This window comes from Felis catus, chromosome C2 (assembly GCF_018350175.1).
Source record: "Felis catus isolate Fca126 chromosome C2, F.catus_Fca126_mat1.0, whole genome shotgun sequence".
NCBI classification, from domain to species: domain Eukaryota; kingdom Metazoa; phylum Chordata; class Mammalia; order Carnivora; family Felidae; genus Felis; species Felis catus.
Window position 1 is genome coordinate 28,394,432 of NC_058376.1, and position 60,948 is coordinate 28,455,379.

General features: G+C 38.3%; 1 protein-coding gene and 1 non-coding gene across 2 annotated transcripts; both read left to right on the plus strand.

The window, feature by feature from the left end:
* Positions 1-21,801: 21,801 nt before the first annotated feature.
* Positions 21,802-40,914, plus strand: LOC123379901 (translation initiation factor IF-2-like). The gene is made up of 2 exons (XM_045036723.1): positions 21,802-22,254; positions 40,841-40,914. The coding sequence occupies exon 1, from the start codon at positions 21,802-21,804 to the stop codon at positions 22,147-22,149; it is 348 nt and encodes a 115-aa protein (XP_044892658.1). The 3' UTR covers positions 22,150-22,254; positions 40,841-40,914.
* Positions 40,915-45,256: 4,342 nt separating this feature from the next.
* LOC111556438 lies at positions 45,257-45,410 on the plus strand. The gene has a single exon (XR_002735910.1). It is a non-coding gene; the product is annotated as a small nucleolar RNA SNORA62/SNORA6 family (small nucleolar RNA).
* Positions 45,411-60,948: the final 15,538 nt, after the last annotated feature.

Consider the following 60,948-nt stretch of genomic DNA (forward strand, 5'->3'; position numbering starts at 1 on the left):
GAGAAGAAACAATTTTCTGAGAACTCCTCTGACCTGGGGACCTTCAGACCATACTGTAACTGACCAAGACAATTCAGTTTGGAACAGCATACAAATGCCTGATCATGTCAGTGCCTAATTGAGGTACTACCCAGAATCTTTCCCAGACTTTACAGGATCCCTATTATCTTAGAAAAGTGGCAGCACATCCCAGCAGGACCATTAACAATAGCTCCTTATTCTAGGCATGTCCTGGATCCCTGCCTAAATCCTGATCTATTGCTCTGCTCTTTGTCTATCTGGCTTCATTTTCTAGCTTCAGTATCTGTGACCCTTATCATTTGGCAACTGTCCTTTGGCATTTGGGGCCTTAGCGTTCTTCCCATTGTAGAAGAACGAGGGAAAAAAACCAAAAAGCAAATATAAGAATTCTACCTTTCCATTCAGAGATGATCACTGTAAACATTTTAATGGTATGTCTTTATATACACACACACACATACATACATACACACACATGATAATTCTGTATATATATACACATATGAGATCACACATGAAAGATTTGTTTCACAGTGCTTGGCACACAAACACTCAGTAAACAAGAGCTATCATTATATTTCTGATTTTTAACTTGCTTACATTACTCAGCAACACTTAATGAAAATGATCCATGTTCATAAATATTTGTCTATACATGATTTTTAATAGATACAGAGGATGCACCGTAATTTAATCCTCTATTGTCAGACACAGGTTGTTTACATTATTTTGCTAGTATAAACATGGCTACAGTAAACATTATTCTAGGTAAATTTTTATATTCCAGGATAAATTCCTAGCAATAGAATTGCTGGGTCAAAGAATTTGCATAGTTAAGACCTTTCATATAGAGTGATAAATCTGCCTGCAGAAGACAAGTTTATACTGGTTTACACTCTCCCAACAGTAGTATGTCCAGAATATCAATTCATTCATTCATTCATTCATTCATTCATTCATTCTTTAATTCAACAACTGAATTTCATGAACTACAATAAATGCTACGAATACTTTTGGGACTAAACGTGCAAGTACCATGCTCTCCTGGATCTGCAGTTTAAAGGCAGGGAGGCGGGACAGGCAGGGAAGAAACATTAAATAAATGTCACAGTGATCAACACAAAAGTCACAATGGTCAATTATAAAGTATAAAGCACCAAACTTGTTAAAAAAATAAGTTTGTATTAGGTGTGTATTAGTTATATTTTGATATGTAACAAATTACCCCAAACCACAGTGGTTTCAAACAACAAACATTTATTATCTTACAGTTTCTGTGGGTTAGGAATCTGGTTCAACTCAGCTATATCCTCGGAAGAGGTTTAGTGTGTATATTTTAGAGGATGACAAGTAGGTCTTAGTGAAAGAGTAAATATGGATGAAGCAGAGAAATATGTCAGAAAATATCCCCAAGTTTCTGGCCTCAGAAATTGACATTTTAGGTTTCATTATTACTATTCTATTATTGTTATTATTATTTTCTTATTTAATAGGTAAAAATTATTTTCTCTTTTGCTTTTTATTTTGCATTTATTTTCATGTATGTACTGGTGAGGATGGTGTTTTGGTTTAATTACTGTATGCCTACTATCACAGCAGTTTTTCAAATGGCAGAATTCATCTTAGAAACTTGGTCTTTCACATCTTTGTTAGTAATTTAACCATTATAAACTTTTTAAAAATTTTTTAAAATTTTTATTTATTTTTGAAAGAGAGAGACAGAGACAGAGACAGAGACAGAGTGTGAGCGGGGAAGGGTCAGAGAGAGAGGGAGACACAGAATCCGAAGCAGGCTCCAGGCTCCGAGCTCTCAGCACAGAGCCTGATGCAGGTCTCGAACTCGTGACCCATGAGACCATGACCTGAGCCAAAGTCAGAGGCTTAACCAACCGAGCCACCCAGGTGCCCCAACCATTATAAACTTTTAACATAGTAAGCGAAAAACGGGAGATGCATAACAATGTGTTTATAAATGAGCATATAATAATGAATTTGTAGAGGTACCCATGCTTGTAAGTGTTTAGGTTGCTTGTGGAAAGAAACTGGGAATAGTAGGTTTTTCTGGAGAGAAGTGGCTACCTGAGGGACTGAGACACACTAACTTTCCCTGTATACTTTGTCTGCTTTAGGATTTAGTTCCTTATGCTGATATTACCAGTTTTAAAAATTGCATTCTACTAACAAGTCCATAGGTATACACATATGACTTTTTTTTTTTTTTAGGTCAACAGGTGACAGACTTGAGTACCCATGTTACTGTCACCCAATGGCTATTTTACCGAATGAACAAGATATATCCACAGGCCTCCAGGATAATTCATTTCAGAAGACACTGGCTCAAAAATATCGGTTGTATCATTTTAAGAATTGAATATAAAGTCATTCTTGGTGCATGGTAGCTGGTAACCTGAGACCATTAGTAACAATAGTATTTGCTCTGTGTATCATTGTCTCCTGTGCATTATCTACACCAGGTATCAATTATTTAGCACTCACTGTTGAGCCTTGTGCATTATCTAAACTCTTTGATTCACATCCTTAGCTCCTCTGCCACCTGCCTCTTAATCATTTTCCTGCTCATTAACAGCTCCAGTGGGCATGGTCATAAAGGGGAGGCAAAACTCGAATAAATTTATTTGTTATTGTTAATTGCTCATATAAAAAGGCTTTATGAGGGAAAGGTTGAGTTTAGTGATTAAAATGAGATGTTTCAGTAATTTTTTTTTTCATTCTTAATTCTTTCACATCTATTCACCCTGCTTACTACTAATTACTGGTTTTTCTCTTCGGCTATCAAAAAATATATATATTATCTGCATAAAAGACTACTTAGATGCCTACTGGCCACTCATTCAGCATTCCAACATTTATCCCCAAATTGGGCAACATAAAATGAAGACACATACACAGTAGTGGGTGTTGAAATGAGATGTTTCACGATAGTAATCAAAGACGACAACAACAAAATGTAGTAATACATGAAAAGGACAATGGAAAGTGGGATGGGACGACTTAAGATGAATATAGAAAGGCCAGGTGTTAGATGACTACTGAGGAACAAGCGTTCCCAAAGAAAACAGAGACCAACTATTTACCATGCTTATTAAAATAACTGGGAAAAGAAACAGAAATGGAACATAACCCAAAGATAGGAAGGAGTAGAACAGGTAACTGAAATGGCATTCTAGAGGCCATGAATTGTTCAGTAGGTGCCCAATATCCGTTCATTCTATTCTGATAACTGTTTCCCATTTATCTATTTGAGGATCTGTTCCTGGCCCCTGGTCTCAGTTCTCATGGTCCCTGACTTGAAAATGCTCCCTTGACTCCAGAGACAGCATGCACTCCAGAGCTGGCCAATCAAAGCATGAGATGTTCCTGGTGATGGTAATTGGTTCCCAATGATGCCATGGCCCACTTTAGACCACTCAGAGCCAGTAATACTGATTTGGGACAATTCATATTGCCCTTTTGTAGAATCAGATTTGTCCCACTGTGTTGCACTAGGAATGGGAAATTTAAAGTCAGGAAATGTTTCCGCCCTCTTTTTTTCTGTGAATGAAGCTGAGAACAAAGCTGTAAAGGAAACAAACATACCAAAAGTTCAGAGCCCAATCCTGCCAAGAGGTCTGAGAGAAATCCAGACTGGCAGGACACTGTGTTAGTGCTTGCCTAAACCAGACCCACCTGAATCCATCAGTGTCTGTCACACAAGTTAATCAATGTAAGTTTCCCTACACCCTTACAATAGTTTGGATTGAGTTTCCATTGTACAGAAGAGTCCTGACTAACAGATGTTATTCATGTAACTGAGGGAAAGAAAGATGGTTTCATTTTTGTCTGACTGACTAGTAGTTTACAGGTAGGGTTCCTGGCTCATGGAGGTGGCTTGCCATTCATTCATTAGAAAGACCCAACCCAGGTCTAGTGGAGCCACAGGGAGGAGGCTCTTTTACTGGGCTATAAATGCTAATAGTTTCCCTTTCACAAATTTAGAAAGTGGTAGACCCCCATGCGGGAGCTCTGAGAAAATATCTGACACTGGCTTATTAACATTTTGCAATAGGAAATATTGACCTCTGAAAGAATGAGGATTTTGAGGCTGAATAAAAAAGGTGAATAAAACTAGGAGGGGGTGGGCAAAGAAATGGGGCAGTGAAATTCAGAGTGGAAGTGCGGGAAATGCAAAATCATTTCCATCCCTAATATAATTGAAATCTCTCTGGACCTGGTAGTGTAACTGATGCCTGGAAAACATGGTAAATTTCACTGTGACATTGAAACCGGCTGAACTGAAACACTTTGCTGCCATCACACTTTGAAATCATCATCCTAGACTTGAACTTTTGGGAAGAGTTGAACAAGATCAAAAACTCTGAGTCACTTCTGTGATAGCTTGATGCCAGGAAGTGATGACCTCTTCGGAATAATGGGACAGTGACATCAGTTTACAGTGGGGTCACTAGGTATTATGCAGGGTGGCAAGTTTTTGTGCACTATCCAGTAATATGCTTCTTGCATGAAATATGAGACCAGAGCTCTAATTCTAACAATGTTATAAACAAACCTATGCAATTAAAGCCTAGTGCATGACTGGAAGCAGAGATAAGCTAATAAGATTATAAACCAACTAAATAGATCCTGAAGCCATATGATGACATCATGAAATTTTAGAAGATACAGCTGGTTTCCCGTGATATTTTTGCAGTTGAAAATATGTAGCATCTGGTCTTTCGTTTATCATTCTTTGCTGAAGTAGTTGTCATCTTAAGTTTCCTTTTATCATGTAGATGTGTTAAGTTTAAAAATAAAGTTGGAAGATTTTGATAGAACATTCAATCCAATTTCAAGTAAGAATTAAGCAAAAATTAGTTACTGTTTCATAAGCTAACTATAAAGATGGGCAGTGCCCTGAGCCTTTGCACATGCACTAAGCAATTTTGTACTGTTGGAGCACCATTAACCTAGAGAATGATTGTCTCTCATGCAACTGTAGGATGTTCAGTCATTCCTTTTCGCATGCTTACAGGGTAGGGAAGTAGTATAATATACTGAGTGTAGATTTCTTTGATCCAAATCCCAGTTTCACCATTAACTAGCTGTGTAACTTTGAACAAGTTACTTAATCTTTCAAGTTCTAGTTTACTCCTCTATAAAATAGGAGTAAGAGTAACTGGCATTAAATGACACAAAATTTATAAAGCATTTTGCAGCATGTCTAACATATATAAGCCTCAAATAAATATTATTAGTCATTCACTTAACAGATATTTACTGAGGTCCAAATATTGGCCAGGCACTATGATAATCCCTGGGAACACTTGACCAAGAAAAAGTAAATCGTCTCTTAACAATTTACTGGTGTGTAGGGATCATCTCTGACATTTTAATCGCCTAATACGTATCTGCTCCATTCCCTGACCCTCAACAAAAACGAGCTTCGGGAAACTATGTTTCTGACATCCAGTGTTCGAGATGAGAAAGGATTCATCCAGAGAAACAATGATAAGCGACACCTCTACAATAAAAGAGAATGTGTCCTAAAATTACATGCTATTATCAAAAATTTAATTCTAGGTGGTAGCAATGATACGGGTGGAGCCATGGAAATGTATTCTGGCATCCAAGTCTGCTCCTGATGGATGGACATCAGGCCAATCATACGGACTTCTCTGGCTTCACTTCTGTTACGTCTCCTCTGATTTTTCAACTCCTACCTCTGTTATGCCTGCTGGCAACTTTCCCTCTGCTGCAGCCCCTGTCAGCCCCTGCCTCATGTCCTGTCATCTGCATTACACAACCTCAAGCACTACCTCCACTGACACTTCCTCTAGTCTCTCCCAGATCTGACAGGGTCCCTACCTGCCAGGAGCTCACAGTCTAACAGGGGATCGGGGATTTGAAAATTCAACTGTATTTAATTCTGGATGAAGTAAGTACCAAGAAAGAAACTTAGGAAACATTATAGAAAAAGGAAAGTTTTATGAACAGAGTGGTATTTGAGCTGACTCTGCCTTTTGATGGGCAAAAAATAAAAGGAAGACCATCTCAGCCTACGGTAATGGCAGAAGCTTCTAAAAAGGTCATCACTTTGTTGTTCTTTTAATAGCACAAAAACCCAAAACCAATGAAGGCTTTCAACACGATGATCTAATCACTTACATCTTCTGGAAGGGCATATTTAGGTCAGTTTTTCCAAGTATACATGTGTGAATGACGCTTCTGGTTTTGCAGAGTTCCAGAAGAAACAGAAAGGCAGCTTTTTCGCTTTGCTTTCGTCCACTAGTTACTTGCTTAATAATGTACTGCAAGTGGCAGCTGTTAACATAAAGTCCATTTATAATGTGTATGTGTTGGGGGGGTGGCGATGAGTACTGCGTGTATATGTGTACACATATACACACATACATACATGCATAAAATGTAAAACAATAATTTAGAAACAAGAACCATTTTGAATTCTGAAACAGTTCGTCTAATTTCTATAAAATAACACTAAATAGTGATAATATGATGTATTATATTTTCCACTGGTATTAGCAACTGGACTTATTTTGTTTCACATACCAGAAGTATTGTAATTACCATAGGCTAATTCAAAAAGCACATGTGGAGTATTCGAACATTAATTACTCACTCTTTTTGTGATGAGTTGATTAACATGGCTGATCCTCATTACTCACCTGAGCCTTAGAGTCATGATGGCTTTGATCCGTAAGATATATAGAAACAGGACATGACTAAATGAGACAGTTCAGGCTCATGGTATTTAGATATGTCAATGAAAAACCTTTAATGCCATCACAATACCGGTTCTTATCTCTCTTCACCAGAAAAGAACACAATAGAGCGTGAGAAATGCATATGCCCAGGTTTTAACAAAGAGCCCATTACCATATTAGACTTAGCTGTGCTCAGTTAACTCTGAAAGATCAAAATACAGGCAAATGATCGAGCGAGTGCACTTTATTGCCAAATGTTGTCCAAATTAAATAGATTATTTTAGCAAATGTTTCATTAGTGTTTGACTTAACAGACAAACCACTATTTTCCCTCTGAGCATGTTTTAATCAAAATGGAGAAGCCAGCAAATGCTGTTTGATAGTTTTCAAACCTACACCAAAATCTCTTCCACCATCAAATACCTTTCAAGTTCCTTTAAAGGTGATATTAAGAATGCTTATGCCCAAATTACATAGCTCAGTTCACTTCAGAGCTTTCTTGCTATTTTATGTCAATTCTCTTCCACACATCATTCCAACAGGATTAAATTATATATGCTTTAAACATACAATGTGTTGAAGTAGTGAGAGTCAGCCTAGCTTCCTGAAAAGATTAATTAAGTGCATAAGCTCTTTCCTGGGTAGAAAGAACCTATCTATAAATTTGGTTCTTTGATGCAGGATCGAGCTACTCCCCCACCCCCACCCCTGCCACCAAATGGATGGGAAAAAAGTGTTGATCACAGGTAGGGCTAGTCTACAATAAGAATGTCTTGTTCACATTATACAACTGAGGAAATCTGAAAAAGCCTGACAGGTAAAAACCTGACCCTTCACTGGCCTGTGGAGTGTCTCAAATTCCCACTCTTCAATTCACTCCTTGTGAATTTTCTAAGACCTCTTCTAAGGAGTCCAACACAGTAACTAGCCAATTTATTAGCAGGGATTAGTGTATTTGAGCCACTGATATATCTGTGTCCATGGAAAAAAGCAGGCTCTTAGGAGAGTGACTAAAAGATTTTAGTATTTGATTAAGAAATGAAACATTTGTAGGAAAGCGTTTGTCATAACACCCTGAAATGTTGCTAAAAATGAAAAGACTGTATATTTGTGTAAATTCAATATCATGTGAAACAAGGTTCTAGTATGGTCAACGGTAGCAGAAACTAGATTTAAAAACAAAATGTGAAAAGATTCCAAAAGCTATCTGACAGCTGATTCCCCCCCACCCTGAAAATTGAGAAAAGACAACTGTTATTTGATTTTGAAAAAGAGAAAAGCTTGAAACATCAGTATTTTTCAAAATCAGTTTGTGAACTGTCAGATTAAATTTTTCAAGGATTGAGGTAAGTGATAAGTAAAAGGTTGAGAGTCACAGTGTAGGGCTAAAAAATCCCAGAGATGGTCACTGAGCACTCTTTTAAGAAATGCTACATAGGGGTGCGTGGCTGGCTCAGTAGGTTAAGTATCTGATTCTTAATTTTGGCTCAGGTCTTATCTCAGGGTCATGAGCTCAAGCCCCATGTTGGGCTTGGTGCTGGGCATAAAGCCTGCTAAAAAAAAAAAAAAAAAAAAAAAAAAAAAAAAAAAAAGCTACATAGTCGATGCTTCTTGATGGCATAAAAGATTAAGTTGTGTTAAAAAACAAAATAGACATCAATGATTGGGCCAAAAAGTGATCCTTGGGAAATAGACTCAATGTGAAAACATTTTAGGAATACCTTAATGAATGTATTTTACTTATATTGTCCTTTGACTTATACATAAGAGTGATAAAAGATTTTTTAAAATCTATGTATCAGTTAAGCTTAAAAGGGTTCCTCCAATAAGTATAAAAGAAAAATTCTGTGTGATGAAAAAGCATTGTGTCTTTATTTGATTATAATCTTCTTTCTTAGCAGTACAAGAAACAATTGATGGTGTGTTAGAAAGAAAACTGGTGCATAAATCCACAACGTTCTATGGAGCTGTAATAAAGTGAGTTAGAAAAAGAGCATGTACTAGTACCAAAAGTAAGGTTGGTACATTGCATAACTTGGTTTAGGACTGGCCTTGATCCCAAGGAAGAGATCAAGGAAATAACAACCACTACTAAAAGAGACCTGTAAAGTTCTGATGCATGCAAGCCATCTGGGTATTAGAAAAGCAAATTTTACCCCATGGGAGGAATCTGAATCTGCTTACAATTGATAAAATACCGTGCTAGCCTTATATGTTAACACATTGACAATCAATGGAGCTTGCTGGAAGGGTAATAACATCTGCAACACATGGTTTAATGACAGTATGTTATAACAAGTAGGTTTTATAAAAGCCAATCAGTGATGACCATAAGAAAAAAAGCGTGTTGGTAAATTCATCATTTATGATATGGTTCAATAATCTCTTCCTTAAAGGAAGAAACCCTTCCTTGAACTCCTAAAATATGAACCAATGCCTCCCTCCCTGTTAAAAAAAAAAAAGCAAAAAACATCTTAATCACGTCTTGATTAAAGAACATACCAAACAAAATATTAGCTGACTCCTCATATGGGTACCACAAAGTAAGTAACCATAGTTTGTTCATTTGGTATCAAGAGAACTTGATATAGTGCACTGCAGGGTACTTAGCAGACAATCAATACATAATTGGTGAAAGAATGAATATGCTTAATGTATTTTGTATATAAGATTCACAGGCATTAATTTGTAGGCAGACAGTTCGTAAATAAGATTAATGATGCTGTTACAATATTACAAGTCTTAATTTATGTGGTATAAAAGATAATGACTACACTACGAATATTAGTTTATTGATCTACCGCACCCATCTTACCCTTCTAGTTTTACTAGCCCTTTTCACAGGCTTGGGAATGTCAATCCTTTGAATTAAGTTAACTTGCCCTCACCTCCACTCATGGCTGCAGCTGATTAGAAGAGGGGTGGATACTTGCACATAAAAGTAGTCCATTTGGCTGACCGATTGTCAATCAAAATTTCTATTTGGAGAATTGGACCAATAAATGGTCTGAACAGGAGGAGAATGAAGACACATTATTGGTGGAGCACTAGGATGAAGTGCTATGGTCTCCTGAGGGCGAGTGAGGCAGCATTTCCTTAGATTCCTTGTGTTTTAGTCCTTAGAAGTTCCTTTCTTTTCAAGTTAATTGGTATGTTTCTCTTCCTTAGCAGCAAAGATGCCCTATCCAAGAGCAAGTACATTTCTTGTATCCTATCGAGATCAAGATATAGTGTACTGGTTAACACTGGTTGGCCAACTTTCTGAGAGCTGGAATATGATGAAATATAATTCATGCAAGATGTACCCAGATTTATTGACCAACGATCATCAAATAATGATGAATCATTGTTTATTTTACAATCTAAAATATTGTATATGCCTCAAAAACTTTAGGTCTTGCTCTATACCAGAAATAACGCTTTGGCCACTGTGGCAAATAATACCATGGAAGGACACACTAAAGATCTCTCTAATCCCTTTCTAGCATGCCTTCCCGGTGACTAGAAACTGGGAAGCTGAATGTTACATATGTTACGCATATTTCTTGGGTCCCAGCAAAAATTGTGTAAATTATCTATTATATTATTTTATAATAAGCCCTTTGGCTGCTTAGCAAGAGTTCATTTTGTTTTCTGAACCAAAGAACCATGGCCTATGTAGTAATTGGTACCAGAAATGGGATGCTGCCCAGCACCGCTAGCCCTGAGTTAGTTGAAGTGGTTGGATGGTGAGTGGTGAGGGTCTAAGTTTAATGTGGCAGCCACGCCTTTGCCCAACCTGTCCCTTGCTTACCTTAAAAATCAGGCTACTTGCTAACAGAGGCTATAATGTTAAGAGATAGAGCAAAAACAAATTTATAGTGTTGGTAGGTGGTGGTTCATTTTTGTTATTTTTAGCAAAATCTAATGCATTCGGTGAACCCAGACTAGAACTAAACCTTCTTGAAGCAGGGGTGGAAGGAAGCCAAGATTTACCAAGAGAGGTATTCTCTGCCTGTGCATGCTAATGACACTGATGGAGAGTCCAATGATTTGGGCCTCATGGTGTCGAAAAAGCCATCTGCCTCTGTACCTGAACTTGAAGAAGTTTTAAGCTGTAGCCTTAGCAGGAGGTAAGACTCTTGCTTTGTCATAAAGCAGCAGTGATATTGCTGGCAGTAGGTGATGAACTGTATTGCTTCCCCATCTAAGCCTATTATTTCAGATGCTCTCAAGGTAACCACCATTAATTTAAGGGCCAAAGGGAGAGACAGAGTACAGAGCCTTCTAAATAAAAGAGGAGAACCTGCAGGTTGAAAAACCATGTCTAGGCAAGATTTTGGCTATGGTAGTTTATACATAGAACAGAATGGAAATACATCAAGTCTGTTAAATGTTTGAAGGAATTATCTTCATAAAGAAATTCCCAACTTGGTCTACAATAGTCTGTGGTTATCAAAACTTTAAAATAATCTCTGTGGGGGCGCCTGGGCGGCTCAGGCGGTTGAGTGTCCGACTTCAGCTCAGGTCATGATCTCTCAGCTGTCAGCACAGAGCCCCCTTCGGATCCTCCACCCCCTGCCCCCGCCCCTCACTCACTCACACACACTTTCTCTCAAAAAATATAAACACTAAAAATTTTTTTAAATAATCTCTGCACCCCAGTGTTTCAAGTCCACAACGTCTCCAAGAAGGGCATCCTCCCTTGTGCCCACCTCATATGTATTTGTTGAGGAAAACTGGCAAGAAGAAATCTCCCAGGGGAAGATCCAGGAGCATCAGAGGACAAAACATGAAGGAAAACATTCAAGAGAAAGAACCAGAAGCTGTCAGGTTGGCCAACCAAGGAACTCCCTACGGTGTTAGGCAGGGAGTCCTGGCTATTCCTGCTTAGTAGGTTTTGATAATTATTATGGAATAGTGACTAATGTTTCTCATTTGCCTTTTTCCAAATGGACAGGCTTATTGCAATAAGTCATTCCTTCTACAAAACTTAAATGTGCTGATAGCTTAAAACATGTCTTTAAAACTAAATTGGTGGTCAGCCTGCAAGGAGTTGCATCTGGAGTCCTTGGAGAGGGCTGCACATCACCTGGAAATCTTAGGCAGATTTGATGCCGTCACAGAAAAAGACATGTGTCTGGATGCATGGAGAAACAGTGCAACTGTTCTATGTATGAAAACAATGGTGTGCATGCTGGTTTGGGAAACCAGAGGCAGACCATGACAGAAAATTTCAATAGCCTGCTGTAGTGGTTTTAAGCTGTGCCCACAAATTACTTGATACCTCCCCTTCAAGATGACTTTCCTTTTAAGAGGGGAGTTAATTTTGCGACTTACCTCTAATTAGTAGAATAAAACGGAAGTACTTTCTGTGAATTAGGAGACCAGGTCACGAAGGACGTTGTGACTTCACCATTGCTTCTCTTGGATGGCTCCATCTGGGGGGAGTTCAGCAGCCACATCATCAGGATACTCAAGCTCATGTGGCAAGGACCTGAGGTCTCCTGCCAACAGCCATGTGAGGAACTGAGGCTTCCTGCCAAAAGCCTTGTGAGGGAGACTTCTTGAAATTGGATACTCCAGCTCCAGGCAAGCCTTCAGATGATTGCAGACCCTGCCAATATCCTGATTGCAACCACATGAGAGACGTTGTATCAAAATAATCCAGCTAAGCTGTTCCTGAATTTATACCTATCAGAAACTATAAGATAATAGTGTTTCTTGTGTTAAACTACTAATTTTTCTGGTGCTTTGTTATGCAGCAGAAGATAACTAATACACCCACTCAACATCAGTTCTCATCTTCTTAGAAACCAAACCTTGATTTTATCTGAGTGTTGTTCCCAGCTAAAATACTATGTGCCCCATACTCCCTCTGGATACATCCAATGAAATGTTAGTAGGAGTTATTGGATGGCCCTTTCAGGAAAACTCATTTAAAACCACATTCTTTTTGCCTGAAATGCAAACGCAATGACTGGAGCTTCAGCTGCCAATTAAACATCACAAGGCAATCTTTAGAATGAAAACCAAGAGCTAAAGGTGACAGAATAGAAGCAACCTGGGTGTCTAAAGATGATGGCATCATCAAACCAGCCCCAGAAATGCATTTGTGGAGTCTCTTTACATTGCAAAAAAATAAACTTCTATCTCGGGTTAATTGCTGTTAGTTCTTGTCTCTGTTACCAGCAACCAAACGTACTTACTAGCTGATGGAATGTAGAATTAGATTTCTTGGATATGACTGTTAGGAAGCATAATATAGTGAACCATCTAACAGGAGTAATCATTTAGCTTGGTAGGAATAGTTATTATCATAAATTACTGAGTTATGTATCTCATGGAAGAGAGCTTTGTGGGACATGAGCAGTATGTGCTGTTTATCCAGGATTTTCTTCCTAAGTCACCCCTGGTACACACACACGCGCACACACACACACATGCACACATATGCATTCACACACACACGCACACACACACACACATGCACACATATGCATTCACACACACACACACACACACACACATGCAAACACAGTATAACACACACTAAATTATTGACACTTGGGCTATCCTGATAAAACTGTCCTTCTGCACTGCGTCATTTAAGAATTACAAAGCAGCCAAAGCTAATTTCCAAAGTGTAGTTTTTTTTGTTTCATGTATATATATATATATATATATATATATATATATATATATATTATTTTGCTGATTTCTGGCAAATCACATGAAGCAAAAATAATTTTGAGTTGTAACATTTTTAAAACGCCAGACTTTATTTTCTGATACATGTCAAAGTTTTATTTTCAAAACAAGAAGATAGAAAGGTCCTTTAGTGTTTACTTTGTTTTTTAAATATATAATGGCTTTATTTAGATATAATTTACATACCATACAATTCACCCATTTAAAGTGAGTAATTCAACAGTTTTTGGAATATCCACAGAGTTGTGCAAACATCACCACAATCAATTTTAGACCACTTTTATCACTACAAAAAGAAATCCCATACCCATTATCAGTAAACCTCCATTTCTTCCTAAACCCTGCCCCAGCCCTGGGTAATCACTATTCTACTTTCTGTCTCTATGGATTTGCATATTATGGACATTTCATATACATGTAATTATATACTATGTGGTTTTTTGTGACTAAATTCTTTTACTGAGTATCATCTTTTCAACTTCATTCATATTGAGGCACATTTCAGTTCATTGCCTTTTTATTGCTGAGTAATATTTGACTGTAAAGATATACCACATGTTTACCCATTCATCAACTGATGGATATTTGGGTTTGTTTCCCTTTTTGGTTATTATGAAGGGTACTGGTGTGAACATTAATGAACAAGTTGTTTTTTTTTTTTTTTTTTGTGGAGAAAAAGTTTTCATTTCTCTAGGGCATACACTTAGGAGTGGAATTGATAGGTCATATGGCAAATATATTTAACCTTTTGAAGAACTGCCCAAATGTCTTCCAGAGTAGCTGCAACATTCTAGATTTTCACCAGCAATGTATGAGGGGCCCAATTACTCTGCATCCTCACCAACACTTGTTTTTATCTGTTTTATTTTGTTTTTTTCGTTTATAGACATTCCTAGCAAGTGTGGAGTGGTAAAACATTGTCGTTTGGATTTGCATTTCCCGGGTGGCTAATGATAAGGAGCATCTTTCCATGTGCTTAGTTATGTTTTTTTGGGAGAAATATCAATTCAAATGCTTTGCTAATTTTGTTTATTTATTTATTTAATTTAGTAATTAATTTACTATTTTTGAGAGACAGAGAGCATGAGTGGGGGAGGGAGAGAGGGAGAGGGAGACAGAGAGAGAGAGAAAGAGAGAGAGAGAGAGAGAGAGTCTTGAGTTGTGTGAGAATCCACACACAGCGTGGATCCTGCCCTGGGGCTGGATCCCACAACCCTGGGTTTATGACGTGAGCCAAAATCAAGAGTCAGACACTCAACTGACCAAGCCACGCAGGCGCCCCAGATCCTCTGTTTATTTTTAAAAGTTGGGTATTAGTCTTTTTATTATTGAGTTATACATCCTAGATACAAGTCTCTTATCAGATACATGACCGCAATTTTTTTCTCCCATTCTGTGAATTGTCATTGCAGTTTTTATAGTTTCCATTGAAATAAGGAAGATTTTAATTTTAAGTCTCATATTCCCTCCTTCCCTTTTGTCACTTGTGCTTTTGGTATTACATCTAAGAAGGCTTTACTTAACTAAGATCGTGAAGATTTATTGTTATATTTCCTCCTAAGAGTTTTATCGTTTAGTTTTTACAGTTAGGTCTATGATCCATTTTGAATTAATTTTTGTGTGTGTTACAAAGAAGGGGTCAAATTTCATTCTCTTCCATAAATATCTAGGAATCCCAGCATCATTTGTTGAAAAGACTATTCTTTCCCCCATTGAATTTTGTGAAATCTTAGTGGTGTATATGCATATTTGTGTATGTGCATGTATGTTTGTGAAAAGTAATTTCAGTTTAGTGAAGAGGTTAACTATATAAGAATTTTATGTTTTTCAAACTAAACAAATCTAAAATAGACATGTTGGTGACCTTGTCAATTTCTTTTGAGGGTCAAACAAATGGTAAATATACATTTGTGACTTTATAGCTTTCTTCTCTACAGAACCTTGAATAATTTGGGAAAACAGATACGTACTTTGCTTTAGTTGAATGTTATCTGAAGAAGAGCCCTAAAAATTAGTAGGGTCATGTTGTACTCAAATGATTTATTATACGGATATATGTTTGTAAAATATCAAAACGAAATTATGTTATTCATTTATGACAGGACTGCTTAATGAGACTAAAGAACCCATTTCTACATAAAAAGATAAGACTCCCTGTGATACTTACTTTCATACTAAATAGACATACTAAATGGACACATCAACAAAACTGACATGTTTTCTTTAGCTTCACTGGGATTTCTTGGCTTTTTGGATCCCTTAACCATGTTAACGATTTTCTTGTTTTGGCAATGAGAAGGCTTCATCCACATTCGCACTTCGCTGAAGCATCTTTTTCTTGCACATTTTCAACTGCTTGTACACAATCGTTTTCAGACATTTTTTTTTTCTTAAGATCCGGTTTACAGGATTCCTTTTAGTGTAGATACTGAGTGCCCTGGTTTTGCCAGTCCTTGGCCTTCAAGCCCCACCAAAAGTAAAAAGGCTCCAATCTCGTGATGGAAAACCGCACAGCATCCCGCAGACGGGGCGTCTAAACATCTTCATCTTAGCTCTTTAGACCTTTTCGGTGCTCAGGGCACTGCAGCACATCCTCACCGCGGCAGCTTCAGGCAGGTGATTGCTTCAAATAAAGGCTGGGCTGCATTTTATAGTCCAACAGTAACTGAGCATGGCAGCACTGAAAAGCAAAACCCTGGGCTTCTATACAAGAAGCCTGACAGTAACTAGCGTAGACGTAGTTCTGTGTTCTAGGGAAGACTTTTTTAAAGCTTATTCAACCCCCAACTGATAGTGTTTTATTTCTGCCATAAAGCCAGTTTACACGAACAGTCCAGAGTTAATAGAGATAGGAGTCGTTGTAGCTACTGTATGGTTAATGAAGACACAGTACATAAAATGTAAACTTTGCTGATTCTCTAATTGGCAGAAAAGCCTAGATCCAAGAAAGTCGTTTTTATAACACAGCATCACTTCACTAGACACCAGTGATCAACGCAAATAAAGTCTCCGATTCAACGAGATTTAGACTTTCACCTTAAGAAAGTTTCTTTTAACTGTATTGTTAAATATTTTCATCTGTCCTCTGGGGCTGGGCTGGCCAGTGCGGCAGCCATTAGCCACATGTGGCTATTGAAGCTTTGAATGTGACTAGTTCAAACGCAGCTGTTCACTGGCTTTCGAAAACATAGTGCGAATGAAAGAACAAAAAATCTCCAATAAATAGTTTTTAGGCTGTGTATACATTAAAATGATGCTTTTAATATATCTGGATAGGGAAAGTATGTTATTAAAATTAAGTTTACCTGGGGGCGCCTGGGTGGCTCAGTCGGTTAAGCGGCCGACTTCGGCTCAGGTCATGATCTCACGGTCCGTGAGTTCCAGCCCCGCGTCGGGCTCTGTGCTGACAGCTCAGAGCCTGGAGCCTGTTTCAGATTTTGTGTCTCCCTCTCTCTGACCCTCCCCCGTTCATGCTCTGTCTCTCTCTGTCTCAAAAATAAATAAACATTAAAAAAAAATTTTTTTTAATTAAGTTTACCTGTTTCTTTGTATTTTTTAAAGTGTGGCTGCTAGAAAGGTTAAAAGTACCTATGTAGCTCACATTTGTGGCTCCCTTTATATTTTTTATTGGATAGTGCTTTCTCTAGAGGCCAAGGGACTAGAGCTCTGTAGCTACACTGGAGTTCCATCTGTAAATATTTTTGTCAGTTGTCATAGTTCATTAGTCACTAGTTCATAGTGTATCATGTAGATGCAACACATCTCAATGTATATCCTTGTTTTCTTTACATGTCTTTACTGTCAAACAGCCTTTTTCCTTTCCTCAGAATCTCTTTCCTACTTTGCCTGCCTGGTAAATTCCTCTTACTTTTCAATATTCAGCTGAAGCATTATTTTCTCTGTCAAAATTTCCCTGAACTCCCTCATCCCCTACCCATACGCCAAGTAGAGCTAAACACTGTCCACTGGGCTATGACAGAATCTTGCCCCGTTATCTACTGAGTGCTGTTTGTTGAGCACAGGGATAGGTGGTAGAGGCATCCAAATGTGAACCCAAGGGATGTGGACCCTGTGGTGTTTGCATCTAGAATGAGATACAGACAAGATAAACACCCAGTCACAAAATGATGTGAAACATGCTCTGATAGCAGAGACTGCAGAAGCCAAGCTATTCCTCCAACCAGCCTGATGGCAGGGCCCTGGCGGTCAGATGGATCGGGACTGCATGGCGCCCCACTGAAAGTAAAGCTTCTTGTACTCCTGCTTTTTATGTAATTTGGCCTTAGCGTCGGTCAGGGCAGCCCCCCTACCAATGAAAGTACCTGGGGATTTGTCAGTTGGGGAACTGCCCGCGACAGCCACCACCACCCCCCCCCCCCCCGCCCCAGGAAAAGAACCACTGGGGAAGGAAGTAAGATTCCAAAGGGAAATTATACAGCCCTACATCCAGCCCTTGCCACCCCCTATAAAGACTCCTCTACCTAAAGGAAGGATAGCCCCATATATTTCCCAGCCAAGGAGGGGACAAATGGGTTCGAAATCCCCACTCTGGCAACAAAGGAATGTATTTATGGATACAAGTTACTCCAACCCCTAGGCCCACTTGGCCCCTAGGAGGCATTCCAGATGATAACTGGACCTGGTGGGTTAAGGTACAGAATGGTTCATTAGTTCCTAGGTATACATTGCCTCTCTGGGAGCGCATAAGGTGTGGGTTCCCAAGGCCCTCTTGGCTCCCTCCTGGTACCCCAGACCAAAGCGAATACTTTTGGTCCTTGTACTGTAAATGGTTCAAAGGAACAATTAAGAAGTCATGTCCTTGTAAACGTTCCACTTGAGGTGTTGAGAGCTAGATGACCTTGAAAGGGCAGGAGGGAACGTTACAAGAAAATAACTATGTTGTTTCTTAATGGGTGATTACACAAAGGAACATTTTTAGAATTAGGTAATGCCAGAAAACATAGATGACGCACGCTATAAGGAATTTGCTAACAAATATAATGCTACGCTTGCCACAATAAAGCGGCCAGTCTAACATACTGCTGTTGTCTGAGCCCATTTGTTATTTTCGCCGACGCCATTCATCCTTTGGGAACCCTTGGAGCTGCTGAGGCTGGACCCCGGCAAGAGACTCAGGGAGCACAACATAAACATACCTTTCCCAGGCTACTTCTTTGTGATGGATAATCATATAGATTCTGAACATTAAATGTCTGATGCCACAGGAACCATGGGTTTATAAAAATACTTTTGTGTTTAAGTATATAAACTGAAGGGCATCTTTTTCAGATCACAAGTGGTTAAAATGAGAGTTGTCTTCAAAATACAGATTACTGAATAGGCATTCTTACATTACATATATGCCCAATATCCCTGCAATGACTGTCTTAGACAGGAAATTTAGGTATTGATTTTTTAAAAACAAAGAACAACAACAAAAGAGCCCCACCACAATTAGCACGATTAAGTAAAAATGAATTCCACAAAAGGTGGCCAATTTACTTTTAATGATTCACTATCAAAAAGAGTTCAGGATCTCACTATTGGATTTCTGTGGGGTTGAAGAGATAGATTAATAGGAGGTGGGCAGCTTTGTTAAGTTATCTAACATGGCGCTGGACTTTTTAACACTAGCGTTGGAGGGCAGTACCAATACTCTGCTTGTTGGGTTAACTGTGTAACCTCACTTATTAGAAGGCCGTTTCTCTATGAACCTCAGTGATCCAAAACCCAGTTAAGGTACAAAAAAGAATACTTTTTTTTAAATTTTTTTAAATGTTTATTTATTTTTGAGAGAGACAGAGACAGAATGCGAGTGGGTTAGGGGCAGAGAGAGAGGGAGACACAGAACCTGAAGCAGGCTCCAGGCTCCGAGCTGTCAGCACAGAGCCCTAGGCGGGGCTCGAACTCAGGAGTTGTGAGGTCATGACCTGAGCCGGAGTCGGACGCTCAACCGACTGAGCCACCCAGGCACCCCAAAAGAATACTTTTCAAAGCAACATTTGAGTAGTCTGAATAACTGTCCCTAAGTCTATGCATTAAGGTTCATGTGTCTTATTCCTTGGTGAGCACATCAGTTTCTTACCTAGGACCTACTTAGTTTTACTTTACTGAATTGTGACAAGTGAGGCTATCTAGATTCCCAGTCTGCACTAGACCAGACACTGCCAATGAGAAGAGGAGGAAAATATTGGAGGCAGCATGCTGTGGCAACAGAGAAAAAGGACAACAGATTGTCAGTTAGTGAAGGGGACGAGAGAAACTACAAAAAGCAGAGATAATCACTAAGTCATAGAGTCCTTCAGTGCAGCGATTGATAGCTTATATACCTCCTGGGAGCATCTCTTAACAACTAGGAAGAAGCCTGATATAGAATGTTTTTGTTGAATCCGCTACAACTTACTGCAATAAACACTTTTAATAAAATTAACCCTGAATTTCCAAGAAAAAAGCCAAAGAAAGTCCAATATATTGCTCAAGAAAAATATATATATATATATAACCCATTTTAGAAAATCTGTGTATATCACTTAACAGTTTTTTGTTTGTTTTTTTAAGTTTGACTCCTTAAAGGACCAGATTCCAATTCTGATGATCATCACTTAATTAGAACAGTTCACTTTCACCAACTGGATAAATGATGTACTGTAGAATAGCTGACTTTTTACACAGTGGCCTTGAGCAAATTTTAAACTGTTGTATATGCACATAAGAAGGTACCATATGAAGTTTAAACTGTGTTAGATGGCAACAGATTACACAGTTGAATCACTAGGGTGATGTAAAATAATTGTTCTAAAATGCACCATCACCATTAAGCAAAATGATCCTACCATGTGCCCAGCACTGTGCTAGGTGGTGCATTTATTAAGCATTGCTTTCACTTTTAAGATTTGGAGGTGTTACAGAACACTCATTCATATTTTTAAAGGTTAAAAGACATTTTAAATGCACAATACAGCCATTACATAACAGGCATAGACTACTGTTTCATGACTAGGATAGTGGTTTTCTTAAGTGCGCTGGCAACTCTATTTTCCGATGTTATCGAATTCTTAAGGATTTGGAAACCTATACATAGGAATGGAGTGCCTCATCCTCTCATTTGTTTTGTGTATTAAGTGTTTTAACACAGGCATGCCATTTCCGAGTTAAGGGGGAGGCTAAGCTGTACTTCAGCGTTTTTGTATCAGGCAAAAGACAATTTCAGCAACGGCACTCATTTCCCCCCGGTACTTTTTTTCATGGCGAGTTACTAAACGCTAGATGCTAGAGTCAAAAAGAAACCTGACATCTGGGGAGGTGTTGAAGGGGTGTTAATAGTTCTGGTTAGATGTCTGGGGGAGCGTTGAGGATAAGATTTTAAAACAGCAAATGCAAGGAGAAGGAGGGGGGATTATGGTTTTGTAGGACTCTCTCCTCTCTCTACTTTCTCTCGCCACCAATCCATATGTGCCTCCCCCCCGCCCCAGTTCAGAGGCGGGTTCAGCGAGATTAAGCTGCAGGAAACCGAGAGGCTCCACAGCGCTGCCGCCCCGGCCTCGTGATGTAATTGTTATTTCTTATTCCGAGACTGAACCGAGCAGAGCTGCCGAAGAAGTGGCAGTCCTGTTCTTTCTGCCTCGTCTGGTGGGGTCAAATTCTTCCCCGGGATGATGTAGATTCGCTGACCGACTCCTGCCGGAGACTTCGCAGTGACAAAGCAGTTGAAGATAAACCCTGCTCCTGGGTCCTACGTCCGTCCAAGGAGCTGGACGGGGCACTCCTCAGGTCTCCTTCCCAGTCTTCCTCTCTGAGTCACTCCACATTGATTCCTGGGTGCCTACTACGTGCTAAGGCGTGGGGTCAAAGTGACCTGGAGTTAGTGCCCGTGCCCCCTCCTCCCCCCCGCCAAGATTAAAGCAGGACACACAGATTACAAGGTGGTGGAAGCTGGGGGTGGGGTGCGTGAGAAGGAGCCGAGGGAACGCGTGTCGTGGGGTGAAATGGGAGCGGGGGCGCCAGCACCCCGGCGGGACCTGGGCGTCCCGGCCCCCAGGCTGTGTCCCAGACGCGAGCCCACGGCCGGCGTTAACGAGAACAAGCCCCCGGGGGGCCCGGGAGGAGCTGTCCAGTCGCCTTGGGCGGTCGGGGGCGGCTGGACAGAGCCGGGAGCCGAGCGTGGGGGGGAAGGGGTCGGCTCGGGCGCGTGGAGCACCCACCTCTCCCGGCCGACGCAGTCCTCCCGCCGCCTTTGGGCCCTGCAGCCCCCGCCGGGCCATCCAGAGGGCGGGCAAGGAGGAAAACAGCAAACCGGGGGCGGGGGGGGGGTGCTCCTCAGTTCCCGCGAGCTGCCGGGACCCGAGCGGTTCCTCCTGCCCCGGTGACAATGGGAGGGAGGGGGAAAAAAGGGTTAAGAAACTTGGCTGAAGAGCTGAATGGCGTGGAGCGGCGAGGGGAGGGACTGGGCCGCGGCGGACTCGGCGGCGGAGGGAGGAGCGCGGCTGCGGGCGGGCGGGCGGCGAGCGAGGCGCTCAAAGTCAGCCTCGCAGACATTGCAGCAGAGCCCCGAACTCGGGAGGCGGCGGCGGCGGCGGCGGAGGAGGAGGAGGCGGAGGCGGAGGAGGTGGAGGAGGCGGCCGAGGCGGAGGGACGCGCCGGCCCCAAGCCCTCCCGCCCGCCCGCGCACGCCCGCCGGTGGCCCCGCGGCTGCCACTGCGCTTGGCAGCGCTGCTGACCGGAGGGGAGAGCTCGCCGGGGCGCCGAGGGAGCACGGGGCGGCGGGGCGCCTTCGTGGAGTGCGCCTGACGGAGCCCGAGGCGCGGAGCCGCGGCGGCCTCGGGTGAGTGGCGGCCGCGGCCGGGGGCTGCAGGAGCGGCCGCGGGCGCCGCCGGAAACGGCCCGGGAGCGCGGCCCCGCGGTGGCGGCGGCGGCGGCGGCGGCGGCGGCGGCGGCTGGCAGGGCCGCGGGGGCGTCGGGGCGCCGGGGACCGCGCTGCCTGCGGCGGGAGCGGACGCGGACGGCGGGGTGGGCTCAGCCTCGGGGAGGAATCGTTTCCGGGGATATTCCGCCTCTCCTGCCGGGTCCGAATCTTCCCGGGAACTCGGGGTGGGGGTGGGGGGGGGGAGGCAGCTGGGCCGGCAAGTTGTGGAGTTGGCCCCGGGCTCACCGGCCGCTCTGTGGCTGTCCTGCGCCGAGGGGCGGCCTCCGTGTGCTCCCCGAGGCGCGCCCGGCACGGGTGGCCGGGCCCGGGTCGTGCCCCGCTCCACTGCCCCCTCGGCCCGGAGTCCCGGGCGCTTCTCGCCGCGCAGCCCTCGGTCCTGCTGCCCGGGGCGACCTGGGCGGCGCCGGGTGCTGCTACCCGTCTCTCGCCCGGTGCCTCCCTGCTCAGGGCTCGCGGGATTCAGGGTCTGGACAAGCGAACAGGAAAAAAGGGACAGCTCTCCCGGCCCCCACCAGACCCCCAGGCCTGGCCGGTCGGTTCTTGTCCTTCCCCCTCCCGAGAGCGAGGCTCTTTGCACCCGAGGCCTCAACCATCACTTGACCCCCTGATATGAGCCAGAAACCGGGCTCACATTTGGGGTGAGCCCAGTGGAGGTCCTGGGAGGCTGCCTTTCTCTCCTCTTGTGCAGCAGTGTCCTCCTTACTACTAGTGAATCTTGTCGTTTTATGAACGGTTTCCCTGGAAATATTCTACGATCCCTCCCATCCTTTCCAAAATAGTTTCCAAATTTTAACCAAGAGTTGGTGTTCGGTGTGAAGGAACAAAGGAATCAACTGTGTGTCTCAGAGGCGACCAAGCTGGGAGTCTGTAACACATGTTGATCTCTGAAGCATTACAGGCGGTTCTACCTTCTATCTCGTTAGTGATTTAATTGGTTTCTGAAGATAGTGGAAGAAAAACAGAATGATAAGCGCTTTTGCGTTAAATATTTTTTTAATAGGGCATTTTATTTTGGAAAAAAATTAAGACGTTTCTAGCTACAAAGACTTTTTGCTCAGACGGTGGAACTAAGTTGGAGTTTGTCTCCGGTAAAGTAAATGATTAAATTGTGAGATGGTGCGGGGGTGAAAAATTGTCTTTAGAGGAAGAAAGCCTGTCTATAGGTGTCCAAAGTAAATATGGTTGTCGTGTAATATACATGAATACCCTTTACGTTTTGGGGGGGGGGCATTCGTGGAGCAGAGAGCTTTGGTAATTCATTCTTTAAAGTTATGAATTGCCTTGAACCTGCTTATTAGTGGATCATATGTTTAGCAAGTGGGTGCATCTTCCGGATGTTTAACCACCGCTTTGTCACCTTTGTTGAAGAGACACTGAAATAAGTGGACTTTTAAAACAAATAGTGCTTCAACTGCCTGGCACTTGAGTGTGGGTTGCTGCCTGGAGTATGTTGAAATGTTTTTCAATTTAGAAATAAGTTGCTTGGGTTTTGCCCAGTGTTTTGGTGGTAGTGTCGATTGGGTTTGGTTGGTTCAGAGTAGTGCCTTCCTAACCAGTAACAACTTTTCCCTGTCTGGAGTTAGTTCCTAGAGACAAAGAAGAATCAGTCCCTGGGAACAGCTACTATGCAGGCTGGGGGATTGTCACTGTAGTCTGTTTCACTCACTCTGGTGGGGAAACACCTCTTTCCACACTTACCCCTGCAGGTGCCCTAAGAGGGTGAGTTAAATGTATATTTTGGGGGGAAAAAAAAAAAGAGGACTGCTTATTGTTAGTTTTACTCCAGTGAGGTCTCTACAGTGCTTTTGAAGCAGTTGAAAACCAGGTTTAATGCCTGTGGGAAGACTTGACTTAGAACTACTTTTTGTGTTTATCTCCAAAACTCTGTAGAACTTGGGTTTTACTAATTTAAACATCCCCAAATACTGTAAGTTTGCAACAAAGAAGTGTCTGTAAAAGAGGCTAAGAGGCTAAGGGCTCTTCTGACTCTTGCAGTTTTAAGAGCAAAACATCATGATAAAAAATAACCTATACCACCACCTAGAGTCTGTTTGTTAGTTTATTGCTCCTGAAGTTTGCTTAAATTGACACGTCTCTTGTGGTTCCAGTATAGCCAAAAAATGATTAAGAAGCGCTAGCTTTCAAAAGGCCATCCAAGAGAATAATTATTTGTGTAATAAATAGCAAGTGCCAATTTCAATTATCCATGCTACCTTTAGCATTGAAAATTATGACATATCAAGTTGAGTGGCTGTTCTCCAAAAGATACGGATTCAAAAGAATTTAAAACTGGGACTTTTTCAGTTTGCGCTCCAAGGTAGCTCTGTGATTGCTTAAAGACTGTCTTCACTGTTACCAGAGATTCAAGAAATCTTACAGATGAAATGTCATTAGGACTTTTTGAGGTCCCACATCAAACAAAAGCAATGATAAAAGTATAAGGGAGTGTTACAACTCCAGGAATTCTGGAAATTCAAAAAGTAAGAGAGAACATAGGCTGTAGTAGACTTAGGGTTCCGAGAGGTGAAAAGTAAATCAATGTGAAATAAAGTGGTAATCTGTCTGGCTGGTAGTTTATACATAGTAAAGCAATCCGTTAAATGGGAGACCTGGCGATGGCAGCTTCAGTGCCATGTGGCTTATCACATTGTCTGGAGGAAGTAACGTTCCTTCTTTAAATGGTACAACCTGAGAGAAAGATGGCCTCCAAGATCTTTAATTAAGTACCGGTTGCACAGAGAGAACTAGAGCACTGTATTAATTCTGTCAAACATCACTATTTTAGAACATTGAGGACAACTAAAAATGAATTAACTCATATCTGAAAGCAGAGTTTTATGGAAGGTGACAGATGAGGCAAAATATGTCAATCTGATGGAACAAGTAAGAAGATAAGAAGATATGTCATTCTTGGCTCTCTAGAAAGATGAGAGAGAAGAAGGTTATTATTAATTGTACAGATTTCTTTGCAAACCAATACTGGAAGGCAGTGATATAGAAGGTAATTTTAAATCAGAGTGGCTTAGGATATCATACATGATGTTAAAGGGATTAGGTTTTTAATTTTAAAACCTGAAGATTGTAGGAAACTTAAAAGCTCGTATTTTAAGTGTTGTTTTGGAAAAGCGGTAAGAGTTTTGTGTATCAGGTTGAAAGATAATTCTGCCAGAAATAAGTTCAAAACGTCTAATTTTCACCTAGAAAGAATTGTTGAGTTTCAATTGTGATGGGTACAGATTTGTTTTTCAAACTTTAGATTGCCTGATGCAGTTAGTTTTTAAAGCGTAGGTTAATAGAGAAGAAGAATTCTAGTTTATCTGTCAGTGACACACCTCTCTCTGTATTGCTGTCTCCTCTCATCCCCTTTTCTAAAATAAATAGCTTCTACATTTTTGGATGCGTTCTTTCATGAAAATTGCCTTCCTTTGCAGCTTCCTGTCTTGGCCCTGGTGGGGTAAAGGTTCTTTACTCTTGAGCTTTTTCCATATGCCCCTTCCCGTGGCTAATACACGATCAGTGTGCATTTTGTTTTGTTTTAATACTGATTTACTGTTAACGTGGATGAAGACTGAGGAAAGAAGCATTTGGTATTTTAACAAAGCTCCTTGTGCACATGTCTTCCAATGGAGGAAATATTTTTATGAAAAGCAATTATTGACTACCATTGAAAAGTCAGACATTCTCAGCAGAATATGGCAGGGGGAGGGGCTTCAGGATAATAAGTTTGAATCTGGGAATTGAATTGTTCAAGATGCATTTCCTTAAGTTGCTCTCCGGGGGCGAGGGGATGAACAGACTCATTCTGTAGTATTTAGATACCACAACAATCACAGAAATATAACACCAGGATGGTCACTAAGACTTGAGAAGGTAAAAATCAGGAGTGTCAGATGATGAAGCAGGCCATTGGAATGGAACTGAGGATTATGTCCGGAGGCTGGAATGAACAAAAAGTAAATGGAGGAGAGAGATCTTGTTTCCGTATCCTGTTTGCATCTGATGCTGAAGCAGGGACATGAATTGCTGATGGTAATGGATTCCCTTTTATGAGGGCTGCAATATTATATAAATAGTGGTTGTTTGGAGAGGGAAAAATGACAAATTCCACATTTGTGCCTCTGTATACTTTGCTGTTGAGTGTCTCTTAAATATATATTTAAGGTGGAAGACCAAAACTGGGCACCAGAGTAGAACCGGGAGTTATAGTTTGTTTGGAAGAAAATGAATTCATATTAGACCACTTTTCTTTGTTCTTTTAAGATCTTGTGTTTCCCAAGGGTCTTACTGAACACAGGAAACAGTACTGAGGTTTGGGTGGTGAACTAGAGAATTCTTTCCTAGGATTTCTGATAAAGATAACTTGAAGCGGATAACTACAGAAAGAATATTTCCTTTAAGCACCTTTAGGATTAGGGGGAAATTGGGACTTAGAGTTCTCTGAAGTCTTAGTAGGGTTTCTTCACAAACTATGCTCTAAATGTCCATCTGTTTCATCGTTGTTGTTGTCGTTGTTGTTGTTCCTTGAAATTTAATGTTCAATTTGATAGATATTGAATATTTAGGATTCTAAAAATTAGAGGTCGTTTAGAACAGACTTTTCCTTTTCTTTTACTACAGGTATGAAGGGTAGTTTTAATTTTTCATTAAAAATACAGCTATTGAGATAATAGGATATTATACTAATTGTTGTCACTGTGATAGTACATACTCTGCATTATGAACCTTGAAATCCAAATGGATTCCTGCACCTCTTGCAAATATTACAAATAAAGCATTACAAAACTTGTGGTGTCTTAGAGTATCCATACACCCGAAACAAAGTAATCTTATTTAAGTTCATGAAACATTGAGAAAAACAGGAAAGAGGGGAAATATGATACATTTTACCACTGTATTAGGATTTTGTTAAAGTTAATACCTTAAACCATGCTAGGGATAACATTTGGCCTAGAACTGTAGGGGTAATATGATGAGAAGCAGATTTAAAGAATTTATTAGGAGACTGGCAATTCAAAAATGTAGCTATGAAAAAAGGGACTTCACTGTGTTTACTTAGTAGTATTAAGATACTTCTGAATGTCTATACCAGATTTTAGGATAGATTGTTTTTGAAGATAATGTTATGGATAATTACCTGATTTGGATAATTCATCTGATTTGTTTTTTAGCCGAAAAAAATTCAAGAATAACTCCAGAATGTGTTCAAACTTTGGCTAGGATGCTTGTGACATCCATTGGTCTGTCCGTCCATCATCCATCCATCCTTCCTCCCCACCTTTCTTCCTTCATCTATCCTGTCTTCCTTCTTCCCTCCCTCCCTCTTTCAATAAATAGCGTGAGGGGAAAAATCATTTTGTTAAGAAATTTGGAAATAGAATTGCTTCTCTGAAAGGGTTAATAGTTGTGTTTGAAATTCAAAGCTAGCATGCTTCACTCTTCCCAGGAAATTTTTTTGACTTGGTATACTTCAGGGAATAAAAGCTCTAAATTAAAACCCATCTTGCCTCTTTAACTTTGTGTCATTTAGCAAAAATATCTTTAAGGATGAAGAAAGAGACCCTTATTTGCCTTAAATTCCAGGTCACTCTGTGACTAAGCCTGGTGTTTCAAGAAATATTAAACTAGAAGCTTGCTGGGAACTTGAGTCATCAGCTTAAGATACCACGAGGACCAGGACAACTCTGATTGACCTGATGTTGGTGTTTATTCAGAGCTTTGGTGGAATGAAGTCTCTTATCCTTGGACTTCTAATTAAGAAAGTCCTTTTTCAGTCACGTGTTAAATGATAGGGCTACTCCTTATTTTTAAATCTGTAATCTGCTAATGAATTGAGAATAAATCAGGAATTAAGGAGTTAGGAGCTTCTGTTAATTGGGGTGCTTTATTTTGCTTTTACCTTCCTCACCAGCTATGTAAGAATACTGGGTAGAAGTCAGGCAATTAGCTTTAGGTAGATGAGAGAAAAGCTCAAGTCACATTGTTGCTAAGCAAGCTTCTTGTAGTTGTGTGCTTTGACTTGTTGAGTTTGTCTATACTGTGTAACATGTGACTGCATTAAAAAATACATTAATGCATTAAAAAGTCATGATAATTCAGCATTGCAGTAGTTAGGAAATTATGTTTATATGTAGTCTTAAAATGAGAATAGTATAATTGTTGTGTTGATTTAATAACAGTGTAGATAAGAGAACTGACATGTGACAGAACATAATCAAAATTTGAGAATTAGAAATTCAAAATAGAAAAAAAAAGAGGCTTCTCCCTTGAGGGATCTCTCCAGGATTCGAGAGATAGGAAATGTTTAAGGGATCGTAGCTGGTTTTTGAAATGCGTACTTTTTTAGATTATCTTTTTTGATTCTTGCATTTATGAATTTAGAGTAATCTACAACAGAGTGGTAGATGTATACACTGGAAAAGAAACAAATTAAGGGAAGGAAGGGGGATAGAAGAAAGTGGAGAATCCCAAGAAAAACTCTAGAATAGGAATTGACCCCACCTTTCAAATAGGCTAGAATAAGAAACACTCAAATAGGACATAAATAAAAAACATCCTCAAAATGAATTAATCATAGTTGCAGGGTTTTGTTTTGTTTGTTTTCCTATAAAGGGAATATTTGCACAATGGGTCATGTAAGCTCAACTTTGATTTTTAAAACACAAATTTTTAAAAAGTCTTTGTTCTAGGGGCACCTGGGTGGCTCAGTGGGTTAAGTGTCCGACATTGGCTCTGGTCATGATCTCATGGTTTGTGGGTTCAAGCCCCACGCCAGGCTCTGTGCTGACAGCTCAGAGCCTGAAACTTGCTTCAGATTCTGTGCCTCCCTCTCCCCCCCCCCGCCCCCTCTCTGCCCCTCCGCCGCCGTTCACTCTCTGCCTCTCTCAAAAATAAACATTAAGAAAAAATAAAAGTATTTGTTTTGTTATTCCACAGCCAATTTTCTAGCTTAGGATCTGCTACTAAAACCGTGTATAATACAGATAATGGGAACGTCCTTTTATCTCTCTGTAGACTAGAACAAGGGGGTTAGATTTGATTTCTAAATTGTGAAATTCTGATTCTATACATTGACGTGTGCTGTCAGTAAGCAGTAAAGATTTCAAGCCTGAGGTTTTAATTTTTTTTTTTTTCAACGTTTATTTATTTTTGGGACAGAGAGAGACAGAGCATGAACGGGGGAGGGGCAGAGAGAGAGGGAGACACAGAATCGGAAACAGGCTCCAGGCTCTGAGCCAACAGCCCAGAGCCTGACGCGGGGCTCGAACTCACGGACCGCGAGATCGTGACCTGGCTGAAGTCGGACGCTTAACCGACTGTGCCACCCCGGCGCCCCACGCCTGAGGTTTTAAAAGTAGACATGATAGGTTAAAAACTGGAAATCCAAAAAGCTGCCTTTTTTTTTTTTTTAAACGTTTATTTATTTTTGAGACACAGAGAGACAGCATGAACGGGGGAGGTTCAGAGAGAGAGGGAGACCACAGAATCTGAAACAGGTTCCAGGTTCCGAGCTGTCAGCACAGAGCCCGACGCGGGGCTTGAATTCACAAACCGCAAGATCATGACCTGAGCCGAAGTTGGACGCTTAACCAACTGAGCCACCTAGGTGCCCCACTGCCCTTTTTTTTTTTTTTTTTTTTTTTTTTGCCTTTTACTTTTTTATTGAGAGAAAGAGCAAGAAAAGGAAGAGGATTTGGGGACATCTGCTTTGTTCCAGGCACTTGGCTGTCTGCTTTACAATTTCCATGTGACATATAGGTATCATTTTCTCGATTTACAGAGAAAGAAACCTAGTGTGAGAAATGCCTGAGGTCACACAGCTAATGTCATTGATAATAATTTGCTTTTTCATGAGAGTATGCCATCTTTTTTAAAAGAAAGCCAGTTTCTAGTTGATTTTTAGAAAGTTCTAAAAGCCTGCTCCCAAATAGAGCATAGAATAGCCATAGAACTCGGTGCAGCGCCCCCAGTCTGCCGGGCCTGGCTTTCCAAAGACCAGTCCTATAAGGAAGGCACTCTGTTTCCAACTGGTAATTCTGTAGCAGTTGATGTTAATTCTCAAGAGAACTGATGCCCTCTGTTCCCTGGGCTTACCTGAGAAATGTAGTCACCCAGGGTAACTCTGCAAGCTCCTTACCCTCCTCAGATGCTAACCCTTGTGAGGTATTCCACACAATTACTGTAGTGTTCTTTGAGGCAGAGCAAGCAACCATGTTTCTTGATGTAATTCATTAAAATACCTTGTCATGGTCTTCATCCAGGTGTTCCCAAGGCTAATTTTGTTTGTCTACTTGAAGGAGCACTTTCAACAAATTCAGGCCCATAGCTCTTTCTGGTGGAAAAGTTAAAATTCTTGACTGTAATGGTTCTTGACATGAATTTTGTGTCATTGCCCTATCTTCACCTACCATAATTTTATTTTAAAGACTACACCATGCTAATAAACTGGGCTCTTTGTTACAAAGAGAAAATTGATAATGCATTTGCGAATTTATCAGGAGGAAACAGAGATAGATGAGTATTTGGCTTCATTCTGGGAGTAGACTATGGTCAGGAAAGAGATTTTTGGGTTAGGGAGGTTTGTGGTATACAGTATTTTTTTTTTTTAATTTTTTTTAATGTTTGTTTTTGAGAGAGCGCGTGCGTGTGTGAGCACGAGTTGGGGAGGGGCAGAGAGAGAGACAGGGAGTCACGGAATCTGAAGCAGGCTCCAGGCTCTGAGTTGTCAGCACAGAGCCCGACACGGGGCTCGAACCCACGAACCCTGAGATCATGACCTGAGCCGAAGTTGGATGCTCAACCCACTGAGCCATCCAGGTGCCCCTGGTATACAGTATATTTTTAAGTGCACATCGGATGTGCTCTGTTATTGTTGAGGCCATGAGAAATGTAGTTATAAACCTCTCCACCTCTTCTTACTTGCTTCATTTAAAATTTATGGAATTCTGAACCCAAAAGAATCAAGCTGGGTGGTAGTGGTTCCCTCTGCACTAAAAGATACAGTCAAATTAAAACTGTAGTGGAGACACAAGGATGAGTAATAGGCTCATATACATAATATTTTCTAGCGTGCTTTGGATTTTGAATTGCCAAGTGAATGTTGGATAAACAAAAGGGTTTGTATAAAAGCTGCAAAGGAATGTTTTACTACAATGTTTTATTAAGAGAATATATTGTATCTGGCCAAATAAGAGAGAAGCCATGTAAGTAAACAATCTGGGGGGAAAAAAATCTTTCTGGAGTTCAGATACATGTTTATATTCTCTCCCTAACCCATCCATACCTTTTTAAGAAGTTTAACTGAAATAGACTGAATCTACATGAGGCCAGGGATTGAAGATAGAAATTTTTTTTATTCACCATCTGGTTCTTTCCCAATATCCAGATGTTTGGTGTTATTGAGTCAAAACTCAAAGCAATGCATTGTTTATTTTGTTAGTAAAATGCTGTGCTTACTATCCTAGTATCCTTGACTGACCTGAATCAATGTCATACTTTCTTCTTCCCTTTCTTTTCCTTTTTTTTTTTGCTTGGCTCTCTCATAAGTTGAAGTAATTTCATAGAATCCTTAGATTTTTCAGACTGGAGGGGAATGTGATAAAAGCTATGGATGCTCCAGGTTTAAGTATATTTGTCCTACAGGTATCTTGTCTTCCCCATTTCAAACAAGTTGGGTTATAAAGGCATCTTGCTTAATAGGAGAGTACATGGAATAGTAGTTGGTGTGAACTGTAAATCAAATAGTGTTAAATGCTACCTTTTAGCACTTACACACCTTTTTCCTTTGATCCTCCTTTTTTTTTTTTTTTTTTTTTTTTTTTTTTGCCAAGGTATACATATGATGCAATGGGGTAAATTACTTGCTTATCTTCCAACACTTTTGTCGTTGTTAATGCTGAAATGAGGGTGTTGTATGTATTGTACACCTGAAACTATTATACTGTGCACTAACTGGAATTTAAATAAAAACTTTAAAAAAATGAAATAATATTTCCAAAACTTTTGTTGTTTGCATTTTACAGAGGAGGAAACTGAACCCCTGAGAATTTAAGTACATTTTAAAATGTATACAGCCAGTACTTGGGTAAACCCAGGATAAGAAATCAAGCCTTAATTTATTTCAGTTTATTAGTTTTTGTGAAGGCAGTCACAGAAAGAGGGCTTAGGTACCAGATGTTAAGAAATCGTTAATAACGTTTGGTGATGGATCCAGCAGTAAAGTCTACACTGACCAGAAAGACAGTCTTGAGAAGCGGAGCGAGAAAGGACCAGCTACATCCCCCTTGTTTTTGGAGCATATTTTCTTCTCCTGCTACCAAAATATGGTCTTCAGAACAGTCTTGTGATTCATTTGATATTCTCGTACTTGGAACGTACTTTCTAGGCTGAGAATTTAAAAACAAGTTTTACAGTACAGGTGCGCATTTATTCATGCAGCAGCTTTGTTTCTACATGTTATATACATTTTGAGCTCTATTTAAAAATCAGTAGGGAAACTTCTATTTGTAGATTACCAGAGCCAGGTACCTTTCGTTAACTAGTGGGATCAGAATACTCACAGGTCAGCTCTAGTTATTACTGAAGAGTAATATTTTAAAATTACTAGTGCAGGTAGTTGGGTCTGTCTGTTCAACTGGGAATATAATGCAAAGGTTATGGACCCCATTACTGTATACTCCTGTGAAAAGGTAACATAATGACAGGGCACTGTGTGGACTAGTGGTGAGAATGTGCCCTGAACCAAGGGCCTCTAGATCCAGCCCTGTAGAATGAGAACAAGAGAGAAGAAACCTAATGGGAGCCACTTATATGGGCCACAGACCATATTTTGACCTTGGCGAAGTAAATTGGAAAGAAATATTCTTACTCATGGGACAGTGGGCAAGAGAGTGTAGGTGCTCACTGCAGTCCCCAAGCCTCCAACAAGATCAGGTTTGTCTCCCACAGTTCTCTGTACCCTGATTGCAATGGCCACAATTGTTTAATGTTTGTGTTTCTCAGTGGACCGTCCGCTCCATGAATAGGAGCTCATTCATCAGTGTACTGTTGGTGTTGTAGATGCCTGGCACATAGAGGGCCGTTACAAACATTTGTTGAATTGAACTGTACCAATCCAATTATTGGTAAACTCTGGCTTTGTGGGGTCAGGGATAGAGCCTTTATGTATTTATATGTAACAGTTGCCAATTATTGTGCATAGCTAATTCGTAATAGCTGCTGTTCTACGTTTTTTTTCTGTATTTAAATTAGGGCGTCTAAAAGGAATACTGTTTCTTCCTTAAAATTTATCATCATCTTTCCAGGCGTATTAACTATGAAGGAAAAAGTGCACCTATTGGTGACATTATAATTACTTGGCACTTGGCAATTGTTTTGTAATGCTGGGTTTCTTCAAAAATACACAAACTACAGTATCTCAGAAAACACATTTAGCACAATCTTTGGGGGCAACATTTAATTGTTTTTTAAAGAAACAAGTTTTTTATAGAGCTGCATAGAGAGTTTTCTTAGCTTCATTTCCTTAGCTAAGGACACTTAGCTTATGGTAGTGGTAAAGAGACCCGAGCTTGACACATTTAATCACATTGGATTTGACTAGTTGGGAAGACGGAGGCATTTCAAAATCTCATGTCTAGAGTTAATTTTGGTGTTCAGTAATCTAAAAGTTAGAGACCATCAAGAATGACCTGATGATTCAAACCCTACTAAGTTACAGGACTTAAATAGTAGATGAACCCCCTTTGTTATTATTATTTTTTAAATTAGTAATAGCTCTTTTCTGGAGGTGAATTTTTTGACTGTCACAACACTATTCTGTTCAACTAGATTAATAATGCTCAGGTAGAAAGGCAACATTTTAAAATGGAGCTCAGAAATTTCTAAACTACCACATAATTTTCAAATGCTAAAATGTATAGATTATCTGGGATACATGTTTACAACACTGAGATTTCACAAATGGTCTTAAAGTAACTTTAACCCGGTTTCTTGCTTTGTGAAGATAAAGTTTTACTAAACTTCATCCATGCTTGGGAGTGGATATCTTTTGTAAACAGAAAAAACAGCTCTCATGGCTCTCATGGCTCTCATGGCTCTCATGTATGTGTGTGTGTGTGTGTGTGTGTGTGTGTGTGTGTGTGTGTGTATGTCACATGCTTATAAATTATAGCAAAAGAAGATCTGCAGGCCAATGGACTATTGTCCAAAGTAAAAGGGTAGACAAAATTGCACATTGGCTAATTATGTGATACATTCTACTTTGTGCTTTGAAAATTGTTTATCCTGGTTGACTGGACATCTTTGCTTTTCATAGTTCCTTAGTGTCAATGTCTTATAGAATGTGTGAATTCTGTACATTAGTATAAATTTTCCAATGTTAGATTCCTCAACAGAGACTCAAACTTAATTTCTATATTCATGAACTGTGTGATGTTTCATTTAAAATAACAGCATTTTCCTTTGTGGTAAAAAAAAAAAAAAGGTGAATAAGATTCTAAATCATTATTTTGTGGGTAATTATTTTGTGTCTGCTACAAGTGTTTGTTCTAGCTCTGACCGCTCATCCAGCCGCGTATTTTACATTTTATACATCCTTGTAGATACTCGTCCTGATAATGCCAAGCCATGCTTTCCTTTGAAATAGGGTAAACAAATTCACTTTGAGTTTTAAACTCTCGTACCATGTTTTCTTACCTGTTAAAATAGAATAAATTCCATCATTGGATTTATTCATCATTTTAGCACAACTCTGAATGATCTTTCTTTTAAAAATTATGGTATGTTCCAATTAGTGGCATATTACCTTAACTTGTCAGTTTCCTGTAAAATGACAATATTGATGACTGAAAATGGGTGAAATGGGCCTTGGGACAGTCAACAACAAAAAGGATGGAAGTAAAATCTGACTTTTAATCTTTTGAAAATCTGAGACCAATTTGTATTTTCTCACAAGATTCACAGATGGTAATCCAATATTTGTTATATGTTATTGATCTTTAAATTGTTTCCATGTGTTATAGTGAAAGTAGTAAAAAAATTTTCTAGCTGTGTGAGGAAAATGGAAGAGGACTAATAACACACATTTCTGTATGTTAAAACTAAAATACCCCTGTGATGACAGCATGTTAGTTTCGACTATATTTTTTATTTTATAGTGTATTTAAAAGTGTTTTTTTTTTGTTTTGTTTTATATTTTGAAATCCTGGTAGATGAAAACAGCAATCTATATACATACAGGTGTAAAAAAAAAAAAAAAAAAAAAGGTATTTTTTAGAGATCTCCAGCTGTGAATTTGTCCACTGGGAATAAATTGTGAGTTGTAATTGCTTTCTGTAGCTTAGGTCATTTGCTCTGTTGAATATTTAAATGAAACATCAGGAAAGAAAAAAAAAACTGTATTCATACAATACATAGTCACACATACTTATATGTGAATGTGGTAGAATTTAGCAGTTCTTGATGACCGTTGTTACTTTTAAAAAGAATTAGCGAGGGGAGAGAAAGTTTTGTGTGTGTAGGGAAATTACTTCTGAGGCCTGTTCACATGCCTATTTGTTTTGCTTTAGTCTAGTTTGTGTGGTGCATTCTAGAGGGTGGTGAAAGATAATAATTTGTGGTGAACAATTAGTATCCTTAACACACTGTTGAGTGGTTTAACTATTAATCAGAGATATCATGGAGAATAAAGGAGTAGAGGTAGAGATTAGATAGGTTTCAATGTAGCTCAGCTGAAGCTGTGAAATGGGCTTCATTTAATGTTTTCTGGCCTCAGTTTATAAAATAAGGGAGGCGGACTAGAATGATGATTTGGTTCCTCTCAACTCCGTAAGAATCAGTATCACTTCACAAATGAGGTTTTACTGTTGCATGCATTGAGTAACAGTGTGCATAGAACTAAGGGCTGAGAGGATGTCCCTTATGATTTTTTGAGCTTGGCATTTCATATTTTACAGCAAAGTTTTTAGTTTAACATAATTGAACTTGTACTAGATAGGGTTAATAGGCTAGAACAAAAGGTCAAAGCATAAGGCATTAGGCTTAATTAAGGGAGAGCAGGAGTGGCAGGAGTGTGTGACAGTTAAATGGGTTTCCCACAGACTAATGTCGGTTACAGTGCAACCATGCCTCAACTTAAGTGGGTTATTTTGTGCAAAGGGCAGCAGTGATTAGCAGTTTGACATGCCAGACACTTCTGGCCAATCCCATCTGTTTTAGAGGTTAAAAAAGCACACCTTTATGAGCTGATGGATTGATTTGTGTGCCCGTCTGGTAAAGATTAGAAGTCCAAGGCCAATGCAGTAAATGTCAGTTACAGAATATTGTACTTTCTTCGTTGGCTCATTGTTTTAACCGTCAACTGTTTTATAATGGGGGATTACTGCTGTTTATGGAGTTGAATGCAAGATGGGTGGGGGAACAGGTAAGAGAGGAAGAAAAAATATTTCCTAGATGGAACTGTGAATTCACATATTCTTAGCAAGTATTTCAAATAGAGATGATGGCCTATTCTAGATACACTTGATTTGATGGAATGTTTTTGGCCTGTTTCTTACAGTTTGAGTCACGTTGTTCTTTTCTGAGTGTTATTTGAACAACCCTGTCAGTCCAGGATTTAATTTTACATACAGAATTGTTAAGTTTCTTTATTTAGGTAACTCTGTTTCTGACAGATGGATAGTTTATCTCCATATCATTATATCTATTTAAAAAAGTGTAATATTTTGTTCATTAACCTCCTGGGGAAGAGGAAAGGGAAAAGAAAAGAGAAAATGGAAAGGCATAAGTGTGCATGCTTGCTTTGTGGCTAGGGTTTACTGGGCGCACCTGAGATTGATGCATGCTGTTAAAATGAAGTGTATCTGAACCTAGACTCGGACTCCTTTCTTTCTTTGAGAGCTGTAGGAGTGATGCCATTAATGTAGTTCATTTTCAGTTCAAGGTTGTAGACCATTTAAAGATACACAAAGGCTAGATTGTGGCTATAAAGATTGGCTTTAACATGTTCTGATGTCCATGGAAAGGAAAATCCTCAATTTATGTGGATGAAATAGAACTTTAGATATTGTTATCGTAATCAAGGAGCTGTAGGCACATAAGGCATTCAGTCTTTTGGGTGGACAGACAGAAGTGTTTTAGAAATAACAAAAAGTTACCATCTTTATCAGAAAATTATTGACAACCTGAGATTTGAGTTTAAGTAAAAAGGTGACCAAGAACACGGAAACAATACTAGAAGATTCTGATTGGCCCCCTATGCTTTTATCCTTGTCAAAGGATGTGAACCATGAATTACCTGTTATGTGTTTATACAAATTATATATATATATATATATATATATATATATATATATATATATATATCATGTTAGACTCTGAATTGCTTCTTATAGAAAGGAAACTTAAATATCTAAATAAGATATGGTCACTGAAAGTAATATGTGGATCATAGTAACTGGTATTTCTAAAAATGTATATATACATTTATTTTACCACTAAGCTATTCAAAGTGAATAGGCTTAACTTACAGAAGGAAATCAAGATATTTTATTTCTCATTTAAAAAAGACAAAGTGACGTTATAATATTGGAGTTTATTTAGGAATATAGGACTTCAATATATATGTACTCATCGTTGTGTTCTTGGTGGAGTAGCATTAGTTGAAACTTTTTGGCTAATACAGATTTACATGAAAAACTGTGCTGCCCTTCTGTGAAGGTAGAGAATGTGAATACCAGTGCTTCTCTTTCACTAAGTCATTTTTAAATTATGAAAGATTGGCTTGAGTAGTATAAAAGTACTTGATTAGTAAATTAAATGTGGGAGATTTATCTAATGCACAGAAACTTCTTTTTTGGGGGGGCAGGATCTTCTTAAGCACATCTTCTGGTGATGTTATGTTAAACCTAAAACAAATATTTGATGCTCTACGTTTCATTATAAACATTTTAAAGTATCCTGGATCCTATTTTAGTTTCTTTCTTTTTTCTCCAGTAAATTCAAGCGCCAGTATTATGTAGTCTGTTCGAATTTTATAAAAATAAACGGAAATATTTTGTTGAGTTAACTTGTTTTTGTGCGTTTTGATGTATTTTGAGGTTTACAAAGAGTACACATTGTATCTTGTAATCTGTAGTAGTCAATTTCTGTCTGCTGTATTTCCTTCCTTTTACTAATGTTAATTACTGACTTTGAGACATGTAAAGTCTGCTTCTCTAAGCAAAATAGTTGAACATATGCTCGTTTAGGTTATAAAAAGTGAAAGCAGAAACTCTTAATATACTTAAGATCCTATGTTTGCAGTTCTTGGCCTAAAAACTGTTATAGCTCTGTAACCTGAATTTTAGTTGTTAGAAATGTTATTAGATAATGGAAAAATAATAGCCCTGTTTCATCTTTTGATTTTAAATGCTATTAAGGCATAGAATTGTCCTTTACCTCTTTTCGGCAGATTGATTTTAATAAGCAAGGCATAATATATGATGAACTTATTCAAATATATATGCTTAGTATATTATATCTATATTAATAGTTATATAGTTATATCCATATTAATAGTTATAAAATCAGCATGCATATGTGTGATATGTTTCAAAGAGACCTCTGCACCTGTTGATTGCATTAAAACATTTGCTATCTTCTAATGAGGAAGGAGAAGGTGCTACCACTCTAAGTGGATCATTCCTCAGTAAATTGCGTACATTTTACTTTTTTGTATTCTGTGACCTTGCAGTCAGTGACTTCAGCCCAGAATAGTTTCAAAGTCATGTAAATGAATGCAATTAAGGTATTGCTTATCATCTTACATAGTTCAGATGGAACCTTATTAGATAGAGAGATTTGTTTGCTTTATGAGGAAGGTCAAAATAAGGTTAAATTTTATTACATAAAATGATTTGGTAATGTTTTTATTTAGTTGCTGAAAAAGAAATGTCCTAACAGGAAATGATAATGCTTTTTTCCCCTTCTTTAAATCACTGGGAGGTCTTTTCAGGGTGTTTGTTTGTTTGTTATTTCTTTCTAGTAGTTATAATTCTATTTTAAGATGATGCCTTCTGTCTACTTATAAAATTTTGGGAACATTCTACGCTTAGTTGATTCTGGATATCTTTGACTCATACATGTAGGTGGCATTTCCTGCTGCTGATGGAGTGTTGCTTAGGAGCAGCTCACGTATGTGCTTAGAGGATTTGTGTTAATGTCCAGTCGTCATGACGGTTGGTGCAGGACCTCGGACAGCAGGATTGGAGTCCCAGTTCACCTGGGCAGAAAGGAGATCTGCCACCCTAGCAGGATGATTGTAAGGGTTGGGAGAGCATTGACACGGATACTAGAAGAGTCTTGCTGATGAAGAACTGTTTGTATGTGTGTACATGCGTGCGTGTGTGTGTGTGTTTGTGTGCATATGAAGTGATTAAAAGAAAGGTATTCTTCACTTTGTAGTTGGCCCATATAATTACCTTCTTTCCTTCTGTGGTATCATTTTTACTTCAGCATGGTATATTAATTAATTGGTAAAGACTCTAAGAGATACTGGTTGAGCAGATATTTACTGCACGTAGCTCTGTGCCCTGCACCATCTGAGATGCTGGAGGATTCAGAGATGAGTGAGGGGCTCACAGTCGCAGGGAGAATAACAATAAGCATGATGCAGAGAAAGTGATCTGGAAGCATAATGATCAAAGAGCCTGCTTTGGCTGGGTGTTGAGAAAGAATTACTCAAAAGAAATTTGGTACCTCTGTATGGTTGTGGGGAAACTGACAGGCACTGGGGAATTAAGTGATAATCAAAAGCAGCTACTTTGTTTTGGGAAGTTAAAGTTCCTGTAGTGGAATCAGGGAGACTGCATCACACCTTCTGTATCCCCAGCTGGCTTCGCTGTCCAGTAGCCTGTTGATCAATATGAAGTTCCCTCAGCCACCACAGTATTAAAGTGTAGGCTGTGTCTCTTGCTGCTCAAAAACTTTTCACCCAGTGTGTTATTCCTGAAGGTGTAAACTTTCCCACATGTTTGATGTCATTCTGTATCTAGAAGGCTTCTAATTCGCAGTTCAACATTTTTTTCTTACCAGTGCGCCAAAAAAAAAAAAAAAAAAAAAAATATATATATATATATATATGTATAGAAAAAGAAAAGAAGGTGTTTCAAACTCTGTGTTGACAACCAAATAATCCTAGTAATTTTTCTCCCAGAATTCTTGATCAGAATTCCTCTTCATCACCATTAACTTCTCACCTTTAGAATAGGTGTAGCACAAAGATAGTGTATTTTGGCAAATTTTATAATGCAGATTGTTCATCACGTATGGTCAACAACTATGCCCAAGGAAAGCGTGTATAATGAAGAATATTTTTTATCTTACATTTTTTTTGTTATTTTTTGAGATAATTTATTTTAGCCAGTAGTTAAGATTCCATCATAAAACATACCACTGAAATGCTTTGAGATACGATGCGCTTGAAGTAATATTTATTTTTCTTAATTTTCAGGGAGTGTTGGACTGTGAGCTATTGCAGAACTCTGTTCTCAGGACCCGTTATTTTAACAGCCAGGAGAAACACATCTAGAAGGTACTGTATTTTGTCTATTGTCCCATTTTTTTAAATGTAGTTAAGCCTTTCCAGTTAGAGAAGAAAGAACATCATTTTGCATTTTGTTATTTATTTTTCTTTAAGTTTCAGATGTCGATTAACTAGTTGTTTGACATCTGTAACCCAGGGGAGGAATATATTTCAGTGTCCATAATTCTGAGTTTTGTGTAAGTGAGTAAAAAGTCTAATTTAGATGGAACCAGTTTTGCCTATTTTAAACATCTGAAGTATTTACATTTTTTTTCTTTCCAGTATATAATTATTTTAATGAATATTTTGATTTGAAAATAAAGTATAAAAGGCTCTTTTTTTATCTAAGACAGTATGAAATATACCTTAAATAATCAGGCAGGCTTAAAGTCCTTCCTGCCTATGACAACTCTACCTTCCAGTAGAGGGATCAGCTGCCATCTGTATTTCTGCCGTCTTTCATCTGGATCCATGGACACCTGATTCTGCCTGTGTCCGTCTATTATGTTCCCTATCTGCATTATCACATGTGGTTTATTATTGTAGCATAAGAATTCATCTACTTGCAGAGCCTGAGTCTCAGGACAGGTGATATATTACTAGGAAGGAAGGAAGAATCTTCCCTGCTTTGTATTTTTGTCTTTTGCAATCCCAGGACCCCATATAAATGTACCAAATGATTTGACTAAAGTCAGTGGTGAACGTAGTCCCCTTCAGCCCTATCCAAAGTTTCCTTCTTAGTATCCACCTTTAAACCTGCCCTAAGTTTTGTGTTTTCCTTAAAAAACTTACCAGCCAGCTGTCTTGCTTAGAATACAAATATTTAATAAAATAATGTGTTTGTTAAAGTGATAGTGAATAAGTCAATTTCTTTGAATATGTATTTTCTTTATTAACTGGATATTCATTATTTATATTCATATGCAATGACACAAAAATCAGTTTTACAGATTTTCTTAATCACTTGTCAAGCCATATGAATTTCTAGGATTGGATAAATTTACAGTATTTTATGTTTCCATCACACAGTGTATTGAACTTTCATTTTTTTAATTTTTATTTTTTTAATTTTTTAATGTTTATTTATTTCTGAGACAGAGAGAGACAGAGCGTGAGTGGGGGAGGGGGAGAGAGAGAGAAGGAGACACAGAATCAGAAGCAGGCTCTGAGCTGTCAGCCTGACGTGGGGCTCGAACTCACAAACCGCGAGATCATGACCTGAGCTGACTGAGCCACCCAGGCGCCCCTGTATTGAACTTTTAAAGTAGTAACTGTTCAAGATTATTCACCATTGGCAAAGCAGCATCTTTTCTTTTTTATTGTCAGTTAAGAGAGGGAGGGTGAAAGCAAATAAATTTAAATAAGCACATTAGGACTATAAAAGAAAATGTAGACAACCCCCCAAATATTAACTTTAATTCTGAGTATGCATACTTTCTCAGCGAAAGAAATGATAGGATCAGAAACTCTGGATTTTTTGAAATTCAAAGTTATCCTTTTATTTTTTAGTTTTTTGGAGCGTGGGTTACTGGTTATTTATTTATTTATTAGCTTAAAATTTAATTTAATTTTAATTCCGGTGTAGTTAACATACAGTGTTATATTAGTTTCAAGTGTATGATGTAGTGATTTAACACTTCCATACATAACCCCATGCTCATGAGGACAAGTGCCCTTCTGAATCCCTATCACCTATTTCATGCATCCCCTCATCTATTTCTGATAATTGTCAGTTTGTTCTCAGTAGTTAAGTGTCTGTTTCTTGGCTTGCTCCTTTCTCTCTCTCTCTCTCTTTTTTTTTTTTTTTACCTCTTGCTCGTTTGTTTTGTTTCCTAAATTCCACCTATGAGTGAAAGCATATGGCATTTGTCTTTCTCTAACTGACTTATTTCATTTAGCATTATACTCCCTGTTTCCATCCAGGTCATTACAAATGGCAAGATTTCATTCTTTATTATGAGTGAATATTCCGTTATGTATGAACACACACACACACACACACACACACCCCTTCTTATCTGTTCATCAATCGATGGACACTTGGGCTGCTTCCATAATTTGGCAATTGTAAATAATGCTGCTGTAAACTTAGGGGTGCATATATCCCTTTGAATTAGTGTTTTTGCATTTGGGGGGTAAATACCCAGTAGCATGATAACTGGATCACAGTGTCTATTTTGTGCCAGTACCATACTGTTTTGTAATATAACTTGAGGTCTGAAATTGTGATACCTGCAGCTTTGCTTTGCTTTTTTCTTTTAAAAAAAAGTTTATTTATTTGGGGGGGGGGGAGGGCAGTGAGAAAGGGAGAGAGAATCCCAAGCATGCTCTGTGCTGTCAGTGCAGAGCTCTGCTCGAGGCTTGGATTCATGAATGGTGAGATCATGACCTGAGCCGAAAATAAGAGTTGGGCACCCAGCCAGCTGACCCAACCAGGTGCCCCACTTTTCTTTTTCAAAATTGCTTTGGCTATTCGGCGTCTTTTGTGGTTCCATATAAATTTTGGGATTTTTTTTGTTCTAGTTCTGTGAAGAATGCCATTGGTATTTTGATAGGGATTGCCTTAAATGTGTGGATTGCTTGGGATAGTAGACATTTTAACAATATTTGTTTCTCTGATCCAGGAGCATGGAAAGTTATCTTTTTAAATTGAAGATAAGAATTAATTGTTAAAATTAAATATTTAGAGATACAAACATTCAAATGGACTTTAAAACTCTTTAAAACTAACAGATATAAACCATTTTTTTAAAAAAGTTACCTAAATAAACATTTTATCAAGGTATAATTTCACTTAGTGAAATAGACTCTTTCTTGCCTGTTCAGTGATTTTTCTTTTCTTCTACATAAGCAAACCCTGCGTAGCTAACACCCAACCTCAAAAGGCTGTCTTTCTTAGTCAGTACTGCTTCCACTCAACAGAAACCAATCTTTGGTGTTTTTTACTGTGTGTTAATTTTGCCTGTTTTTGAACTTTATACAGTTGGAATCATGTAATATGAGCTGTTTTGTGTCTGAGTGTTTTGATCAACCTTATGTCTGCGAGAGTCCTCCATATGTGTATTATTTGTCTCTCCCTTTTCAAATTGTCTGTATTCCATTGTATGTATGATTAGACTACCATTATCTTTTCCATTGTACATGGATTTTGAATATCTTTCCAATTGGGGGGTATAAGAAAGGTTACTGTGAATTGGTTTATATCTTTTGGTAGAAACAAACATTCATTTCTGATGCGTATATGCACAGGACTGGAACCGGGGAATTGTGGAATATGGAAATGTTTAACTTTAGTATAATATATACTTGGAGTGCTTTTAAGGATATTTGGGAAATGTCTATCAGTGTATCTTTTCTTAATGATAGATCTTACTATGAAATGGACTTAATTTTTTCCAACTTTAAGTAAAATCTAAAGTTGTTTTTTAGGAGGTATGAAATTTTTCTGTCCATTAAAAATAAATTGCCCGTTTTCTGATGCCATTATGGTATATATTTAGTCACTGAAACTGAGGTCTGTCCTAACCCTAGGGAAGGAAAATAAGACACAGAACCCTTATATATACTTACTAGTGTAGAAGTACTGAACGTTGATTTTAAAATAAGTTAGATATTTCATATGTAGGGCTTTTATTTTATTCCTGGATTTTTGGATACCTCTTGAATATCTAAAATAATATACCCTTGAGTTACAAAATAATTTGCTTTAGCATTTCTGATAAATATATCTTGCTAACTTTATCCATGTTGTGTTAATCTTTTTGGATATCTAACGTGAAATTATTTATTCTGGAACATAAGGACTTGAGAAATTTTATGTCCATCTTTTTCTCAGTCTTACTATAGAACAGTGCTGTTCATTGAGTAGAAGTTCACACAGAAGAAGGGCGCCTGGGTGGCTCATTCGGTTAAGTGTCCGACTTCGGCTCAGGTCATGATCTCACAGTTCGTGAGTCTGAGCCCCACATCTGACTCTGTGCTGACAGCTTAGAGCCTGGAGCCTGCTTCGAATTCTGTGTCTTCCTTGCTCTCTGCTCCTCCCCTGCTCATGCTCTTTTTCTCCTTCAAAAGTAAATAAAAACATTAAAAATAAATTTTAAAAAAAGTATAGTGTAAGCTACACAAGTAATTTGAAATTTTTCCCTAGGCACATTAAAAGAGGAAAAAGGAACTAATCAATCAATGAAATATTTTATTTAACCCCCATCAGTAAAATACTATCATTTCATTGCGTAATTAATATAAAATTCTGAGATATTTTACATTCATTTTCTCACAGTAAGTTTTTGAAATTCAGTGTATATTTTCATTTATAGCACATCTCAATTCAAACTAGTCACTTTTCCTGCACATTGTTAGAGCTTGGAGTTGAGGCCACTGGCTGGCAGATGAACTTACAGGTGTATATAGTGTGCTGTAGGAGGGGGAAATCTTTTGTTAACACCACAAGGATCTCCGGCTCAGTGAGTGGAATTTGATAGTAATTCTGGCTACAAGCATATAAATAAGTAAGTAAATAAATACATAAATAATTTAATCTTTATTTATTTTTGAAAGAGAGAGAAACAGTGTGCGAGCAGGGGAGTGTCAGAGAAAGAGAGGGAGACACAGAATCCGAAGTAGGCTCCATCTCTAAGCTGTCAGCAGAGCCCGACACGGGGCCTGAACTCATAAGATCATGACCTGAACCAAAGTTGGACGCATAACCCACTGAGCCACCCAGGCATTCCAATAAATAAACATTTTAAAAAATGAAATAAAAATAAAAAAGTTTTAAAAAGGCAAACTAGTCACTTTTCAAATGCTCAGTAGCCACATGTCTATCATATTGGACATCATAGCTATAGTTATATCTTGGGTTTTTTAAAGACCATGTGTTTGCCAAATTCATATCTAATTAAAAGTATCCTTTAAAATCTGGTAGAAAGATGCCATGTTGAAAGCTAATATACCATCTTTTTAGTGGGTCTCAAACAGCCTGGTTTTCCTTCGGTGTTGAAATAAGTAGCGTTTCCATTGTTGAACATCAGATAAAGCAATTAGTCAATGGTTGGGGCACATGTATGGAAAATACACTACCTTTATACTGTACAATTCAAAATCTGTAATAGCAGACTCATATTTTCCACCTTACTCTAGGTTATATGCTGAATAGAATTTTATTCTTTTGTATGTTCCTGTTTTTCCTTTTTTTAATTTTTTTTTGTTTATCTATTTTTGAGAGAGACAGAGACAGAATGTGAGTGGGTTAGGGGCAGAGAGAGAGGGAGACACAGAATCAGAAGCAGGCTCCAGGCTCTGAGCTGTCAGCACAGAGCCCTACGTGAGGCTCGAACTCACCAGCCATGAGATCATGACCTGAGCCAAAGTTGGATGCTCAACCGACTGAGCTACCCAGGCGCCCCCCTTTTTGTCCATTTGGTAAAAGCATGGCTGGTTTTTGTGATAAACTGAATGATGTAACTCCTCTATCTCCTGCATAAAATAGGGCAGTTAAGAACAAATGGTTATATGTATACATATAGATGTATCTATGACTTTTCATTAATTAGGATATTTAAAGGTTACCTAGATTTTAGGGGTAATGTTTCTTCATGTATATATTTGCCAAGTAGGATAAATCAAGATCTATATGCTATCTTATATGAACTTAGATCAGATTTTACCACCAATTTGGCTTGTTTTAAGCTTTTTTAGTGTTCAGACTTCAGAATGTAATTCAGAATGTGGATAAGGTAGTATTGACCTTTGAACATGGTAACACGTGGTGTTGTCATGGGGGATAAAGCTCCTGGATTAATACTTGCTATAACTGTATGTTAGCTGTTACTTTGGGCTCTAGATCTGTGGTAGTTGTTTTATAGTCCTACTCACTTTTTCTTTCCTTTTTAATATATAGTACTACTTCTTCCTTTTTAACGAAATCTATTTTTTTTGACACCCAGTTCTTTAAAAAACAAATTTTTTTTTAACATTTATTTACTATTGAGAGACAGAGAGACACAGAGCGTGCGCAGGGGAGGAGTAGAGAGAGGGAAGACACAGAATCTGAAGCAGGCTCCAGGCTCCGAGCTGTCAGCACAGAGCCTGACGTGGGGTTCGAACTGTGAGATCATGACCTGAGCCGAAATCAGTCACCTAACCAACTGAGCCATCCAGGTGCCCCGACACCCAGTTCTAACATTATATATTATTGGCTACTTTTTTTAGAAAAAGTATCTATTTATTTTGAGAGAGAGAGAACATGAGTAGGGCAGGGACAGAGAGACAGAATCCCAAGCAGGCTCCTTACTGTCAGCACAAAGCCCTGTGCGGGGCTTGAACTCCCCAACTGTGAGATCATGACCCGAGCCCAGACCAAGAGTCAGACACTTAACCGACTGAGCCACCCAGGGTCCCCTGGCCACTTTTTGAAAAAGAAAATCATTCCTCTGCTCTTAAGCCTTCATCTTAGTAGTAGTAAAATTAAAGTTCTTGTATTAGCTGGTAAGGCTGTGGCATCTTCTTGATGAGGCCTAGCCTGGTAACCACTCAAGGTGGAAGCCTCCCCTCTTGCCTTTTTTACTTCTTTTCTTTTTCCACAACACTTAGCCACCTTTAAGACTACCATGAAATTAATTTTTAAAAAATTATTGGTTACTGATTATTTTCCTCTTCTGTAGCGAAAGCTCCCTGAGGGCAGGAATCTTTTTATGTTGTGTCGTTCATCCCTAACATATCTGAAAGAACCTAGAGTGGTGCTGGGCATCAGTTGATATAGCCACTATTGAACACAATGATTATGGAACCATATGATCCAGTAGTCCTGCTTCTGGGTATATAACAAAACAAATTGAAATTAGGATCTTGAAGAGGTATCTGCACTCTTGGGGCTCATTGCAGCACTATTGGCAATAGCCAAGACACGGATAAAGAAGATGTGGTATTTCCATATAATGGAATTATTCAACCTTAAAAAAGAAGGAAATCCTGTCATTTGTGACAACGTGATGAACTTATAGGACATTATCCTAGGTGAAATAAGCTAGACAGAAGAACATGACCTCACTTATATGAGGAACCCAAAATAGTCAGACTCATAGAAGCAGGGAATAGAATGGTGTTTACCAGGAATTGGGAGGAGGAAACTGAGGTTTTGGTCAAAAGTACAAACTTTAAATTACACAAGAGGTATAAATCCTAAAGACCTGTACAGCATACTACCTATGGTTAACAATACTGTATTTTATATTTAAAAAATTGCAAAGAGGTAGATCTTATGTTAAGTGTTCTTACCATACAAAAAATAAAGAGGGCAGGAGGAAACTTTTCAAGGTGTTGGATGTATTTATGGCATTGACTGTGGCAGTGATTTCATGAGTCTGTGTTTACCTCCAATCTCATCAAGTTGTACAGCTTTTTGTGTATCAATTATACCTTTAAAAATTATTGTTTTTTAATGATAGGCATCTAGAAGGAGCTCATAAGTATTTATTGAGTAAATATTTCTTGAATGCATGGAGAAGATACACTTTTTTCCAATCCTGAAAATGTGCCTTAGGAATTTTCTAGGGATAGGGAATATTTAAAGCACGAGGAAACAAAGATCTTCAGTTGTATATATAATAATACATTTTGATAGTTTGAATTAGTTGAAAGTAGTTTATTTCTCAGACTGATACGTATGTGCCTACGAAAGGTAGCATGTAACTATGTGGTTTCAAAAAGTAGGGTTTATAATTGTGGTCAGGTAATTTATCTTTTGGGTACTTACATGTATATTTTTTCATTTGGATCATAAAAATAATGTTATCAGAGAAGGATATTTATAAGATACTTTTTTTGTTCTTGTGAAATATAGAGACATACATCGTAGTTTGGTATCTTAAAATTAGTATGAACCAAATAGACCTTGATAGTTTTTAAGAAGTGATTTCTATCTAGTATAGATTGTCTTTCGTTGTATATAGATATTTTCTAATTGTAGTTGTTGAAAGTTTTATTTTTAGGCCACCTACAATAAATGTTTTTAAAATAATACAAAAATGTAATCAAAGCCTTATATTAAGAAATTGTATATGCTACCTGAGAATATATTGAAAGCAGATATTATACATGTTTTTTCCTTTGTAGAATAGGTAACTTTATGCAATCATTTAACCAAAGTTTTCATGCAAGTGTGTTTATAAGTGTTTGGTTTTATTTTATGCCTTCATATATCAGCACATGATATATATGACTATTTCAGTAATCATTTTCATTAGAACAGGAAGAATTATGAGTTTGGGTTTATTTTTTTCTCTTTCCACTGTCATCTTCCAAATTCAAGTATTAGTACTTCATGATTGTTACTGCAGTAGCTTTCTAACTGGTCTTTTTTTTTTTTTTTTGCCATTTAGTTTTTATTATTCACATTGTATATACTATAGATGGTAAATCTTTCTGAAGTATCATAACTCTAAACAAAGACCTTTGCCTATAAGAAAAAGGCCAAGTCCTATTTTTATCTGGCTCCTACTTCTCAGCATCATATTCCATTTGCCTTATCCTTAAAGACGTTAAAGTGCACATTTCTTAGACGGCCACACTGGTTTCTCAGTCTTCATCATCAGTGTCTTGTGATCACCGTTCATTTTCTTTTACCAGAACGCTCCCCATTCTGTGATTTGAGTAATCACACCGAAGTGCCCTCTTACACTCTCCCTTAGTTGATGAGTACCATTCACACTGCATTTATTTTATTCATCTCTTCTGAAAGACTGTAAACTTCTAAGGGGAAGGGACCATGTCTTTTATAAAGTTGTGATGGGTAAAGCACTCAGCTTTCTGCCATATATATATATATACACATATATATATATATATATATATACACATATATATGTATATGTATATGCATATATGTATATGTATGTATATGTATGTATATGTATGTGTATGTATGTATATGTATATGTATGTATATGTATATGCATATATATGTATGTATATATATATATGTATATATATATATATATATATGGTTATCAATCAAAATGTCGTTGAAATAACTCCTCCAGGGTGTATCCCGGAGCTCTAGAAATAAGAAAAGGATAAAAACTCATCCCATGTTATGTGACGCAAGTCACTTGAACTTACTGTGCAACAGTTTTCTGTGTGAAGGTGACATGATGGCATGTGTGTTAGAAATTTGTAGGTTCTGGGGTGCCTGGGTGGCTCAGTCGGTTAAGCGTCCGACTTCGGCTCAGGGCATGATCTCGTGGTCCGTGGGTTCGAGCCGCGTCGGTCTCTGTGCTGACCACTCAGAACCTGGAGCCTGTTTCAGATTCTGTGTCTCCCTCTCTCTCTCTGACCCTCCCCCATTCATGCTCTGTCTCTCTCTGTCTCAAAAAAGTAAATAAACATTAAAAAAAAAAAAAAAAAGAAATTTGTAGGTTCCAAAGTGTGGGCTAAGTGTTCATGAAAGTACTCAAACTGTATCTTGTTGACTACATAAGTTTCTTTGTTTTTATGTAAAACATATAGAATGTTGTTTTGTTTCTTACCTGAATAATGGCAAGATTGATTTAATGTGTTAGCTGAATGTTTACTATAATAAGTCTCTTTACTATTCATCTGAAACAAGAAAGAAAATAGGCCTGTGGTGAAAGTAATAAATTACCTGTGTGAAATGCAACAGTTTCAGAGATGAATGGATTTAAAAGTTTTGTTAACACCTTTCCAAAATTGATCCTTAATTCATCGTATGTTTGAATTACATGGAGTAAAATACATTTTTTGAAGGGCATCATCTCATAGATTTCCATAAATTTCTCAAAGGTGACCCCATCCCTGTCAATTCTATTTCCTAGGAGTATTTAAAATTAAATAGCTTACCTGGCTAGCGGAGGTTCTAAACGAGACTGAATTTGGGATGGTAAATTCTTTTTTAAATTTAATTGGGGTATAGTTCTTGTACTAAGAACAGTATGTAGGATTGGAGTAAGTTTCTGATTTTTGGAGATTTTTTTTTCTTAAAAACAAATCTGGATATTGTGTATATCTGGGTTATAACTGTGAATTAGTTCAAAGAAGAAGAGAGGTTGAGGTTGAGGGGGGAAACAAGTTTCATAGAACCAGCATCTTGAGGCATCAATACTGTGATCATCCGTAGACCCTGAAAATATGAGCCTGTATGTTCTTTTGTGTTTAAGTGCTCAGATGTTGGTGACACGAATTGGTAACAGAGACTGAATTTGTAAGGAGGAAGCAATGAGTGCGGTTTCTAAGTCTTCCTTACTCGTGACAAAGTATGATGTGCAATTTGGAAACTGTTCTGTTGGCAACTAAGCAGATTTGGGAAGTTAACCTTATAGGCCGCCCAGGCATATTTTAGGTGGTCATTACAGAGAGCCCTTGTTTTATTACCTAGGTCATAATAGAAAATACTTAGCCTTTTAAATTTTTTAATGGTGACTAAAAATTTGATCATTTGGTTTTATTTTATGATACAGACAAAAATTCAGAAAGAAGTCTAAGTGTATATCCTAATTGAAATGGATATAACCTGACCATGAATGTTATCAATGTTACTTTGACATATGTGTTAAAAATATGTGCATAGAGTTTGTATTAATACTGAATTTGTGCTGATTTACTATTTTCATAGTAATTTCAGTAAATAAGAAATAGATAAATAATACTTTCATTTCATTAAGTACTCCCATGAGTTTCTGTTAAGGGTGAACAGTATTTCTTGGAAAGTTACAATTTAAGCCTAGTCTGGTGACCACAGAATGCTATTTACTTAGCTTTTAAGTCTTTCGCAATAGTGTAACTTGAGAGAAAGCAGCAGTAGTTGTTTTGTTTCTTTGTTTTATATATATATATATACACATATATGTATATATATATATACATTATATACATATATGTGTATATATATATATATACACATATATGTATATATACACACACACACACATACACATATACATACACACCCAAAGGATATACAGTTGACCCTTGAACAACATGGGGGTTAAGGGGACTGATCCCTGGCACAGTTGAAAATCTGTAACTTTTGACTACCCCCAAACTTAACTCCTAATAGCCTACTGTTTATCAGAAGCCTTACTGACAACATAAACATTTTATTAACACATACTTTATAAACACATATTTTATGTGTATTATATACTGTAGTCTTACAATAATACTTAACTTAAATTTTTTGGTATTTCTAGCTTACATTGGTTGATCTGTTTTTTTTTTTTCAAAATGTTGCACATCTCCAAAAAAATTTCCAATATATCTATTGAAAGAGTGTGTACCTGCGCAGTTCAAACCCATGCTGTTCAAGGACCAGCTGCATTTCTCTTTTACCTATTGTGCAGATACTAAGAGTAACCACTATTATGGCCACAGTTTCACACCGTGACATGGAAAATGCTGGTCTTTAGAGTCATAAGATTTATATTTGAACCATAGCTTACCAAACAGACTGTTAACAAATCATTTCACCCGAGCCTCAGTTTCCTAATCTGTAACCTGAGCTATAACCTACATCAAAGGAATATTATGCAGAGTAAATGAGGAAATAAAATTTGTTGTCACCAGTGTAATGTTCTCGAAGGATAGTGTTGTACTCGCAATATTGTTAATTCTGTATGTTCCAGAAGAAATAAAATAGGTGATGACTGTTGATGATTGCTGTTTTACTCAATAGCACACTCTTCTAAATAAAGACCGCTGTTCCACACATTTTGCATTTTTCTTTCTTTGCTTCTATTCCACTTGAAGAGTATTCACAAACCCTGCTCCACGCATTTGAACTCCTTTCAAGTTTAAACCAGTTACCATCTGCCACCTACTGACCCAGTTCTCTGTACTTCCTTCAACCCTGCTCTCCCCATACACACTTGCTTATTTTTGTTGGCTGATTAAATTGGCCTTCAGTTGATTTTTCCAAAGATCTGGATTAATACAGGGTTAGAAACAGCAGCTTCCAAATGTGTTTGAACTATCAAGCAAGGTGCATAGGAGCCAATAGTAATACTCTTTTTTTTTTTTTTTCCCCTCTAGGGAAGACAGTTGTCAGGGGAAACAAGTAGTAAAACCCCAAATGGACTTGCTTTTTCTTTCGTTGTACAGCAGTTCTGGGTTTTCAAAGTGATTTCTGCCTCCATACTCAAGTGAAGAAAGTTTTCAGTATAAAGTATGAGTTTGTAAAGTGACTCACCACATATGAAGGTGCTTCAAAATGCATGCCCTGAACTACTATTTGAATTTTTATAGGTTTGCAGTTTTGCTGACTGCAAGAAAATAAAAGGCCTGGTGCCAGTTCTTACTAGGTCAAGATTTATTTTAAAGGATCAACATTTCCTCAGGTTTTTTGGTATTTGCAAAAGTCCTAGAGATTTTCCTGCAAAAAGACTTAATAGGCTTTATTCCAGTAAGGAAAATTCAGAATGCTTGTGCCATGGTAGTAACAAAAGCAATATATTTGGTGAATTTGTTTAAATACATTGCCAGAAGCCAGACTACCCTAAAGATGTATTTTTATTTAAAGAGGCTCATGGGGGCAGCAAGGACTAGTAATTGTATTTGTATAGCTCTAGGTGCAGAAAATTTGACCAGTGATTTAAAAACAGACTGTTAGTCTTTCATGAAATGGTCAGGAGATGGGTTGACCAAGGTGATTGGTCTGACACTGTGGAGGCTTACTTCAGTAGCGGTTTGTGAAATGAATTATAAAAGCACACTGACCTGAATTTGAATCCCGGGCCTGCTCCTTAGCTGTGGTGTGACTTTGGACAAGTCATTCCACTGCTCTGAGCCTTACCTTCTTCAGCTGTAAGGTTGAATAGTATCTATTTTATAGATAATGATTAAGTGAGTTAATGTATGACTTAGTATAATTGTCAAAAACTGGCATTCACTTGCCAACCAGTTAATAAAAGTTAATTATAATGGCTGGGAGTTAACCCTCCAAGTAGTTGTTTTAAAAGCTTGCATTCCTGAAAGTACACTTACCAGGACTAGCACTGAGTAATGCGTAGAATTGTTGAATCACTATATTGTACACCTGAAACTGTAACACTGGATATTGACTATACTGGAATTAAAGTAGAAAGCTTTGGGGCGCTTGGGTGGCTCAGTTGGTTAAGCGCCAGACTTTAGCTCAGGTCATGATCTCACGGTTTGTGGGTTTGAGCCCCACGTCGGGCTCTGTGCTGACAGCTCAGAGCCTGGAGACTGCTTCGGATTCTGTGTCTCCCTCTCTCTCTGCCCCACCCCTGCTTGTGCTCGCTCTCTCTCTCAAAAAGTGAATAAACATTTAAAAAAAATTGTTTTTAAAAAAAGTCGAAACTTCATTAAAAAAATTGCATTCCCTATTGAGAGGCATTAAAGTATAGAAATATATTTGAGGTTTCTTAAAAATCTTAAGGAAGCCACATTAGACTCAAAGCAGTATTTATAGGTAATAGATTGAATTTGACAAGCATTGAGACACTATGGTGTGGTGGTTTTATACAAGTGTGAATCCTAACTCTGCCACTTACTTTGTTGGCTTTGACTAATCATCTTACCTCCTAAGGCTCAGTGTTCTCATCTGTAAAATGGGGATAACTTTATAGCGTTGTTTTGAGAATTGAAAGAATTAAATCATAGGGGTGCCTCAGTCGGTTAAGCGTCTGACTTCGGCTCAGGTCATGATCTTACAGTTTGTGAGTTCGAGCCCCGAATTGCGCTCTGTGCTGACAGCTCAGAGCCCGGAGCCTGCTTCTGATTCTGTGTCTCCTTCTATCTCTGCCCCTCCCCCACTTGTGCTTTGTCTTTCTCTGTCTCTCAAAAATTAAAAGAAAAAAGAAAGAATGAAACCATAGAAAGCACTTAATGTCATTCTTGGCACATACTGTGCACAGTAAGTTTTAGTTTTTCTTGTGAGTCCATAGATACCTTTTTGGACATGGCCTTGAGTACTTGTGAGAAATAAAATTCTGAATTTTTTTTTGATGTAATAGTTAATGTTGGAATTTTAGAATTAATACATTTTTTTCGTTTGTATAATGCTTATCTAGTTGACTTAAATTAAGATAAAACACTAAAATGTTTGAATCTCCTATAGTCAAAATAACAATTCGTATTTGGAGAAACAAATTTTTAAATATCATCTGCTATAGTCTAAATGTTTATTTTCTTCTCAAAATTCGTATGTTGAAATCCTAACCCCCAAGGAGATGGTATTGGGAGGTGGTGCCTTTGGGAGTGATTAGGTCGTGAGGGTAGAGTCCTCACAGTGGGATGAGCTCCCATATAAAAAAGGCCTGAAGGAGATCCCTTTCCCTTTCTGCCACTTTAGGTATAGTGAAAAGATGGCCATCTATGAGTTAGAAAGCTAGATTCTCACCAGATGCTGCACCTGCATGCATGGGGATCCTAGACTTACCAACCTCCAAAACTGTGAGAAATAAATGTCATTTATAAGCAACCCAGTCCATGTTATTCCATGTCAGTAGCCTGACTGGACTAAGATAGCATCCATTGTTTGGAATAATTCCATGGCTCTATACTTTTAATCCAGTTTTTATTCATGTTTCTGCTTTCCTTCCTCTTCATTGCCTGAGAGTAACCCAAAGGAGAAGCAGGGTAGAGCAGGATGAGGCAGGATTGCCAATAGATACTCAGCCTTCCCATGATCAGATATACTGTCGGGACTAACGTCCTCAGTTAAATTGATTCGTGAATACTTTTTGGTTTAAACAGCAGAATAATTTTGGTTGCTTTTTTTACTGTTGTAGTGTATGCTGAGAAGATTTTAAAGGAAATTTCTACTTTTCCCAGCATCTTTCAATAATTTTTTTAAGAGCTGTAAATCAGTAAATTTTCAGTTTGACAGCTAATAAAAGATTGGTAATTAAATACCTACCATATATTATAGGTATTATATTAAGGGTAGAGTTAAGTTTATCCTGTATGAAGTTAATTTTTTATATCTTCTATTTGGGGCCCATGATGTCTAAAGTGAGTTGTTTAATAGCATAGGGGTTTTACATGTGTAGAAATTTTCTAAGTTTATAAGACTTTTATGAGGAAACACTGTAGTTTGGTAGGTTCTTACAGTGAGAACTCAAAGTTAGAGTTTCGGATAGATAAAGCTTTGATTTTGTTACTAACGGTTTGGCTTTGAGGTAAAAATCAAAACCTGATGACTGTTAGCCCTTTGACACAAACCATTACTGACCCACAACCTCTCTTCCCTTCCAACCTAGAATTACTTCAAAGAGGAAGGGGAACATGTGAGATCAACTAGAAAGCTAAATTGCCAGTGTGTATACACACACAAAGGAAGTGTAGTTATTTGTGTTTAATCCATCATGTCCTGATTTTGTTTGGCCTTGGGACCTTCCACCTCCCTCTTACCACCTACCATCCTCTCTCCCTCCTTCCCTTTCTTCCTTCCTTTGGATAAGTACTGAGAGTTCTGCAGATCCTTGTTAGGCATATGGTGGTTTAGAGCACATTTTACTATTTAGATTATTTCAAAGCTCTATATTTGGATTGCCTTTGCTTTGGTCATATGTTTATTTTCAACTCTTAATTAAGAACACACTGTTTATAAATTAATTCCTGTGAGAAAATATGACTCATATTAGGAGATCTTGTTTTATTGTCATATGACATGTTCTGTAAGGCATGCAGCTTAATAGAAAGGGGGGGGCACCTGACATCCATCTTCATTTTAGTTTGACTTAACACACTGCAGGAAACCGTGTAATAATTGTAATTTTTTTTTTTTTAGTGTTTATTTATTTTTGAGAGACAGAGACAGCATGAGCGGGAGAGGGCAGAGAGAGAGAGGGAGACCCAGAATATGAAGCAGGCTCCAGGCTCTGAGCTGTCAGCCCAGAGCCCGACGCGGGGCTCAAACTCACAGACCGCGAGATCATGACCTGAGCCGAAGTCGGACGCTCAACCGACTGAGCCACCCAGGCGCCCCCATTTGAAATTTTTTTTTGTGTTAATTAAAATATAAGTAATAGAAGACATTACCAAAATAACTTAAACAGTAGGGGATATATCATCCTACCCAACATGAACAGGTGGGTAATTAATTGTCATAGTGGTGTTATCAGGAACCCACATAGTATTTTCCATTTTTCTATACTGTTGCCTTGAGTGTTTTGGCAAACTTTGGTTAAGATGGACATTTTTCCATGCTACTTTTTTTTTTTTTTAAAGTGAGAAAAACATTTCCAAGTAAACTTCATTGGCCATAATTGCATCATATGCCTGTGCTTAAACCCCTGATTGGCATAGTAAACATTACTTATCTAAGTGGCTTGACCTAATCAGGATTCACCTAAGAGAAAGAGGGTGAGTGTTCTGCCAGCAAGTAAGGTAAGGGGACGTGTGTCTTTGAGAGGGCTCCTGAAGTGGATGACACAGCTAGGGAAGGTCACAGTTTTGTTAATTTCTTCAGCCTTCCTCATGAGATCACAAAATATAGACAGTCACGCTTTGATTCATTCGATATATGTTTATTGAGTATCTACTGTATTCCATTTATTCTCTGTCCTAAGAGCAGTGAGCAAAAAGGGGAAAAATTGCTGCCCTCTTGAAGCTTACATTTAATTGATGAGATAAACAGTGTAAAGCAGTTCAACTTCATGATATCTTATGAGCAGTACTGAGTAAAAACTGAACTGGAGAAGGGAACATGGAAGGTCTGGGGCAGGGGTGTATGAAATTGTAGATTATGTCCAGAGAAGGTGTCGCCTAGAAGATGACTTTCATATAAAGGAGGAGATGGTGCGAGAGCCAGTGTACAGCTCTTTGGGGAGAAGAGTATTCTAGTCAGAGCCCCTGTGGGTGAACGAGGGAGAGTCACAGGAAGTGAGGTCAGAGTGGGGAACCGCTGCACACTTTTGAGCAAAGGACTGACTCAGTAAAGCATTTTCACAGAATCACTTTGGCAGTTTGGTTTGACTAGGCCAAAAGGCATTACAAACAGAAGCAGGGAAGCCAGTTAGGAAGCTATTATAATAATCCAGGAGAAATGATGGTGATTTGAATGGGGGCAGTGAGTAGTTGGATTCTAGATATTTCCAAGGCAAAGCCTACAGGATTTGCTGATAAATTGGGTGGGGCCCATGAGAAGTGGAGAGGCATTTAGGATGGCAGCCAGGTTTTTGGCCTGAACAGTTAAAAGAATGGAGTTGATATTATCTGAGATTAGGAAGAACAGGGACTCAGTTATTGACATGTTAAGTCTGAGATGTCAAATAAACAATTTATAGATGTCAAATGGAGATGTCAAATAAAAAATGGATATATACATATTTCTTGAAGAGGGATCAATACATATATTTTAGAAGTATGACATTGGCCATTAATAGGGAATGGCTTTTAAAAGAATATAAATTAAAAAAAAAACAATAAGGGGGGAATAGGAAATAGAGAAATAAAGTATATATGGGGACATATATTTTATATTTCATTGAACAAATACAAGGAAATATTGGAAGTAATTTAAAAAAAATTAATCTTTATTTAGTTTTGAGAGAGACAGAAACAGAGTGTGAGTTGGGGAGGGTCAGAGAGAGAGGGAGTCACATAATCTGAAACAGGCTCCAGGCTCTGAGCTGTCAGCACAGAGCCCAACGCAGGGCTCGAACTCATGAATTGTGAGATCATGACCTGAGCTGAAGTCGGACGCCCAACCGATTGAGCCACTCAGGTGCCCTGGAAGTAATTTTAAAATAGAGATTCAAAGAAGCATTTATATACTGAGCATTTATTTAGTGCCCAGTGTATTCTAGTATATATTTATTCTTTCTATCAATACCTCATTTAGTTTTTGTTTGTTCCCTGTATAACATGATGCAACAGTCCATCTAAAGGACGCATGTTGTTAACAAATAGGCTGTTGTCCCCACCCCAGCTTCCTTAGCCTGTTAAGTATTGTGCAGCTTGTTAAGTAATGTTCACGCATATCATTTAATAGTTATCTAAGCCAAGAGAAAGAATTGCCGTGATACACACACACACACACACACACACACACACACACACACACAAACACGTACACTATGTATGTATCAAGACAAGTGACTTTTCTTTTGAAAAAGAATTAGTGCAAGATGCCTTTTAACCAGATTATTGTATTTGTTTGTGTTTAACAAGAATGCAGCACATAGCTAAGATTTTCAATCTGTATTGCATAAAATTCTGAGAAGCATCTTATAAAGTACCTTTTATATTATAGGTACTCAATAAATATTTCTAACTTATTTTTAAACTTTTAAAAATATTTTACTGCATGAGGTAGGTGTTGCTTGATAATATGTACCCTATGTTTAATGCAGGGTTGTGGAGAAAATTGAATTACCCTGGGATTTGTCAGATAAAAGTACTACATAGTAAATATAAGGAGTTGTTTATTGTGCAAAAAAAATTCTGCTCTTTAATGTGCATTAGGCTTTTCTGCCAATCAGGTGAATATGTGACCACTAGCCTATATACCAATGAGGGGAAATGTTTATAATTAAAGGGGAAATACTGTTTGTTCAGAATGAAGTATATTGAATTACTTCCGTTTGCCTATTTCTCGTGTTAAGTAATTTGTTGCAAAATGACCATCTCCCATAAGAGAGTTCTGCAAATTTGCAGTAATTAAGCTAGCATTTATACTAGTTTTGAGACCAGATTGATGATAGATAAGAATTAGGCTCATTTTTTGGTTGACCAAGCTCTAAGTTTTTATCTATACATCTGCTTCCCAGTTCTTTGGAGTGTATCTCTTTATATACTCCTTTGCTTTTTTTTAAAAAGGAGAGTTAGGAAAATCTGTTGCCCAGCAATTAACATTTGTTCATGGGTGCAACTTAAGATGCATACCTAACTAATATTCTTATCAAAGTAAAACTCTAATTTGCCACAATGTGGCGCTTATTTTTTACTATGCAAACAGGAATATATTAATATTATAAAGCATAATATTAAAATGATCTACCAGCCAACATGGAACTAGAGCTTTACTAATAAGGTTGCATCTATTAGCATATACCTCTTGCCTGTACCTCTGCTCTTACTGCTCTCCCTGACCCCCCCAATCACTCTTCAATTTTTTTATGATTTACTTTTTAATAACACTGGTTTTAATCCATGGATCTTTAAGTAATATGCTGTTTAATTTTCCTTTTTTTTTAAGTTTTATAAAAATGGTGGCATATATAGTCTGAGATCTGCTTCTTTTGCTCATTATGGTCTTTTAAAATTTATTTATTGTTGTGTGTAGTTGTAGTACATTTATTTCACTGCTGAGTAATATTTCATTGTATGAATTTATTTATTGTCTTAGCAGTAGACATCTGGATTGTTGCTGTTTCGTATTTTTTTTTCTTGTTTGCTTGTCTTATTTATTTTTGGTGTATCTATATTGAAGTTGGTGTACATCTGTACACTGATATATATATATATATATATCCGCACATGAACATACACACACACACACACACACACACACACACACACACACTGAATTGTTTATTGGGCCAAGAAATTCTGCTCTTTAGGATGGATTAGGCTTTTCTTATCATACTTCTGACCAATCAGGTGAATATGTGACCACTAGCCTTTATGACCAGTGAGGGGAAATGTTTATAATTAAAGGGGAAATACCGTTTGTTCAGAATGAAGTGTATTGAATTACTTCCGTTTGCCTATGTCTCGTGTATATATGTAGCTATTGGACACATTGCTAATGTCTGTATTCTTTTATATGTGTTCTGGTGCACATGTGTAAGACTCTAGAAAATATACCTAAGAGTAGAAGTGTAGAGAATTATGTGAGTATCATATGAGTACATTATGCAATTATATGAGTCAGTGCCAATTGTTTTCCAAAGTCATTGGACCAGTTTCCATACCACTTACAATATCACAGAAGCTCCCAGTGAACCAAATCATTGCTGAAACTTGGAAATCTCGGGCTACGTAATTTTTCTTAATATAGCAGCTACAAAATGGAACCTTATTGTGGTCTTAATTTGCCTTTCTGTGATTGCTAATGA

What these genes read in the sequence shown, in the direction of transcription:
- LOC123379901 (XM_045036723.1), top strand. Translation starts at nt 21,802, where the DNA reads ATGGGAGGGAGGGGGAAAAAAGGGTTAAGAAACTTGGCTGAAGAGCTG.